Source organism: Ranitomeya imitator, chromosome 3, assembly GCF_032444005.1.
Source record: "Ranitomeya imitator isolate aRanImi1 chromosome 3, aRanImi1.pri, whole genome shotgun sequence".
Taxonomy (NCBI): Eukaryota; Metazoa; Chordata; class Amphibia; order Anura; family Dendrobatidae; genus Ranitomeya; species Ranitomeya imitator.
Window position 1 is genome coordinate 397,802,565 of NC_091284.1, and position 72,089 is coordinate 397,874,653.

General features: G+C 44.9%; 1 long non-coding RNA gene across 1 annotated transcript; it reads right to left on the reverse strand.

The window, feature by feature from the left end:
- Positions 1 to 5,062: 5,062 nt before the first annotated feature.
- LOC138672119 (uncharacterized) lies at positions 5,063 to 47,068 on the reverse strand. Its single transcript, XR_011319589.1, has 3 exons — positions 47,017 to 47,068; positions 34,863 to 34,962; positions 5,063 to 5,519 (listed from the first exon to the last, which is right to left on the reverse strand). It is a non-coding gene; the product is annotated as an uncharacterized lncRNA (long non-coding RNA).
- Between the last annotated feature and the right edge of the window lie 25,021 nt (positions 47,069 to 72,089).

Consider the following 72,089-nt stretch of genomic DNA (forward strand, 5'->3'; position numbering starts at 1 on the left):
GGTGGGGAATAGAGTTGGGATTAGGGTTAGGGGTGTGTCAGGGTTAGAGGTGTGGTTAGGGTTACCGTTGGGATTAGGGTTAGGGGTGTGTTTGAATTAGCGTTTCAGTTATAATTGGGGGGTTTCCACTGTTTATTGCAAAATTTTCAAAATTTTCGCCAAATTTCCATTTTTTTCACAAATAAATGCAGGTAGTATCAAAGAAATTTTACCACTATCATGAAGTACAATATGTCACGAGAAAACAGTGTCAGAATCGCCAAGATCCGTTGAAGCATTCCAGAGTTATAACCTCATAAAGGGACAGTGGTCAGAATTGTAAAAAATGGCCTTTACCCTTGGGGTAAAGGGGTTAAAGGGATGTATCACGGCGGCAGCGACCCAGTCCGTGGCCCTGAGCACCCATGTTAAAGGGAAAGTCTCTTTAAAGGGGTTTTTGAAACAAAGAAAATTTGTGACACCACCTGTGGTATTCGGTCAGAGGTGACCAATGCTGCTTAAAGGGGTCCTCTGGGGTGATGTTATGGCAGCCAGATGGTATAACTTCCCACAGGTGAAGTAGGTCCCCAGGGCTCCCAGTGAATAGATGGAAGATGGTGAGTGGTGCAGTAAAGAATGAAGGACGCAGTTGTGCAGTCTTTTTACCGGGTTTACTGATGGTAGCAGGCAGCCACAGTCCAAGGCGCCAGATCACAGGTAAAGGCAGGGTCCGGGCCCGCTTGGAAGCGAGTTCAGAGTTCAGCTTTACCTGGTGGAGTTAAAAGCCTTCCTTCTAGCGCTGTGATGTAGTTCTTTACTGCCTATGGCTTCTTAGCAAGGTCCTCTCAGTTATATCTGTCCTTTTTTGAAGTGGGACACAAACCCGTATCACAGGTGACTCGAGCCTTTTTACAGGATCTCTATCATGACCTGGGCTCTATGTGTCACTGTGTCTCCTGGGCATTAGGGCGGACAGGTTATGTGTAGTCTAGCTGTCCTACCGGTTTCTGCTGTGCCTCCTAGAATATGACACAACCTCGGTCTTCTGGTTACCGGTATCTGCGCTCTATCAGGGAGGTAGCCCTCTCGCAGCTATTCTCACTTGTTGTCACTCTCCTGTGCTTCGCTCTCCGGCATGTTCACTAAAAGCTGTTCTTCCTTCTGTATGTCGCTATCCAGGTGCTACAGCATTTCAGGCTGTACGGCCCCTCACTTGTCCTTCTGCCTCAGACTGCTCCAGTCTGCTGTCTGGCACCAACTGTCTAATTCTTCCCAACTGCCTAGCAACTGCCCAGCAACTAACTCCTCCTCCCGACCAGAGAGAGCAGCTCCCCTTAAGTTGGGGGTAGAGTCAGAACGGTGTTGTATGTGCTGATTACCTGTCAAAAAGGAATCTACCATAGCTTCCAAGCGTGACATCACTCTCCCCGTGAGGAAAGCAATGCCTCTGTGACAACCAGGACCCTGGGGCGTCACACACACATTGCAGATTTGTCACAAAATCTGAAGGGTTTCCTGATGCAAGAAAAATCAATGAGAATCCTGAAGTCTCATGCACACGTTGCTTATTTTTTCCTTGCAGATTTGCAGTAGATTTAAATCTGATCTGCAGCATGTCAATTCTTTCAGCATCTTTCCTGCAGATTTCACCCAGACTAAAAAATGAAAATGTGTCAAAACTCACCTATTTTACACTGCTTTTTCCTACCAGGAGGTGCCGAAGTGTTGCAGAAATTTCTGCACCAAATACTTAATGTGCGTACATACACTAAGATGCTGCTTTTTTGATGTAGCAAAAATACACAGTGCTGAAAACTCACCAAAAACTCATAGTGGGCACACTGCCTTACTGATCTTGTGTAACGGACCGGGTGATGGAACCACTGTGCTGACGCCCAAGGAAGACCTGGAGGGGTATGACTAAGAGCCTCACCCAATCTGACCATGGATACGCAGCAGCGTACGACACCAAGATCCAAGGAGAGACAAGGGAGGTGGTCCAGGTGCTACTCCAGGACTGACCTTGGGTAGATGACAGATGACCCCCTAGGAATGGGTAGCTGGGGCAGCCGAAGGGAATGTGCAACACATGCAGGCAGGCGGAGTAAGATGACAGGTACCACAGATGCAGACAGGACCAGCTGATGGAGAGAAGAGCCTTGGCAAGTGCAACTGGACCAGATGACATAGAGATGATCACTGGCAGGTGCAGTGGGACCGGCTGACGTTGAGATGGGCAGTGGCACGTGTAACAGGACCGGCTGACGTTGAGATGAGCCTGGCAGGTGTAGCAGGACAGGCTGACATTGACATGAGCATTGGCAGATGCAGCGGGACCGGCTGACATTGAGATGAGCTCTGGAAGGTGCAAGGTACTGGGATATGAAAACTGGGACCTGGGAACTCACAAGAGTCTTAGGAAACAAACTCACAACATTGCACAGGCACCTCCATGTTGGAGGAGGTGTTTTAACTAGTAAGTTCCCTCCAGCTATTTGCTGGTGACACATTTGAGGAACGCACGCGGCCCCTTTAATAAAGGGGATGTGTGCCCGCGCCCTATGCACAGTGCCCGTGGATCTGTGTGTGGTACATGCACACCGGGGCCCTATGCACAGTGCCCGTGGATCTATGTGTGGTGCACGCACACCGGGTAGCAGCAGACCCGGAAGGAGCAGGACGAGGCCGTGGCGGTGAGTATGCTTGCGTCTCTGCAGGAAGAGAGGGACTGCAGACAGAGACGCCGGCGCTACATGTGCATAGAAAATTTAGTCTGTCTAAATAGGCTATTAATCGACCACCGATCAGCAAATAAGTAGTTGATCAGTGGTTGATTATTGCCACAAGTCAGATGATGTCAAAAGACATCCTGATTGAGAATTTTGATTGTGAGACCCAACGGGGACAGAGAGTGATGACAATTTATTAAAATGATATGAATGAATACATAAATGAAATCTGGACATGTATCGCATGCTGTAGACTACCCGTACATTTGATTAATCTGACAAAGAGTTAATGGATATTCAATTAGAAAGTCGCACATCAATAAAAATAAATCAAGGTTAAATCAATGTAATCGTGCAGTGGTAGATATAGATCGTATAACACAAATGGTTTGTACGGATATTATTTACACAAGCTCGTGAAGTCTTTACTGTCAATGATAGGTCACAAAATACTGCACCTGCTGAACCACTGACACAATGTCTACACATCATCTGTGTCATACTTCCTGTTACAGCACTCTGCAATACATAACACATTTACACTTCTGAAAGAATATATTGGTATTAAAAAAGAAATTGGTTATATTCCCAAACATCTAAATTGACATGGTAATTTAGTAAATGACCATATATTTTCTTAATTAGGGAGACATTAAACGGACTGTCAGAACAGAATGACTGTTCAAATCAAGTACAGGCGCTCGGTGCATCACAGCGGGGCCAATCATTTAAATACACCTTCCACCTGCTTGGTTTTCATCTATCTCTGGCCTTCTCTGACTCTATGAAGCCAGAGATGTAAATCAAAGAAGAGGGGTGAAGATTGAGGGAAAACAAATTAATGAAAAAGTGCATATGAATGATTGAAGCACTGAGCGGCAGGGCTAAGGGCTTCTTTTCACTTGCAAGAAATACGAGTCTCGCATGTTAAAACCAAGCTCTGGCGCCGGCACTTGGGAGCGGAGCGTGCAGCTCCATGTATTGCTATGCAGCCGCACGCTCTGGAGTGCCGGCGCCAGAGCTTGGTTTTCACATGCGAGACACAGACGTGTTTTTCGTAAATGGAAAAGAGCCCTTAGTTTGAGCAGTCATTTTGTACTGACAGAGTCCCTTTAAAGGGAATCTGTCAGTAGTATCAACCCTCCTCAGCTGTCTATATGGGCATATAATAATAGGAAGCTAAATAAAATGATACCTTGATACCTGTGATCTGATGTCTTATTCCATAGAATTCCACCTGTTCCTTAATATGTAAATGAGCTGTTAAGATCTATGGGCTGGACACGGATCTCCCTGAGAATCTGCCTCCAGAGCTTATTGTACTTTAAATGAAAGGGGGAGTTACCAGGGTAAGACGTAAAATGACTGATAATCTGCTCTCATATTCTACTTGTCTCACACTGGTAACCCCTCCTTTCATATAAAATAAGCTCTGGAGGCAGACTCTTGGGGAGATCTGTGTCCGGCCTATAGATCTTAACTTAATTCTTCATAAATCTGAAAAAATGTGCCATAGAGAAGGAAGAGGCCAAGTACGTAGCCTATGTTATCGGGAGGGGTGAAATCAAGCCACAAAAAAACAAGGTCAAGGCGATTAAAAAGTGGTCGCAACCGCTTTCCAAGGAGCAATTGAGGGCGTTTCTTGGAACTGTGGGAGATTACCTGTGATTTATCCCAAGTTTTGCCATAATTGCCGCACCATTGATGGATCTCCTAAAAGGCAATAAATCGATGATGATTAAATGGACCGCTGAGACAGAGATGGCGTTTAAGCAGCTTCAGCAAAGAATTTGTGTTCCAGACAGATGCGTCAGAAGTTGACTTGAGAGTAGTGATGAGTGAGTATACTCGTTGCTCGGGTTTTCCCGAGCACAGTCGGGTGACCTTAGAGTATTTGTTAGTGTTCGGAGATTTCGTTTTCATCGCTGCAGCTGAATGATTTACAGCTACTAGCCGGGCTGAGTACATGTGGGGGTTGCCTGTTTGCTAGGTAATCCCCACATGTAATCAAGCTGGCTAATAGCTGTAAATCATGCTGCTGGGGGGATGAAAACTTAATCTCCGAGCAGTCACAAATACTTGGAGACCACCCGAGCGTGCACAGGGAAAACCTGAGCAAGGAGTACACTTGCTCATCACTACTTGCAAGCCGTGCTGTCTCAGGAAGTAAATGGAGAAAAACATCCCATCCTGTATCTGAGCCAGAAGCTCTCGTCATGTAAGATTTTCATCAGCGTTTAGTCAGGTTTTCATCTTTTTCATCAAGTTTTCTCATAGGTAAAACAATATTTTTCTCAAACCATCTCCCACACTTTAAACATTAACAAAGAAAAGCATGTGGATGAAATGTTTTTATGTTTTCATTTTTTAACTTACATTAGTGAATTTGATACATGGCTCGGATCAAAAATGCACATGTCTCTGTTTTGTCTTAGATTTTTTTGAGACACCTGGTCCACAAAAAACACATAGTTCCCTTTGATCTTGAGGAGGCGTGCTGCAGTCAGAGGCTCCTGTTCATGGATCTGGGGCATCTGAAGAGTGGTGTGCGTCATGTACTACGCCATAAATCTTACTCCAGATAACCATAGCTCGTCATGAATTAGAAGAACTGAGGCATCCCACCACGCCCCACCCGAACTGCGCCAATTTTATTAGAGCTGGGAGAAAATGGCGTGAATAGATAAAAAGTCACATAATTTTGGAAAAACACCAGGTTGCGCCTACATTTTGTGGCTTTGCAAAGCCAGAATTCTCGTGTGAAAGCCTTGATGAATCAGGGTCACAGTCTATTATAGGTACGTGTTCTATCTGTGAAGAGAAAAAAAACAGAACAGGTACATGAAAAACAGGTATCTGAATGTTGCCTTGAAAACTAAATAAAATTTTAAAATAAAATAAAATACGATGTATTGTATTTTTCTTGGACATCCAAAAAACACATGAAAGATGTACACGTTTATTTTCTCCATTATTCTCAATGGAAGACTTAATAAAACGCAACGCAGTACGTTTCAATACGACTAAAACATTTTTGTTTTCCAGTCTATATCAGAAAACGTCAGTGAGAAGAATAAAAAACAATTATAAAAGATTTTTTTTTTTTAAATGTTTGTAGACATAAATGGATGTGTAGGTCAAAATTCAGATAAATGTAGTTCTGTGTTTGGCACACACTTAAATATTCTTATGTATATGTCCAACGCATATGTCATATATCTTCAGATGTACGAATGTGAGCTTAGCCTATATTGACTTTTCTGACCTATTTCCTATAGAAGTGTGAAAAAAGAAAAGTTACAAATTTACAAGATAAAAAATATAATATATCAATCACTTTTAACGATCGATGTGAAAAACTTCATGGCAATGTTATTACATCTAATTTATTTTATTATTTAAGAAAAAATGTGGAAGAGATTTTTTGAAAAGTCCATAGGATTTTTCACAAATAATTAAAATGAGTTACTTTTTGGCTGCCCTTTTGCTTTGCCACTAGCATTGTTCCCCCAGTTCATCATTTTCTGATTTCTGCCATTAGTCACCGTTTTTGAGAACTGTTATCTCTCCATTGTCCTGTTGTTAGACTGCCTTTTTTCCTGGCTACCTTCTCTTTTTTTCTTTCTTTTTTTTTTTAGCACAGTAGTTACTCAGAGTTTTAACTGCCTGGATGATAAAAGAAGCTGATGAGTCACAGAGCCATGTTACCTTTTGTCCCCTATGTGCCACAGGTCTGATTAGGAAACATACCTGTGTGACATCATATCCTGGGACAGTAAGGAGCACTGTGACTCACTAACTTGGTCATGACAGGTACTTTTTTTTTAAAAAAATTTAAATTTATGAATATTGTCACTTGAAATTGCACTGGCATACTTCACAATAATTATCATAGAAAATGAACTTTATTTCTCTAGGACAACTTGTAATCTAATTTCCCTATGCGACAGATGGAATAAAATCTATGATTAAAATGGATCATAATTTTAGCTGCTAGGCCGAGGGAGGATTCTGAAATAATGATGGGAAACCCACATGAAAATAAGAGGCCATATTTTGTAATGTGTGATAAGTGAAAAAAAATGGTGTAAGAGAGACTTGGAAAGTGTGGCATGTAACATATTGATTAAAAGCTGCAATATTTTTTTTGAGACTGGTAATACTTAAGGCATTTATTACTTCTTTTAAAAGAGAATGTGCAGTGAGAGCGTTGGTGCTAATCACAGCTGTACCATTGATATGTGCCATGTCTGACAACGATGAAATGTATGTGTTTTCAAGGTGGAGTCTATGAAAGGTCAGACTTAACACACAACTTTAGCCTTTTTTAGTATAGGGGATATTTTTAGTATAGTGTATATGCAAGGAATGAATCTTGAGACAATGCAGACTGCTCACCGTGAGGATTCTACGATGCCAACAATTGGAGCGGGTGGTCATTTGACCACAAGTATGCAATTTGCATACTTCAAGCCACACATTCCGACTAGACTTGTCCAACCTCGCTTTCATTGTCCATCTAGTAGTTACGTGACCGCATGTATTCAAATCACATACTTGTGGTCATACTCCCGCAGCTCCCAGAGCCAGCACATAGAGTGATTGTAGACTTGTAACCTAGGGCCAGACAACCCCTTTAAAAGGAATCTGCCACTAGGTTTTTGCTATCCTTTCTGAGAGCAGCATAATGAAAAAGTGGATAACCTGATTTCAACAATCTGTCACTTACTGGGCTGCTTGCTGTCATGTTGATAAAATCACTCATTTATTTGTGACCTAGCAGTTCTCTGAATGCTGAGATCTGTATAACCCCACCCACACAACTGATTTGCAGCTTTCTGCTCATGTAATGATAATCATTTTTTTTCTATAGCGCCAACATATTCCACAGCACTTTACATTTTACAGGGGACATGTACAGACAATAAAATACATTACAGAATCACAAAAATCACATAAATCAACAGATACCAGGAGGAATGAGGGCTCTGCTCGCTCGCAAGCTTACAATCTATGAGGAAATAGGGGAGACATGAAAAGTGGATGCTAGTGCAGCACCCCAGGGTCCTGGTCGTTGCAATAATGTCATTTTTCCACCAGGGGGAGTAATGTTATGTCTGATGGCAATAAAGGAGATCACCTTATCAGGTATCACAAACCACACAACACACTTCACACTCCAATCCACCAGGGGGAGCTATGCTCCTATCTAGTAGGGCGCTCCTCACAATTAGGTAAAACTGGTGGTCTGGATAGGAAGTTAGGCAGAATCTGACTGGGCTTCACCCAGGCAGCACCTGTCAGGCAGACAGGGGGAAGGAGGAACATCAAACAGCTGCAGACAGAGAGGTCCCTGACAGGGGTGGGATCCTGTCAGAGGCCCAGATAGAAGGCCACGGAGTTATGCCTGCCCCACGTGCGGCAGCATCCTAAGAAAGGACACGAAGAGAATTGCGTTGCTGAGAGTGAGAAACGAAGTCATAGCACAAGGAGAAGAATCCAGAGGGAGTTCTGCCCTGCAATAGGCTGTCTCCCTCTGAGGCGCAGAAGCCGGTAGCCAGAACACCGAAGGAGCAATCGTCTCCAAGCCTTGCTTCAGAGACTGGCAGGACAGTTAATTCCACGTTAGCTGCCCGACCTTGCACCCAGGAGGCACGGTGGCAACTTGTGGGGGCTGGGGCGTCGTAGGGCCCTGTAAAAAGCCTCAGGCCATCAGTCATACGGGTTTGTCCTATCCATACCATCTGGGGGACAGAGAGAAAGAGACATAACATCTAGAACACCAACATCAGTTGTGAGGACCTCACCGAGAAGCTACAACACTCAGGGAGGGACTACAACACTCAGGCGCTAGAGGAAGGCAACTGATTTCCACCTGGATAAGGGGACTCTGGATTTGCCTTCAGACTGGCCGGACTCTGCCTGCCCTGTGATCTGGTGCTCTGGACTGTGGACGCTGAAGCCTTCAGTAAAGGTAAAGAGACAGCAACCTTGTGTCCTCGTTATTCACTGCGCCTTACAACATCCACCATACACCATCTACACTCTGGGAAGCCCATGGATACACTTCACCTGTGGGAAGGTATACCATCTAGCTGCCATAACATCACCCCAGCGGACCCCTAAGCAGCGTCGGTCACCCTGACCGAATACCACAGGTGGCGTCACGAACACTATCCCTTTAAAGACCTTTCCCCCATTTATTAACGACGTCCCCTAGACCCACGGACCGGGTCAGCCACCGTCACATTCCCCCTGGAGAACTGAAGGACCCGGATCCAAGTACCCCACTGCCCTACTGGGGGACGATACACTAACAATTGCTTTCATTGTACGGTCCAGCTATCAATATAATAAATATGGTATTCATATAATGCTGCATAAACCGGTCACCAACCAGTATGTGTATGGACACAGAGGGCTGTTAACTCCATTTAGGGTGAGTGAACATATGATCTTGTAGATTGTGAGCCCTCGCGGGCAGGGTCCTCTCTCCTCCTGTACCAGTTGTGACTTGTATTGTTCAAGATTATTGTACTTGTTTTACTATGTATACCCCTCCTCACATGTAAAGCGCCATGGAATAAATGGCGCTATAATAATAAATAATAATAATAATACAAGGGTCCTGGTTTTGAAGAAAATTTTTCATGGGCAAACAGGGATACTTAGATAAATATGTTGAGTCAATAGGATAGTCTAAAGTAATGCCTTTTTAGGGCACACTTAAAACTGTGGGTATTCAGGATTAATCGAAGTGTCCTGGGTAATGCATTCCAAAGAATTTGCGCAACTCTCGAGGAGTCTTGGAGACGGAAATGGGAAGTTCGTATTATTGAGGATGTGAATCTTAGCTCAATAGCAGAACGGAGGGCACAGGTATGGTGGTAGACTGAGACAAGGTCGGAGATGTAGGGTGGTGGAGAAGCGTGAAGCGCTTTGTGGCTGAGAGCGATAAATTTATATTGAACATGGATGGACAACCAGTGCAACAACTGGCACAGGGTAAAGGCATCGGTGTAGCAGTTGGAAAGGAATATGATCATGGCTGCTGCATTCAGGACGAATTGGAGAGGGAGACCAATTAGTAGAGAGTTGCAGTAGTTCAAACGAGAATGAATAAGAGCTACTGTCAGAGTTTTTGCAGAGTGAAAGGTAAGAAAAGGTTGAATTCTAGAAATGTTTTAAAGGTGGAAATAGCAAGAGCGAGCCAATGATCGGATATGGAGGGTGAATGAAAGATCTGAATCAACTATGACCCCAAGACAGTGGGCATGTTGCTGGGGAGTAATGGTAGAACCACACACGGAAACGGCAATATCGGGCATAGCTAGGTTAGTGGAGGGAGGAAACACAAGGAGTTCAGTTTTAGACAGGTTCAGTTTCAGATAGAGGGAGGACATGATGTTAGAGACAGCGGAAAGACAATCCCTGGTGTTTTGAAATAATGCAAGTGTGATGTCAGGAGTTCAGGTGTATGATTGAGTGTCATCGGCATAAAGATGGTACTTAATACCAAATCTATTGATTATTTGTCCAATGGGGCAGTATATAAGTAGAAAAGGAAGGGGCCTCTGACTGATCTTTGAGGAATCCTGAGAGTAAGGCTAGGTCCACATTGCGTTAGGGCAATCCGTTTAACGGATTCATTAAATGGATGCGCTATAATTGAGCCCAAATTGTCTTGTATGTTTGCCATCGCGTTAATGCGTGCGTTAACATGTGGCTGCACATCTGCCTGCGTTTGCAATAGAGTTCTATGCAGAACGAACGTTTCCGTTCATTGTGCGTTCGCCGTTAGTGCTGCTTACAAATGGATCCATTAAACGGATTGCCCTAATGCAATGTGGACCTAGCCTAAAGGTACCGTCACACTCAGCAACTTTCCAATGATCACGACCAGCGATACGACCTGGCCGTGATCGTTGGAAAGTCCTTGTGTGGTCGCTGGACAGCTGTCACACAGACAGCTCTCCAGCGACCAACGATGCCGAAGTCCCCGGGTAACCAGGGTAAACATCGGGCTACTAAGCGCAGGGCCGCGCTTAGTAACCCGATGTTTACCCTGGTTACCATTGCAAATGTAAAAAAAAAAAACACTACATACTTACATTCCGGTGTCTGTCACGTCCCTCGCCGTCAGGTTCCCGCACTGACTGTGAGCGCCGGCCGGCCGTAAAGCAGAGCACAGCGGTGACGTCACCGCTGTGCTTTGCGGCCGGCGCTCACAGTCAGTGCGGGAAGCTGACGGCGAGGGACGTGACAGACACCGGAATGTAAGTATGTAGTGTTTTTTTTTTTACATTAACAATGGTAACCAGGGTAAACATCGGGTTACTAAGCGCGGCCCTGCGCTTAGTAACCCGATGTTTACCCTGGTTACCAGTGAACACATCGCTGGATCGGTGTCACACACGCCGATCCAGCAATGTCAGCCGGTGATCCAGCGACGAAATAAAGTTCTGGCCTTCTAGCTCCGACCAGCGATGTCACAGCAGGATCCTGATCGCTGCTGCGTGTCAAACACAACGATATCGCTATCCAGGACGCTGCAACGTCACAGATCGCTATCGTTATCGTTGTAATGTTGTTCAGTGTGAAGGTACCTTAAGGGTAAAAGGAGAGGAAGAGGAGCTGGCAAAAGATACAGTGAAGGAGAGGTCAGAGAGATAGGAGGAGAACCAGGAGAGGATGGTGTCCTTGAGGCAGATAGTGCAGAGCATAGTGAGGAGGAGCAGGTGATCCACAGTGTCAAATGCTGCAGAGAGATCCAGGAGAATCAGCATGGAGTAGTGACTATTAGATTTAGTTGTTAGTAGATCATTAGAAATTTAAGTGAGGGTAGTTTCATTACAGTGTAAAGAGTGGAAACCGAATTGTAGAGGGTCAAGAAGAGAGTGATCTGAGAGATAGTGGATTAGACGGGAGTGGACCAAGCATTTCAGGAGTTTAGAGATTAATGGAAGATTAGAGACATGTCTATAGTTAGTTGCACAGTTTTGGTTGAGTTATGGTTTTTTAAGTAATGGATGTTTGCTGACATGTTTAAATGAGGAGGGAAAGATACCAGATGAGAGAGAGAGGTTGAATATTTTAGTAAGGTGAGTGGTGACAGCCAGAGAAATGGGCTGGAGGAGATGTGAGGGAATGCTAGCATGATGCTTTTTTTCCCCATAGACTTGTATTAGCGACGGATCGCGATGGATGGCCACACGTCGCGTCCGTTCAATGTAACGTTTTTTTTGTGCGTCGTGGCCGAAACTCCACCCCCTCCTCCTCGGACTTCAGAACGGGCAGCGGATGAGTTGAAAAAACGCATCCGCTGCCCACGACGTGCAGTAATTTCACAACGTCCGTCAGTACGTCGGCCTGATGCATTGCGACGGACCCCTACCGACGGAAATGAGAAAGAGGCCTTACAAAGCTAAAGAAGAAAACAACCTGGTGCCTCTAGTGGTCACCTACAATCCAAATCTGGAGGTGCTAAGGGGAGCTGCACGGAAATTATAACCTTTACTACAAAAAGATGCCCGATTACAATCCATTTTTCCAGACCCCCCACTACTGTGTTTTAGGCAGCCCCCAAATCTAACAATCATCATTGTCAGAAACTCACTGTCCTCTCCAACAGCTGCAGGTACCTTTCCTTGCAACCAGAAAAAATGTAAAACCTGTCCATTTATAATGACCACGAACAAGATAAAGATCTCCAAATCACATCAAGATTACAAGATACCAGGTACTTTCAGCTGAGTCACTTCTAATGTGGTGTACTTAATTATTTGTACTAAATGTCCAACTGGGGGTCTGTATGTAGGGGAGACAGGGCAGAAACTGAGAATAAGTATGAACTTTCATTGCCATACAATAAGAGAAAAAAATAATTGATCTACCTGTGGCAATACATTTTTGTCTCCCCAATCATAACATTATGGACATGAAATTAACTGCATTGCCATTATGTCTGCCATCCAGCATAACCAATTATCTAATTCCTCACTGTACCACATGCCTCGCAGGCTGTTGTGCTGACACCATTGGTATGTGTGTCCACCATATTAACCAGAAGCTTTAGGCTAAGTGCAGACAACTGTGTATTCTCTCATATGAGAGAATCAGACCAATTATGACAATGAGATCTGATTCCACCTCTGGTCAGTAGTGATGAGCCGGGAAGAGAGTGCACTGTCAGTACGCACAGAAAGGAGAGAATGAGCGAGCACAGACCAGACCCGCCTCCGCAAGTGATGTCACATGCGAAGGCGATGCTGTTCTCTCCTCGATCCCTCTCTCCTTATAATGTACACAGATCATGCTCATTCTTGCTGGCTCATCAGTTCTGATCAGAGCCGGCGCCATAGACCATTGTCACTATGCACTGATAAGAATATTGCACAGTGACAAGATCCTACTGAGTATCCACTGGAAATGACAAGAGCAGGGACTATCAAAGCACCTGAAACAGACATCAACGTGACAAGATTCTTCTGAGCATCCACTAGAATTGACAACCGATTCATCCTCAGTAGAGCAGGGACTAGCCCAGCCCATGAAATGGACGTCACTGATGATGTTTCGTTTCAGGGTGTTGGGGGGGGGCAGAGGCTACAGCAGTGACCGCAGCGTCTACCCCTTAATGACCACTCATTTGAGTATCCCAGCATACATTGGGATTCTCAAACAAAGCGTCATCACACAGGAAGTACTTAAAAAAATAAAGTAGTTAGCTTACTGAGGGTACCATGAGGACTTTTTCATTAAAGTATCGTATATTCTCAAGTATAAGCCGGCCCGAGTATAAGCCGAGACCCCTACTTTTGCCACAAAAAAACTGGGAAAACGTATTGACTCGAGTATAAGCCTAGGGTGGGAAATGCAGCAGCTACTGGTAAATTTCAAAAATAAAAAAATAGATACCAATAAAAGTAAAATTAATTGAGACATCAGTAGGTTGAATGTTTTTGAATATCCATGTTGAACCAGGAGCCCCATATAATGCTCCATACAGTTCATGATGGGCCCCATAAAATGCTCTATATTAAAATATGCTCCATATAATGCTGCATAAAAGGTTAATGATGGCCCCATAAGATGCTCCATAGAATATTATGCCCCATATAATGCTGCACAAAGGTTGATGGCCCCATAAGTTGCTCAATAGAATAATATGCCCCATATGCTGCTCCATAAAGGTTGATGGCCCCATAAGATGCTCCATAGAATATTATGCCCCATATAATGCTGCACAAAGGTTGATGGCCCCATAAGATGCTCCATATCATATTATGCCCCATATAATACTGCACAAAGGATGCTAGCCCCATAAGATGCTCAATAGAATAATATGCCTCATATGCTGCTCCATAAAGGTTGATGGCCCCATAAGATGCTCGATAGAATATTATGCCCCATATAATGCTGCACAAAGGTTGATGGCCCAATAAGATGCTCCATAGAATATTATGCCACATATAATGCTTCAAAAAGGTTGATGGCCCATAAGATGCTCCATAGAATATTATGCCCCATATAATGCTGCACAAATGTTGCTAGCCCCATAAGATGCTCAATAGAATAATATGCCTCATATGCTGCTCCATAAAGGTTGATGGCCCCATAAGATGCTCCATAGAATATTATGCCCCATACAATGCTGAACAAAGGTTGATGGCCCCATAAGATGCTCCATAGAATATTATGCCCCATATAATGCTGCACAAAGGTTGATGGCCCCATAAGATGCTCAATAGAATAATATACCCCATATGCTGCTCCATAAAGGTTGATGGCCCCATAAGATGCTCCATAGAATATTATGCCCCATATAATGCTGAACAAAGGTTGATGGCCCCATAAGATGCTCCATAGAAAATTATGCCCCATATAATGCTGCACAAAGGTTGATGGCCCCATAAGATGCTCCATAGAATATTATGCCCCATATAATGCTGTACAAAGGTTGATGGCCTCATAAGGTGCTCCATAGAACATTATGCCCCATATAATGCTGCACAAAGGTTGATGGCCCCATAAGATGCTCCATAGAATATTATGCCCCATATAATGCTGCACAAAGGTTGCTAGTCCCATAAGATGCTCAATAGAATAATATGCCTCATATGCTTCTCCATAAAGGTTGATGGCCCCATAAGATGCTCCATAGAATATTATGCCCCTTATAATGCTGCACAAAGGTTGATGGCCCCATAAGATGCTCCACAGAATATTATGCCCCATATAATGCTGCACAAAGGTTGATGGCCCCATGAGATGCTCAATAGAATAATATGCCTCATATGCTGCTCCATAAAGGTTGATGGCCCCATAAGATGCTCCATAGAATATTATGCCCCATATAATGCTGAACAAAGGTTGATGGCCCCATAAGATGCTCCATAGAATATTATGCCCCATATAATGCTGTACAAAGGTTGATGGCCTCATAAGATGCTCCATAGAATATTATGCCCCATATAATGCTGCACAAAGGTTGATGGCCCCATAAGATGCTCCATAGAATATTATGCCCCATATAATGCTGCACAAAGGTTGATGGCCCCATAAGATGCTCAATAGAATAATATGCCCCATATGCTGCTCCATAAAGGTTGATGGCCCCATAAGATGCTCCACAGAATATTATACCCCTTATAATGCTGCACAAAGGTTGATGGCCCCATAAGATGCTCCATAGAATATTATGTCCCATATAATGCTGCACAAAGGTTGATGGCCCCATAAGATGCTCAATAGAATAATATGCCCCATATGCTGCTCCATAAAGGTTGATGGCCCCATAAGATGCTCCATAGAATATTATGCCCCTTATAATGCTGCATAAAGGTTGATGGCCCCATAAGATGCTCCATAGAATATTATGTCCCATATAATGCTGTACAAAGGTTGATGGCCTCATAAGATGCTTAATAGAATAATATGCCCCATATCCTGCTCCATAAAGGTTGATGGCCCCATAAGATGCTCCATAGAATATTATGCCCCTTCTAATGCTGCACAAAGGTTGATGGCCCCATAAGATGCTCCGTAGAATATTATGTCCATATAATGCTGCACAAAGGTTGATGGCCCCATAAGATGCTCCATAGAATATTATGTCCCATATAATGCTGCACAAAGGTTGATGGCCCCATAAGAAGCTCAATAGAATAATATGCCCCATATGCTGCTCCATAAAGGTTGATGGCCCCATAAGATGCTCCATAGTATATTATGCCCCATATAATGCTGCACAAAGGTTGATGGCCCCATAAGATGCTCCAGAGAATATTATGCCCCATATGCTGCTCCATAAAGGTTGATGACTCCATAAGATGCTCCATAGAATAATATGCCCCTATGCTGGTGCTGCTGCAATTTAAAAAAAAAACAAAAAATGACATACTCACCTCTCATTGCTGGGCGCCGAGTGCCGGGGCCTGATCAGCGGGGATACTGGAGCACTATGGGGGTCAGGTGCGAGAGTCGCCGCTAGCTCAGGACATCGACACTTGTGATATTCACCTGTCCCCGTTCCACCGCCACACGCCGCTGTGTCTTCTGGGACTCTGCAGTGACTGTTCAGTCAGAGGGCATGCACTAAACACTTCATCGCCCCCTCTGACCTGAATGTCACAGCCAGAGGACGCTGTAAACACAGCGCGGCAGTGGAACGGGGACAGGTGAATATTGCATGGCTCACCATCCCCCGTCATACGCACCCCATCCTGATGCGGTCTCTCTGCAAGTCCCTGCTTCTCCGATGGTCTCCAGCGCGCGTCGGCAGCTTGTTCCTGTGTTCAGCGGTCACATGGTTCCGCTCATTAAAGTAATGAATATGCGCTCCGCCTATGAGAGTGGAGTCGCGTCCATATTCATTACTTTAATGAGCGGTACCACGTGACCACTGAACACAGGAAGAGCTGCAGGAGCCAGAGACCACCAGAGAAGCAGGGAAGTGCAGAGACCGCGCCCAGAGCAGCTGAGTATGATGTGACAGCCGCCACTCCTGCTGCTCCCTCTCCCCCTACGACCCCCTGGGACAATGACTCAAGTATAAACTGAGAGGGGCACTTTTAGCTTAAAAAAATGGGCTGAAAATCTCAGCTTATACTCGAGTATATAGGGTATATTAGAAAAAATACATGATATCATTTAGTTTACAAATAATTTTAGATTAGGACCACCCCTTTAAGTAAAATATCACCACATTAATGTAACATATAAATGTTGCACACAAAAAAGTTACCTTAAATTAATTTTCCCACAATAGTACATTAACTCCTAGCCACAGGATAGTGGAAAACTTAAGGTACCTTCACACATAACGATATTGTTAACGATATCGTTGCTTTTTGTGACGTAGCAACGATATCGTTAATAAAATCGTTATGTGTGACAGCGACCAACGATCAGGCCCCTGCTGGGAGATCGTTGGTCGCTGAAGAAAGTCCAGAACTTTATTTCGTCGCTGGACTCCTGCTGACATCGCTGGATCGGCGTGTGTGACACCGATCCAGCGATGTCTTCACTGGTAACCAGGGTAAACATCGGGTATCTAAGCGCAGGGCCGCGCTTAGTAACCCGATGTTTACCCTGGTTACCATTCTAAAAGTAAAAAAAAACAAACACTACATACTTACCTACAGCCGTCTGTCCTCCAGCGCTGTGCTCTGCACTCCTCCTGTACTGGCTGTGAGCGTCGGTCAGCCGGAAAGCAGAGCGGTGACGTCACCGCTCTGCTTTCCGGCCGCTGTGCTCACACAGACAGTACAGGAGGAGAGCAGAGCACAGCGCTGGAGGACAGACAGCTGTAGGTAAGTATGTACTGTTTGTTTTTTTTTACTTTTAGAATGGTAACCAGGGTAAACATCGGGTTACTAAGCGCGGCCCTGCGCTTAGTTACCCGATGTTTACCCTGGTTACCGGCATCGTTGGTCGCTGGAGAGCAGTCTGTGTGACAGCTCTCCAGCGACCAAACAGCGACGCTGCAGCGATCCGGATCGTTGTCGGTATCGCTGCAGCGTCGCTTAATGTGAAGGGGCCTTTACTGATTGCTGCTGGCCCAACTGCTGAGAGCCCCCAGCTATTCCAACAAGAGGGTCTGCAGAGTCTGTATGAATCCTCTGTTGAATGGTGCAGAGAAGCGCATGCGTGACCACTGCTCCATTCCTTGTCCGTGGATCTAGTAAAGAAGCATAGGGCGAGTATGAGCTTCTCAGATTCATTTAAGACAGGGCTTTACAGAACATAGTTCTCGGGTTCCAGAGCCCAATTTTCACGGTTGATGGGGGTCCCAGCACTTAACTTATCTTGTCCCCCACTAACTTATCATATGGATAGGGAATATCTCAAGAGTAAATTTGCACACATTGATGTTAACTTATGCTAAGTGAAGGGAATATCTTTATATTTTGTGGATAGCTCTATCAGCTAGAAGAAAAACATCTCTGACACTTTTTCAATTAACAAAACAATTAAACTGGATTAGAACTGGAGCAACAAAGACCCGCAGTTACAGAACAAACAAGCCAAAGGACCGCTCCCTGTGTGAATGGTCTCCAGCTCTTTGAAGCAGTACAAGCATATCTGGCTGAGAACTAAGTGGGCTCGACTTTCCTGTCATCCGATTACACACACCATATGCAGTGAATACACAGATATTATAAACAAGCTGACTTTATATAACCAGCAAATCTATAGCCATTAAAGGGTCGCTATTAGAATGAAAAACAGCTGGTTGATGGGGGTGCTGGGTGTCGGAGCCCCACCGATCAGATATTAATGACCTATCTTACAGGCCCAGTACTCGGAGCCCCACCGATCAGATATTAATGACCTATCTTACAGGCCCAGTACTCGTTCGATAGTAGCTGTTAGCTGACCGCTTTCTTTACCAACTCCCCCATACACAGGAAGGTTTAAGGTACCGTCACACATAACAATATCGTTAACAATATCGTTGCTTTTTGTGACGTAGCAACGATATCGTTAACGAAATCTTTATGCGTGACAGCGACCAACGATCAGGCCCCTGCTGGGAGATCGTTGGTCGCTGGGGAATGATCAGGACTTTATTTCGTCGCTGGATCACCCGCTGACATCGCTGAATCGGCGTGTGTGACGCCGATTCAGCGATGTCTTCACTTGTAACCAGGGTAAACATCGGGTTACTAAGCGCAGGGCCGCGCTTAGTAACCCGATGTTTACCCTGGTTACCATTGTAAAAGTAAAAAAAAACACTACATACTTACATTCCTGTCGCGTCCCTCAGCGTCAGCTTCCCTGCGTCCCCCAGTGTCAGCACCGGCTGGCCGTAAAGCAGAGCACAGTGGTGACGTCACCGCTCTGCTTTCCGGCCAGCGCTTACACAGTGCAGGGAAGCTGACGCCAGGGGACGCGACAGGAATGTAAGTATGTAGTGTTTTTTTTTTTACTTTTACAATGGTAACCAGGGTAAACATCGGGTTACTAAGCGCGGCCCTGCACGTAGTAACCCGATGTTTACCCTTGTTACCCGGGGACTTCGGCATCGTTGGTCGCTGGAGAGCTGTCTGTGTGACAGCTCTCCAGCGACCACACAACGACTTACCAACGATCACGGCCAGGTCGTATCGCTGGTTGTGATCGTTGGTAAATCGTTAAGTGTAACGGTACCTTTAGCTGAACTTTGAGAGAGACTCTGCTGACAGCAGTTTATCTCTGTGCCGAACAAAGGCTTGTTGAAATTCAACAGCCCTGATCCTTCTCTCCCCTGACATCTTCTGTTGTGGAGAGTCCAGAGGCCTTCATGTGCATGACACTTAGGCTAGGTTCCCATTGCGTTAGGGCAATCCGTTAAGCGCATAGCGCTAGCGGATTGTGCTAAGGCAATGTTTCTTTTTGACCCGCGCTCGTCATCCCCGCTAGCGCAGATCCCCGATCTGCGCAAGCAGTGTCCTAGGTCCGTCACAAAAGAACGGCACATCGCTAGCGCGTGCCGAAAATGGCACGTGCTAGCAATGCGCTACAGGCAAAAATAGCATTGCTGTCAATGGGTGCTCTAACGGACCCGTTGCACGGCGTTAATTGCGACATTTTCAACGTGCAACGCTGTCCGTTAGCGCTAACCCATTAACGCAATGGGAACCTAGCCTTAGGTTTGGCTGAATTTTGCCTAATGTTTATGCGGACTTTAAGACATCCTCTTTAACCCCTTCACAACATGCGCCGTACTAGTACTGCGCATGCCGTGTCACCCCCTTTGATGTGGGCTCCGGCGGTGAGCCCACATCAAAGTCGCGACATGTTAGCTGTTTTGTACAGCTGACATGTGCGCGCAATAGCGGCGGGTGAAATCGCTATTCACCCGCCGCAATTAGCCTGTTAAATGCCGCTGTCAAACGCAGACAGCGGCATTTAACCGGCGCTTCCGGCCGGGCGGCCGGAAATGATGTCATCGCCGACCCCCGTCACATGATCGGGGGTCGGCGATGCATCAGGAAGGTAACCATAGAGGTCCTTGAGACCTCTATGGTTACTGATGCCGGCCTGCTGTGAGCACCCCCCTGTGGTCGGCGCTCACAGCACACCTGCATTTCAGCTACATAGCAGCGATCTGATGATCGCTGCTATGTAGCAGAGACGATCAGGCTATGCCAGCTTCTAGCCTCCCATGGAGGCTATTGAAGCATGGCACAAGTAAAAAAAAAATGTTTTTAAAAATATGAAAAAAATATAAAAAATATAAAAGTTTAAATCACCCCCCTTTCGCCCCATCCTAAATAAAACAATTAAAAAAAAAAAAAAAACTACACGTATTTGGTATTGCCGCGTTCAGAATCGCCCGATCTATCAATAAAAAAAAAGCATTAACCTGATCGCTAAACAGCGTAGCGAGAAAAAAATCTGAAACGCCAGAATTACGTTTTTTTGGTCGCCGAGACATTGCATTAAAATACAATAACGGGCGATCAAAAGAACGTATCTGCACCGAAATGGTATAATTAAAAACGTCACCTCGGCACGCAAAAAATAAGCCCTCACCCGACCCCAGATCACGAAAAATGGAGACGCTTCGGGTATCGGAAAATGGCACTTTTTTTTTTTTTTAAGCAAAGTTTTGAATTTTTTTTCACCACTTGGATAAAAAATAACCTAGACATGTTAGATGTCTAGGAACTCGTAATGACCTAGAGAATCATAATGGCAGGTCAGTTTTAGCATTTAATGAACCTAGCAAAAAAGCCAAGCAAAAAACAAGTGTAGGATTGCACTTTTTTTGCAATTTCACCGCACTTGGAATTTTTTTCCCGTTTTCTAGTAAAAGACATGGTAAAACCAATGGTGTCGTTCAAAAGTACAACTCGTCTTGCAAAAAATAAGCCCTCACATGACCATATTAACGGAAAAATAAAAAAGTTATGGCTCTGGGAAGGAGGGAAGCGAAAAATGAAAACGCAAAAACGAAAAAGGGCCGCAACTTGAAGGGGTTAAAGCGCATTGAATGTTGTTGTCTTATCACTCCCTTTCTCAATCACTAATAACAGGTCAGTTGTCTTCTGTCCAAATGAAGCACTCCCTCAGATCATTGGTCTCGTCAATGTTCCTACAGTTCCTGACGCTGGTCCCAAAGCTCCTGTCTGCAATCCTTAGACAGTGATGATCACATCATATGATGCAGTCTCGCCAAATCTTCACTTCGCACTCCAGAGGCTCATGCGGACATACTGGACTTCAAGATATTGGAGAGACAGCACTGCATATGTTTCAATAGCAGTGCTCTTAAGGGCTTGTTATGATAAGCATAGAATCAGTCCAGTCCACACACGGATAGCGCGCAGATCCTTTATAGCCAGTGCACATAGTGAATTTTCTACACAAACCGATGGTTTGCATATAACATATCGCTGCATGTACTACTTTGGTATGTTTTACGGACCAGAACATATGTATGCAATGGAAGGCAGCTCCGTCCACAATGCGGACAAGCACACTGAGCTGCACTTGGAGCCAGTCACATCCGAAATTTACTGGCATGACTAATATGCTATGAACCACAGCCTGCACTGATGAAGAATATAGTATACCAAATATTATAAGACGCACTGAATGATAAGACGCACTTCAAATTTTGGAGAGGAAAATAGGGAAACATTTTTTAATAGAATGGCTGTGCGTCTTGTAGTCTGCTTTTACAGTGGGGTTGGCTACTATGCAGCGAGGCCCTAGGAGGCAGGGGCGCTGCTGCAGGAAGCTGGCAGCGACCGAAATAGTGGGGCAATGCTGTGGACCCCAGGCTGGGAGGAGGCGGTGTCTTTTTTCTTCTGCTCTTATGCATAGCAATCCTGCTATGTTTAACTGTCCACGTAAAGTGGACGTGGTTTCGTGAAAACTGTGCATATAAAGACACTGCTCAACTGTGCAGTTTTGGTGCTTTCTTTTTTTCTAGAGGTTTCTACGACGAACCTGAAAAAAAACATGTAAAAAAACTGCAGTTACTTTGTTAAGTCCACAATCAAAGCTTTATTGTACTATAAAAACACTTAAAAATGTGCCATTACATTGGCACCAAAAAAGCATCAAAGAAGGGGAAAAGGCACTAAAAAATGTAGCAGAAATGCAATAGCCTGAGAAGATAGTTATTGCGTTGTTTGGTCCGGACAGCTGCAGAAAACAACAAGTGCAGCATTTATGCTACGTGTCAACATGAGCTTGCAGACAGAAAAAAACAGATGTTTTAGGCTAGTTTCACACTAGCGTTTTGAGGAGCTGCGGAGGGCTGCATGCGAAAGCATCCGCATACAGCGGCACGACCTGCGTACCTAATGTTAAAGATAGGTACGCAGGCCACATGCACGCCACAAGCAGAAGTAGGCGGAGCTAGCGGTGGAGGTGCGGCCAAGGGCGGGGCTTCACGGAGGAAGTCCGCAGCCTTCCGCAACGCTAATGTGAAACCGGCCTTAAAGTGAAGCTACATAAGAAAGAGAACATTCTGGCTTCTATAAATATGAATGAACTAGATGGTGGCCCGATTCTAACGCATCGGGTATTCTTGAATATGCATGTCCATGTAGTATATTGCACAGCCCACGTAGTATATTGCCCAGCCACGTAGTATATTGACCAGACACATAGTATATTGCCCAGTCACGTAGTATATTGCCCAGTCACGTAGTGTATTGCCCAGCCACGTAGTATATTGCCCAGCCACGTAGTATATTGCACAGCCCACGTAGTATATTGCCCAGCCACGTAGTATATTGACCAGACACATAGTATATTGCCCAGTCACGTAGTATATTGCCCAGTCACGTAGTGTATTGCCCAGCCACGTAGTATATTGCCCAGCCACGTAGTATATTGCACAGCCCACGTAGTATATTGCCCAGCCACGTAGTATATTGCCCAGCCACGTAGTATATTGCCCAGTCACGTAGTATATTACCCAGCCACGTAGTATATTGCACAGCCCACATAGTATATTGCCCAGCCATGTAGTATATTGCCCAGTCACGTAGTATATTGCCCAGTCACGTAGTATATTGCCCAGCCACGTAGTATATTGCCCAGTCACGTAGTATATTGCACAGCGATGTAGTATACAGCACAGAACAACGTAGTATATTGGCCAGTCACATAGTATATTGCCCAGCTACGTAGTATATTGCCCAGCCACGTATGTCACAGGTTAAAAAATAAACATACTCACCTTCCGAGAGCCCCTTGTAGTTCGGTCACATGACCGTGACGTCATGGCAGGTCCTTCTCGCGCAGGCGCGCAGGACCTGTGATGACGTAGCGGTCACATGACCGTGATGTCATGGCAGGTCCTTCTCGCGCAGGCGTGCAGGGCCTGTGATGATGTCACGGTCACATGACCGTGACATCATGGCAGGTCCTTCTCCCATACACCTGCTGCTTGCATGGAGCGGTCACCGGAGCGTCGCGAAAGGTGAATATATAATGATTTATTTTTATTTTTATTATTTTTAACATTAGATGTTTTTACTATTGACGCTGCATAGGCAGCATCAATAGTAAAAACTTGGTCACACAGGGTTAATAGCGGCGGTAATGGAGTGAGTTACCCGCGGCATAACGTGGCCTATTACCGCTGGCATTAACCCTGTGTGAGCTGTGACTGTGGGGAGCATGGAGCGGGCGCCGGGCGCTGACTGCAGGAGGGGGACTAATCGGACTGTGGCCGTCGCTGATTGGTCGTGGCAGCCATGACAGGCAGCTGGCGAGACCAATCAGCGACTTGGATTCCATGACAGAAAGAGGCCACGACCAATGAATATCCGTGACAGACAGAAGGACAGACAGACAGACAGAAAGACGGAAGTGACCCTTAGACAATTATATAGTAGATGAACATAAGATAAATCTATAGGTTCCAACTAGAGATGAGTATGACATACAGATGACGTCGCACCAGCCCTAGCTAATCGGGATGCCAAGAGTTGAGAGGTTCGCGGCCTACCATTCAACCGCCAGGTACCATTGACGTGAACATTGGACCTGAGCCCCGTGAACCAATCTGCTCATCATTAGTCCCAACAAATAGTCCCGGATTTGGGTCTATGCCCTGCAGTCTCGGGTGTCTTCTGAATGTCCGTTACTGCCACCCCTCTCTTACATCTCCTTCTGCCACTATAGAAAGAAGTTGTAAGTTGGTGTGGCTAGATGTGTAGTCAAAAATGTTCTTGCCATGCTACGTGCACCACATGAATTGTCCCTCTTTATGTTCTTCAAAAGTTGGGAGGTATGCTAAAACAGAACAAGCTTACATGCACCTAGTTGTTAAATTACCAATTTGGGAAGGTTTTTTTTTAGACGTTAGTGTATATATTGCAAAATATACATATATTCCATACATTTAGCTGTAGTATAATAAGTATATTCAGTACAAATTGTTTTTAATGGCATAACCATCATAAGTAATAATTTTAATTTATACATGTAGCCTGAAAACTTTCTATAATAGTAAACAAATGAAAGAGATAGTTGAAAATTGCTAAGAAAAGTGAAACATTTTATACAGTAGATTTATTTTTGTCTAAACAGTTTCAGTTCCTGTATAAATTCTTATCTTTCCTACTAACCTAAAGCAGTCACTGCAATGTAACCATATCACAATAACCATGAAATATTTTGGGTGTGCGCTTGGTCTCTCTAATGTTACCCATGTGTGACTTTCCCAGAAAAACATGCTGGAAGATTAAAATCATATGCAGGATTCAGCATTATGCACAGTAGATACTTCCCTAGGATCTTTGAAATTATGCTGCATTCACATCGCGTTTGTGATGTACTTTTAATATGTACACCAGGAACGTTCTGGACTTATAGTGCCTTGAAAAATATGCATACCCCGTGAACTTTTCCACATTTTTTCACATTACACCCACAAACATAATTGTATTTTATTGTGATTTTAATTTGCAAGTATTTGTGAAGTGTATAGGAAATGATACATGGTTTTCTAGATATTTTAAAAAGATAAACATGAAAATTGTGACGTGCATTTGTATTCAACCCCCCGAGTCAGTACTTTGTAAGACAACCTTTCACTGCAATTACTGCTGTAAGTCTTTTGGGGTATGACTTGCACATCTAAAGGCTGACATTTTTCCCACATTCTTCTTTGCAAAATAGCTCAGTCAGATGGAATGGAGGAGTCTCTGAACAGCAATTTTCAAGTCTTGTCACAGATTCTCAATGGGATTTAGATCTGGACTTTGACAGGGCCATTCACACACATGAATATGCTTTGATCTCAACCATTCCATTGTAGCTCTGACTGTATGTTTAGTGTTGGTGTCCTGCTGGAAGGTGTACCTTCACCCCAGTTTCAAGTTTTTTTGCAGTCTCTTACAGGGTTTCCTCCAGGTTTGCCCTGTATTTAGCTCCATCCCTCTTCCCATCAACTATGTCCAGCTTACCTGTCACTGCATAAGAAAACAATCCCCACAGCATTACGCTGCCACCATCATGTTTGACGCTAGGTATGGTGTTTCCAGAGTGATGTGCTACATTAATTCTCTGCTACACATTTTTACATTTAGCCCAAAAAGTTCTAAATTGATACATCACCCTGAAAACACTTTTCCCATCGTCAAATATGGTGGAGGCAGCATCATGCTGTGGGGATGGTTTTCTTCAGCAGGGACAGGGAAACTGATCAGAGATGATTGAAAGATGGATGAAGCTAAATACAGGGCAATGATCTCTATGCGAGAGCTGTTGCTAGATAAGAGAAACATCACTGCATGACATTCTGTTAAACAGAGGCCATAAATGTAATGTGAACAGAGCCATACTAGTTGTTCACTCTACATGTCTACTCGCCAGTTATGTTACAAAGTTGCAAAAACTGGGCCAAAAACTTAATAAAATTAGCTATTTTCTGTCTTAAAAATATTGCTTTGTCTTTGGAATGTACTTAGTTGACCTACATAATATCTACAATTGCCCCTAGCATTTACAAAGGAGATGTTCATCTAAAACAACCGTTCATTCACATTCCTCCCTGATCAATGCCCACTTTAAATCAATGCCCACTGAAAACCAGGACAGCCATGCAACGTCAAATGATAAATGATTGGTTATCGTTATCATATTTTAAGCAGGTATAAAAATTATGTTTTTTTGCCAACACATTGCCTTATGTAAACAAAGGATGTTCTGCCAATAATATAAAATGTTACATACAAATGATCGCATAAGGAATTGTTAGTGTGAAACCCTCACAATGATTGCAATATGTAATTTTTTTGTAAACAAGCACCAATAAACTTGTTATATCAATTACCAGTGTTCACTGCAGACATTTTGTTTGCATCCTTAAAAGTACCCTGAGACCCACTGTTGTTTGGAGCAATCATATTCATACAATATAGAAATACTTCTAAAGTGTTAGCAAAATTACTGTATAGTCCACAGCTGAACTACAGGTAGGTTTCCCCAGGATTTTAAGAGTGTGCCTATCGGCTGCCACTGCTGGAGGTGGTACCTCATTTACTAAATACCAAAAATCTTAAAATGTATTATATATCAGTGTTATTTAGGAAGGGTATATAAATGCTATTAGATTACTTCATGTTCATGTTGGTATTGAATGAGTACTGATTGACTTTATCAAATAAAATTGGCTAACCATATGTGTTGTCATTAGTGATTGGGACATTTAGAGCGCCCCCCAGACGCAGGGCCGCGGGTTACTCGGTACCGGTCCTATCTGTCTGGCTCTAGGGGCGTCACGGTGGCTGGACCCGGTCCGTGACCCTGCTAAGGGGCGTCCAATGAAAGGGGGTGATGAAAGTCGGCTAAGGTTTCGTGACGCCACCTGTGGTATTCAGTCAGGGTGACCAGCGCTGCTTGGGGCCCGCTGGGGTGGTGTTATGGCAGCTAGATGGTTTACCTTCCCACAGGTGAAGTATATCCCCAGGGCTTCCCAGTAGTGTAGGTGGTGATGATGTGAGGCGCGGTTAATAACGAGGACACAGGGTTGCAGTCTCTTTACCTTTTACTGAAGACTTCGGGATCCGCAATCCAGAGCACTGCTAACTGGGCTGTCTGAGACCGGCCGGTCCGAAGGCACATCCAGAGTTCCCTTTGCAGGTGGAAATCAGTGTCTACCTTCTAGCGCCTGTGCGTTGTAGTTCTTCCCTGCTGAGCATTCGGGATAGTCCTCACAACTTTCGTGTTCGTTCTTTCTCTCTCTCTCACTTTCCGTCCCCCAAGTTTATCTGGATAGGACGCACCCGTTTGACGGGAAGGCTCGGAGCTATTCTGGGACCCTAGAGAGGCCCCTCTCCACGCTTGCCCCCTATGTCTTCTTAGGTGATGTATGGTAGACAGCCAACCTATAATCAACTGTCCTGCGGTATTTGAAGTAATGCTTGGAGTCAGTTACTTCCTCGGTGTTCCGGTCACCGGCTACGCGCCCCAGTAGGATTTTGCCGTTCTTGGGGCACGACTCCTACTGGTTCTCCTTTGTGCTTTGATCTCGTTTCTCACTTTTCCACAATATCCTTCTCTTCGTGTCCTTTCTTAGGATACTGCCACAAGGTAGTGCAGGCGCAGCTCCGTCACTTTCTACTCTTTCTGCTAGGCCCCTGTCAGGAACCCACCCCTGACAGGTCCTCCCTGGACTCTCCCAGGCTGCGTTCTGTTCTAGCTTCCTATCCGACCCCTAGTTTTACCAGTGTGAGGAGTGGCCTAATACATAGTGCCTTTTGCTCCCCCTAGTGGCCAGAATGTGAAGTGTAATGTGTGCTTGTGATACCTGGTCAGGTGAACTCCTTTAGTGCAATCAAACATAACATCACTCCCCTTAGTGGCAGAGCGACATTACTGCAACGACCAGGACTCTGGGGCGCTGCACATTTATACTGATGGCCTATCCTTTGGATAGGTCATTTATATCTGATTGTTAGGGATGTGACACTTGGCACACCATCTGATCCACTGTTCCTGATGCCAGCGGGGGCTGGATGTGCTGAGTTGCGGAGCTAGCTGCACAGCTTTGTCAACAGTATAGTAATCGCGGCCAGGTACTGCACATCTGCCACCATTGATTCAAATAGGGGTTGGATGTGCAGTACCTGGCCGTGACCACTATTCCGCTGATGAAGCTGTGCTTTTGAAACCCCTTTAAGCACTGCGAAATCCCTATGTAGGCAGCAAATGATTATATTATGTTTTTGTATTTTTTCCGTTTATGATAGTCTATAACAGACCTCGGCAAAATGCGACCAGCGGGCCACGTCCAAACCTCTGGACTGAGACAACTGAAGGGCTGAAACAGCGGCCCACAGGCCACACCATGCCCTCCACTGCTGGACGTCCATCTGCCGCTTGCTGTCATCACTATCTACATATTCAAGATGCAGACAGCTGTGAATATATTGGTGGAGGATAGGGCCTCTGGCGCCATCTTCCACCAATCAGTCTGTGAGACAGACGCGATGATGTAATTTCATCTTGCTGAGCTGAGACTCTGTGCACAGGAGACAAGAGCAAAGTACAGCGGAATATGTGTATGGAATATGTGTATGTACATAGGAGGCTATGTGGGGCTCACACTATATATGGAGGCTATATGAGGCTCACAGTGTATATATGGAGGCTATGTGGGGCTTACCGTGTACATATGGGGGCTACGTGGGGCTCATACTATATATATGGAAGCTATGTGGAGGCTCGCACAATGTTAATGAAGACTATGTGGGGCTCACACTGTGTATAGTATACGGAGGCAATAAGGGGCTCACACTGTGTATATGGAGGCTATGTGGGGATCACACTATATATATGGTGGATATGTGGGGATCATACTGTATATATGGGGCTACTTGGGGTTCACACTGTATATATGGAGGCTATGTGGGGCTCACACTGTGTATATGGAGGCCTTGTGAGGTTCACATTGCATATATGGAGAGGCTCATACTGAATGTAGGAGGCTATGTGGGGGCTCATACTGTATATAATGAAGCAATGTGGGGTACATGCTGTATATAAGAGGCTATGTGGGGCACATGCTTGATTTCCGAGGCTATGTGGGGCTCATGCTGTGTATATGGAGGCTATATGGAGGCTCACACTGTATATCTGGAGACTATGTGGGGCTCACACTGTATATATGGAGGCTATGTAGGGCTCACACTCTATATAGTGAGGCATTGTTGGGGCTAAAACTGTATATAGGAGGCTGTGTTGTGGCCCATACTGTATTGGAGGCTATGTGGGAGGTGGGGGCTCTTAGTGTATATAGCAGGCTATACGAGTGCTCATATTGTATATAGAGAGGCTATGTGGGGCTCATACTGCATAAAGGAGGCTTTGTGAGGTCTCATAATCTATATAGGAGACTACGTGAGAGCTCATATTGTATATAGAGAGGCTATGTGGGGATTATACTGTATATAGGGGCTCTGTGTGGGTTCTTACGGTATATAGGGGTATGTGTGTAGGCCCATATGGTATGTAGGGGGATGTCAGCATACCTAATTCTGGTCAATATTAAGTGATACAATTAATATAAATAATTATAATTAATATGTCAATATTAATATGGAGCATTATTAATTTCAGCCTATTGGTTCGGCCCTCCACAGCAGTCATGGTCTCTTATGTGGCCCATCTGGAACATCAATTGCTCACCACTGGTCTATGATATCTAATATATAATTGCCTAGAATACTACTTCCTGCAATTTGTGCCAACTTCCGTGGCTTTGTCCGGAGCTAATGTCCGGAGCTAATGTCCGGAGCTAATGTCCGGAGCTAATGTCCGGAGATTAATTGCCTAGAATACTACTTCCTGCAATTTGTGCCAACTTCCGTGGCTTTGTCCGGAGCTAATGTCCGGAGCTAATGTCCGGAGCTAATGTGCGGAGATAATGTCCGGAGCTAATGTCCGGAGCTAATGTCCGGAGCTAATGTCCGGAGATAAGTGACGTCAACAGTGTCCAGTGTCTGATTGGTTGCCGCCTGCTGCGAGCGACCAATCAGAAACGTGCCGTACTGTGACACACTCCGCCCGCCATTTTGGTGTGATTTTTGAATTTTTACCTCACAGCAAGTTTCTACTGCGTGGAGGCGGGCCCAGTGACGTTGCTCTTCAAGCTCCTGCCGAATTTCGTCAAAAAAATGATAATACCATTTACCAAAACTATATATATTTAGTTGTGAAGTGGTTCAGTGACATTTTCACACCAATTTTGAACTTTTGTTTGGTGTTTTCTCCATATACTGCCTATTATTTTTGTTCTTTCTTACTATTATTTATTAATTGTATTATTCTTACATTTGAATAAATAAAGTATATATGGATTCTAGACTCCCGATTCTTTAGAATCGGGCTGCCATCTAGTCTATAATAAAAAACAGTACATCACCCAATTTTACAATTTGCTGGGAACAGAGAACAGAATCTGCTGCATATACATGTTCCATAAATGCTGCTGTATACTTGTGTCTGAATTTGTCTTTCATAGTTTATATACTTCTTTACTCAACGGATTACAGTTCTATACTTGCAATGACAGTGGTTAAAACTGTTACTTCATGGGGGTAGGAGCAGGAAACTTAAGGAATTTCAAGGTCAAAAAGGAAATAGAGAGGGGAATCAAAGGTTTAGGAAGAGGATGTGATTAATGACGGGGTACAATATGTGAGTGGCTGCCACTGCAGTGGGAGAATGGTATATAAAGAATAAGAGCTGAGGAAATACAGGATGCTGCAAGGCAAAGCTAAAGTAAATGAGATAAAGACAGTAAAAGTCACCTCATGCCATTTCTATAGACTCATCACAGTTCTTATGAGTAGTCATGAGCGAAACCAAACTAGAAAGGTCGGGGTTCGTACTGGATACCTAGCAAACCAGATGTTTTACTGTATGTATAGTTTGCTGTTTAGATTCGCCAGTCTAATAAAGCTTGTTGAAAGACTGCAGACTGTTGGCACTTCCAGAGCCATCACAGTCATGCTAAGTATTGGCATGGCTGTGATTGGCTGCCGTAGCACGCAACCCGACCTGTATAAAGGCTGGCGCAGCACGCAACCCGACCTGTATAAAGGCTGGCGCAGCACGTGACCCGGCCTGTATAAAGGATGGCGCAGCACATGACTTGGCCTGTATAAAGGCCGGATCACGAGTGTCGCCGCTATTATGCTGTCATTAGTGTAAGGATATGACGCAGCTGGAGTGAGGGACAAATTCTGACTGTATTCTACAACCCATATCTGTGGTAGTACTGTGCTAGTACTGTGCTAAAAGTGTACTTGGAGCGCCCCGCCTGGGCCGTGGGGTACTCGGCACCAGGTCCTGTCTCTTAAAGGGGATGTCACGGCGGCCGCGACCGGGTCCGTGGCCTTGGGCGTCCACAATAAAAGGGGAACGGTCTTTAAAGGGGAATTGTGAATAAGTCTGTTGTGATGCCACCTGTGGTTCTCGGTCAATATTGGAACCGACGCTGCTTTAAAGGGGTCCTCTGGGGGATGTTGTTGTTGCAGCAAAGATGGTAGCACTTCCCACAGCTGAAGCGGGGTCCTCAGGGGTCCTATAGTGTATGGCAATGATGGTGTACGCCGGGCAATGGGTAAAGGACACAAGTTGTAAAGTCTTAACCTGGTTTACTGTAGTTGGCAGGCCACAGTCCAGGGTACCAGGCATGGATGGTGATGTGGCCCGGCCGGCTCAGAGGCAATGGTTGAATCCCTTTTCCGTGAGCCTTTCCAACTAGCGCCGTTCTATGTGAGGTCCCTGCTGCCTGAAGCTTACTGGCAAAGTCCTCTTTTCCTTTGTCCTGGGACAGGTACCTGCATGACGGGCAGCTTGAGCCTTTTTAAAGGGACTCTATCATGCCCCGGGCTCCTCAGGTGCTGCTGCATCTCAGGTGTGGTGCGGGTCGTTCACTTAAAGTTCTGAGCCCACGTGGCTGCTGGGCCTCTCTGTCTGCTCTCTCAGACTTCCTTCTCCTTCTGTGTCTCTCCTAGACTGGCTCACTCCTCCTCCAGACCAGGACATATATCCATATTTGAGGGAAGCTCCCCTGAATCTGGGTTCTGAGCTCCCCCTCCTGGTCTGGATTTGGAATATGTTGCATGTGAGTGCCTTACCTGATAAAGGGAATTCCTTTGCCTCTGAGCATGATATCGCCCTCCCCGTAAGGAAGGTAACATCACTGCAACAACCGGTTACCTGGGGTGTTGCATACTTTCCACCCCCTTGCCTGTGGGATTACAATCCTTTAAGCCACTGTGTGTACTCTGCACCCATATCTGTGGGAGTAATGTCCTTAAAGCCGCTGTGTGTATTCTGCATCCCCCCTGGATGTGGGAGTACTGTCCTTTAAGCCACTATGTGAACTCTGCACCCCTGGCCTGTGGGAGTACTGTCCTTTAAGGCGCTGTGTGTAGTCTGCACCCCCCAGGTGTGAGAGTACTGTCCTTTAAGCCACTATGTGTACTCTGCACCCTTCTGCCTGTGGGAGTACTGTCCTTTAAGCAGCTTTGTGTACTCTGCACTCACCGCCTCTGGGAGTATTCTCCTTTAAGCTGCTGTGTGTACTCTGCACCCCCACCTGTGGGAGTACTGTCCTTTAAGCCGCTATATGTACTCTGCCCAATTTCATTTCTAGTCCTCAAAAAGAATTTGATGTGTGTTTTTTATTAGTCCGGGAAATAAATAATTGGCATCAGCTGTCTAGTTGCAATTTGTAAGCCAAATAAATAATTTTCAGGACCGCTGTGTTTTTCTAGTACTGCTGCAAATAAATAAATCTACTCTTCTGCCATCCCTTTGCAAGTAGTGTTTAGAAAATTAACTCAACAAAAATGTGGAGAGCATCAAATAAGGGACATGGACGTGGCCATGGTCATGCTTGTGCAGCTTCTTATGCCGGTGGTGGTGTAGCTGAGGCAGGGAGAGGACGTGGTTGTTCTGCACCTGCTACGTGCCCATATACAACACATTCCTTTGGTTAATGCAGGTTACAGGACGTTATTTGTCCTTTCATAGGCCTGAATACCACTGCACAAATGGTGAGGCCACAAGAGGTTGAAAAGGTGTTAGATTGGATGGTTGACAGTTGCTCCAGTTCCTTTGCATTATCTTCCACCCGGTCCAGTACTAAAAGTCCACAGTTCCCCTGACGAAGCTGTGCTTACAGCGATACGCGTGGGGCTCTTACCTTACACCTTGGCATGTCTCCTATCTTCTCTAAGCATCTCTACCCATGGTATATGATTCCTGAGCACCGGTGCTTTGCCTTTGGCAATTTTCTTTACATTTACAAATTCTTTTCCCACGCTTTGCTTTAAGCTTGTGAATCTCTTGCTTTTTACCTTGCAGTATGTTCCACAGATCACTGTGGGCAGGCTTGGTTCACACTTGGTTGGGATTTTGGGCGTATAGCCCAAGTCAATATCATGAGAGGACTATTGGTACCATTATCGTTGGGGTATTGAGCATGCTAAGATAATACTGCAGTTTACTATATCCATTATATGGGGTTATATTAACATATACATATGACTACAGATTAATGTGTGTTATTATTTTGTTTTTTTTTCTTATATTTATAATATTAAGCCTGTACATTATTCTGTCATTGGGGTTATTGTAACTATGGATAGGAGACACTGTATATTGGTACATTATTGTTATTGACCAAGCACTTTGTATGTTAATTATGATGTTCCATATACATTATATATATATAGGGGTGATGGTCATTTGGTCCTGTATTCAGGCCTTGTTTTAAGTGGTTTTATTATGTGTTTGTCTTTTTGAGGTGCAATTAAAGTTTGATATTTTTTGTAAATTCTATGGGTGTGCATACCATTATTGGTCTTTTCTCTCTTGTGGTTCTATTATTTATTACAGACTAGGTCTTTGCACCCTGTTTTCATGACCTATACAGGGGTGCGCCCCTTATATATATAGTTACTGAAAGTCCACAGTTGACACCTGAGGACCATGGTCATCTGGCTTCATCCTCTCCCCTTGCAAATTAGCCAAGAAGTCTGAGCCCCAAGTCATGCAGCAGTATCTTCTGCTTTATGATGACTCCACTGGCTGGGGTTCCGTGGGCTGCTCCAGAAGTGGACGAGACTGAGTGCACTAATGCCCTACTACTTGTTAGGTTGGATGATGAGTATGTGGGAGGGCTAGTGCACATGGCCAGTGGATCCCCGCAGCATATGTCAGATGATGACCAAACTCAGTTGCCAACTGCAGTGTCTTTATGCATTGTGCAGCCTGGCAAGGAGGGCAGGGTTGAGGAGTCAATGGTAGATGATGCAGGGGATGATGAGGTCCTAGACCCCACATGGAGCAAAGACCATCCTAGTGATGTGCGCAGTTCAGAATAAGAGGAGGTGGCCACAATGCCACAAGAGCACAGCAAAAGAAGGAGCAGGGTGCAAAGGCACAGTGGGCAGCCCTTAGTCAGTACATCAGCTGCTACTGCCCACCAAGCCTCTGATATAAGTAAACCAAAGACAGCTCAAAAGAGCTCCCTCATGTGACATTTCTTCAGGGACTTTGCTGCCGACAAATGACAGGTGGTTTGCATTGAAGCGAGGTATAAATGGTCTGAACCTGTGCACCACCTGTATGAGGAGACAGCTGAATTCCAAGCATGAGGTGCAGTAGAGTATACACCTTAAAAAAGCATGACAGATCTGAGCCTCCTCCTGCTCCCTTTTCTTCTGTAGTCTCAGCCTCGTCCGCCTGCTCACAATCAACAGGGCCACCTACATCCCTGAAAAGAGAGGATGTGACAGTGTAAGCAGGTTGCGGGATGCAGTGATAGACAGGAGGCAGAGCAAGGGTTAACAAACTTAACAATTTACTTAAACACGGTATTAACTCCTCGCAGGGAGATAAATGGTTAAAGAATAGGTAGGAGAAATAACAAGATGGAAATATTAGTAGTCCAGTTATTAAACTTATCGTGTTCTTAATGCTCCTCCACCGCAGATAATCCCACAGGGGTTGTAGCACCGGCAATGGCCGGGAAAAGGTCCACAGTGGGGGTCCTTTGAACAATGATCCATCTTCTGGCAGCAGCGGTCGGTCTCCGGTCACTTCCGCTGAGCCCCTAGTCCATCAACGTGTGTGGCCATAGCAAGCCAGGCCGCAGCACTCTCAGGATGGAATGTGGGTTGTCATCCAGCAAATGGCAGGGTAGGCCACAAACGTATGTCTGATACTCAGCAGTCTCTCCTCCGCACATGGGCAGTACCCAAAGTCTGTGAGTGCGCGACACCTCTCTCTTTCCCGGCTTGTTGGTCACGACGAGAGCCGTGAGCCGCAGCCTATCCCAGCACCGGTGCTCAGCAGGTGGAGAATACTGCTCATCCGGCTGCGTGCTGTCCATTTGCGCCAAACTGCCTGCCGCTGCACGCGCTTTTTCTTTTGTAGCGCCCCTCCTACCTGGGTCATGAGGATGGTCCGGTCCCTCATTCCTTCCCCCCAGGCAACATGGGAGGCAGCCTCAAGAGTTCCGGACCTGGCTTTGTACAGGTACCCGCAACCCGGTCTTCCTTCTTACAACAGTATCACCACCAGTGTAACCGAGTATCTCCACACCATCCCATGGAAGTGTTCAGCTTTCCATCCCCCAAATCTTTGAGAGAAAGAGGAGATACCAACCTAGCCACCCAGAAGCCATGGTCCTGAAAGACAGTATGTCTAAATAACTGGCCTTTGAAATGCTGACATTACGGTTGGTGAAGACGGACAGTTTTTCCCAGCCACCCCTTCTTTTCCAGGTTTTCCATCCATACTATGGAGCATCTTATGGGGCCATCAACCATAATGGAGCAGCATATGAGGCATATACTATGGAGCATCTTATGGGGCCATCAACCTTTATGGAGCAGCGTATGGGGCATATGGATGGGAGCAGCAAATTACAGAACGGTGGCGCAAGATGGGGCAGCACATGACAGAACAGGGACGCAGGATGGGAGCAGCACATGACAGAATAGGGCAGCACATGACAGAACGGGGGTGCAGGATGGGGGCAGCACATGACAGAACGGGGGTGCAGGATGGAAGCAGCACATGACAGAACAGGGACGCAGGATGGGAGCTGCACATGACAGGATGGGGCGCTGGATGGAAGCAGCAAATGACAGAATGGAGGCGCAGGATGGGTGCAGCACATGTCAGAATGGGGGCGCAGGATGGGAGCAGCACATGTCAGAATGGGGGCGCAGGATGGGAGCAGCACATGACAGAACGGGGGTGCAGGATGGAAGCAGCACATGACAGAACAGGGACGCAGGATGGGAGCTGCACATGACAGGATGGGGCGCTGGATGGAAGCAGCAAATGACAGAATGGAGGCGCAGGATGGGTGCAGCACATGACAGGATGGGGCGCAGGATGGAGCAGCACATGACAGGATGGGGACGCAGGATGGAGCAGCACATGACAGGATGGGGACGCAGGATGGAGCAGCACATACCAGGATGGAGACCATATACCAATATAAATGCTCGCCACCCAGGCGACACATACAGTTGTGGCCAAAAATATTGACACCCCTGCAATTCTGTCAGATAATACTCAGTTTCTTCCTGAAAATGATTGCAAACACAAATTCTTTTGTTATTATTATCTTCATTTGATTTGTCTTAAATGAAAAAACACAAAAATAATTGTCCTAAAGCCAAATTGGATGTAATTCCACACCAAACATAAAAAAGGGGGTGGACAAAAGTATTGGCACTATTCGAAAAATCATGTGATGCTTCTCTAATTTGTGTAATTAACAGCACCTGTAACTTACCTGTGGCACCTAACTAAATCACACTTGCAGCCAGTTGATATGGATTAAAGTTGACTCAACCTCTGTCCTGTGTCCTTGTGTGTACCACATTGAGCATGGAAAAAAGAAAGAAGACCAAAGAACTGTCTGAGGACTTGAGAAACCAAATTGTGAGGAAGCATGAGCAATCTCAAGGCTACAAGTCCATCTCCAAAGACCTGAATGTTCCTGTGTCTACCGTGCGCAGTGTCATCAAGAAGTTTAAAGCCCATGGCACTGTGGCTAACCTCCCTAGATGTGAACGAAAAAGAAAAACTGACAAGAGATTTCAACGCAAGATTGTGCGGCTGTTGGATAAAGAACCTCGACTAACATCCAAACAAGTTCAAGCTGCCCTGCAGTCCGAGGGTACAACAGTTTCAACCCGTACTATCCGTCAGTGTCTGAATGAAAAGGTACTGTATGGTAGGAGACCCAGGAAGACCCCACTTCTTACCCCGAGACATAAAAAAGCCAGGCTGGAGTTTGCCAAAACTTACCTGAAAAAGCCTAAAACGTTTTGGAAGAATGTTCTCTGGTCAGATGAGACAAAAGTAGAGCTTTTTGGGCAAAAGAATCAACATTATTATTATTATTATTATTATTATACATTTTTATAGCTCCATTTATTCCATGGCGCTTTACATGTGAATACGGGGCAAATATAGACAAATACATTAAACATGAGCAAAAAACAAGGCACACGGATACATAAGGAGGGATGACCCTGCCCGCGAGGGCTCACAGTCTTCAGGGGATGGGTGATGAAACACTAGGAGAGGGTAGGGCAGGTTGTGCGGCAGTTCAGTAAGTTCAGGATCACTGCAGGCTGTAGGCTTGTCGGAAAAGGTGAGTCTTCAGGTTCTTTTTGAAGGTTTCTATGGTAGGCGAGAGTCTGATGTGTTGGGGTAGAGAGTTCCAGAGTATGGGGGAAGCACGGGAGAAGTCATGGATGCGGTTGTGGGAAGAAGAGATGAGAGGGGAGTAGAGGAGGAGGTCTTGAGAGGATCGGAGGTTGCGTGTAGGTACCGGGAGACCATGTCACAGATGTATGGAGGAGACAGGTTGTGGATGGCTTTGTATGTCATTGTGAGGGTTTTGATCTGGAGTCTCTCGTCGATAGGAAGCCAGTGAAGGGCTTGACATAGGGGAGAGGCTGTGGAATAGCAGGGAAACAGGTAGATTAGTCGGGCAGCAGAGTGTAGGATGGATTGGAGTGGTGCCAGAGTGCTAGAGGGGAGTCCTGTGAGTAGGAGGTTGCAGTAGTCGAGGCGGGAGATGATAAGGGCATGCATTAGCGTTTTTTGCGGTGTCGCGGTAAAGGAAAGCATGGATCCGGGAAATATTTTTGAGTTTGAGACGGCAGGAGGAGGCAAGGGCTTGGATATGTGGCTTGAAAGAGAGGGCAGAGTCGAGGATCACCCCGAGGCACCGGGCGTGTGGGACAGGGGAAAGTGAGCAGCCATTAACATTGATGGATAGGTCTGGTGGAGGGGTAGAGTGAGATAGGGAAAGATGATGAATTCTGTTTTGTCCATATTCAGTTGTAGAAAGAGAGCAGAAAAGAAGGCTGAAATAGCAGACAGACAGTGCGGGATTTTGGTAAGTAAGGAGGTGAGGTCAGGTCCGGATAGGTAGATCTGCATGTCATCAGCGTAGAGATGGTACTGCATACCGTGGGATTCTATGAGCTGTCCCAGGCCGAAAGTGTAGATGGAGAAGAGTAGGGGTCCTAGAACAGAGCCTTGAGGAACACCGACTGACAAGGGGCGAAGTGAGGAGGTGGTGTGGGGGAGGGAGACACCGAATGTTCGGTCTGTCAGATATGACGAGATCCAGGAAAGGGCCAAGTCTGTGATGCCAAGAGATGAGAGGATTTGTAGCAGAAGGGAGTGGTCCACAGTGTCGAAGGCAGAAGACAGGTTCAGGAGAAGGAGGACAAAGTAGTATCGCTTGCTCTTGGCAGTTAGTAGGTCATTGGTGACTTTAGTTAGGGCAGTTTCAGTTGAGTGATGGGAACGGAAGCCAGATTGTAACCGATCAAAGAGGGAGCAGGAGGAGAGGTGGGAGGACAGTTCAAGATGGACGTGTTGCTCCTGCAATTTGGAGGCATAAGGGAGAAGAGATATCGGGCGATAGCTAGACACAGAGGATGGGTCGAAGGAGGGCTTTTTGAGGATGGGTGTGATCTTGGCATGCTTGAAGGATGAGGGGAAGACACCCGTTATGACTGAGAGGTTGAAGAGGTACATTAGGGTTGGGATGAAGACTGTGGAAAGGTTAGGGATGAGGTGAGACGGGAGCGGGTCGAGCGTGCAGGTGGTGAGGTGTGATCTTGACAGGAGGGTGGAGAGCTGATCTTCTGTCATGGTGGAGAAGCTGGTTTTGGAGGAGCAGGGTTGAGCAGCTAAGAGGGGCAGTGGGCACTGTGGGCCAAAGCTTTCTCTGATCGTATCAATCTTCTGTTTAAAGAAAGAGGCAAAGTCTTCAGCACTAGAAAATGGTTTGAGAGAAAGCACTGAAGACTTCTAAGGTGGCCAGCAATGAGTCCAGACCTGAATCCCATAGAACACCTGTGGAGAGATCTAAAAATGGCAGTTTGGAGAAGGCACCCTTCAAATATCAGGGACCTGGAGCAGTTTGCTAAAGAAGAATGGTCTAAAATTTCAGCAGAGCATTGTAAGAAACTCATTGATGGTTACCGGAAGCGGTTGGTCGCAGTTATTTTGGCTAAAGGTTGTGCAACCAAGTATTAGGCTGAGAGTGCCAATACTTTAGTCTGGCCCATTTTTGGAGTTTTGTGTGAAATGATCAATGTTTTGCTTTTTGATTCATTCTCTTTTGTGTTTTTTTCATTTAAGACAAATTAAATGAAGATAATAATACCAAAGAATTTGTGATTGCAACCATTTTCAGGAAGAAACTGAGTATTATCTTACAGAATTGCAGGGGTGTCAATACTTTTGGCCACAACTGTATATATACAGTGGGGCAAAAAAGTATTTAGTCAGTCAGCAATAGTGCAAGTTCCACCACTTAAAAAGATGAGTGGCGTCTGTAATTTACATCATAGGTAGACCTCAACTATGGGAGACAAACTGAGAAAAAAAAATCCAGAAAATCACATTGTCTGTTTTTTTAACATTTTATTTGCATATTATGGTGGAAAATAAGTATTTGGTCAGAAACAAAATTTCATCTCAATACTTTGTAATATATCCTTTTTTGGCAATGACAGAGGTCAAACGTTTTCTGTAAGTCTTCACAAGGTTGCCACACACTGTTGTTGGTATGTTGGCCCATTCCTCCATGCAGATCTCCTCTAGAGCAGTGATGTTTTTGGCTTTTCGCTTGGCAACACGGACTTTCAACTCCCTCCAAAGGTTTTCTATAGGGTTGAGATCTGGAGACTGGCTAGGCCACTCCAGGACCTTGAAATGCTTCTTACGAAGCCACTCCTTCGTTGCCCTGGCGGTGTGCTTTGGATCATTGTCATGTTGAAAGACCCAGCCACGTTTCATCTTCAATGCCTTTGCTAATGGAAGGGAGGTTTGCACTCAAAATCTCACGATACATGGCCCCATTCATTCTTTCATGTACCCGGATCAGTCGTCCTGGCCCCTTTGCAGAGAAACAGCCCCAAAGCATGATGTTTCCACCACCATGCTTTACAGTAGGTATGGTGTTTGATGGATGCAACTCAGTATTCTTTTTCCTCCAAACATGACAAGTTGTGTTTCTACCAAACAGTTCCAGTTTGGTTTCATCAGACCATAGGACATTCTCCCAAAACTCATCTGGATCATCCAAATGCTCTCTAGCAAACTTCAGACGGGCCCGGACATGTACTGGCTTAAGCAGTGGGACACGTCTGGCACTGCAGGATCTGAGTCCATGGTGGCGTAGTGTGTTACTTATGGTAGGCCTTGTTACATTGGTCCCAGCTCTCTGCAGTTCATTCACTAGGTCCCCCCGCGTGGTTCTGGGATTTTTGCTCACCGTTCTTGTGATCATTCTGATCCCACGGGGTGGGATTTTGCGTGGAGCCCCAGATCGAGGGAGATTATCAGTGGTCTTGTATGTCTTCCATTTTCTAATTATTGCTCCCACTGTTGATTTCTTCACTCCAAGCTGGTTGGCTATTGCAGATTCAGTCTTCCCAGCCTGGTGCAGGGCTACAATTTTGTTTCTGGTGTCCTTTGACAGCTCTTTGGTCTTCACCATAGTGGAGTTTGGAGTCAGACTGTTTGAGGGTGTGCACAGGTGTCTTTTTATACTGATAACAAGTTTAAACAGGTGCCATTACCACAGGTAATGAGTGGAGGAAAGAGGAGACTCTTAAAGAAGAAGTTACAGGTCTGTGAGAGCCAGAAATCTTGATTGTTTGTTTCTGACCAAATACTTATTTTCCACCATAATATGCAAATAAAATGTTAAAAAAACAGACAATGTGATTTTCTGGATTTTTTTTTCTCAGTTTGTCTCCCATAGTTGAGGTCTACCTATGATGTAAATTACAGACGCCTCTCATATTTTTAAGTGGTGGAACTTGCACTATTGCTGACTGACTAAATACTTTTTTGCCCCACTGTATATATATATATATATATATATATATATATATATATATATATATATATATATGTATGTATATATATATATATATATATATATACATATTTATATTTAATACAGAGCTAGATTCAATTACCAGTTTTTGGTATCTCTTTATCAAACCTGACAGGATATGAGACATGGTTTACATACAGTAAACCATTTCATATCCCTTATTTTTTTACATATTCCTCACTAATAATGTAAGAAGCGTCTGTGTGCAAAATGTGGGAGCTCTAGGTGTTAAAATAAAAGGTTAAATCATGGAAAAAACTGGCGTTGGCTCCCACGCAATTTTTTCCGCCAAAGTGGGAAAGCCAGTGACTGAGGGCAATATTAATAGCCTAGAGAGGGACTATGATTATTGGCCCCTTGGCTAAAAACATCTGCCCCCAGCCAGCCCAGAAAAGGCACATCTGTAAGATGCGCCTATTCCGGCACTTAGCCTCTCTCTTCCCACTACCGAGTAGCGGTGGGATATGGGGTAATAAGGGGTTAATGTCACCTGGCTAAGGTGACATTAAGTCTGGTTAATAATGGAGAGATGTCAATAAGACACCTATCCATTATTAATCCAATAGTAATAAAGGGTTAAAAAAAAACACACACACATTATGGATAAAGTATTTTAATGAAATAAATACATTAAATAATTTTACAACCAGGAGCCTGCTAATGCAGCTGCCCTGGCTGTAAAAACTGGGGAATGAATGGAATGCAGGGGAATGTAGCTTCGTAGACTGGTGGTGATGCACCCCCTGGTGGCATAAACTCATATGAACTCTAGCGTGGGAATTTTTCTGAATATTTTCCCACGCTAGAGTTCATATGAGTTTATGCCACAAGGGGGCGCATCACCGCAAGTCTACGAAGCTATGTTCCCCCTACAGTCCATTCATTCCCCAGTTTTTACAGCCAGGGCAGCTGCATTAGCAGGCTCCTGGTTGTAAAATTATTTAACCCCTTCAGATGGATTTACATCATGGGACATGACTATACGGCGGACAGGTATGGGATATTATTGTTTTTTTATTTTTCCTTTTTTTTTGGAAGATCGAGGGTCGTCAGTTGGATTGAGAGTACAATAAAGATATTAAAGCCCCATGTGTATTTATTTCATTAAAATACTTTATTCATAATGTGTGTGTGTTGGATTAATAATGGATAGGTGTCTTATTAACCAGGCTTAATGTCACCTTATATTAACAAGGTGATATTAACCCCTTATTACCCCATATCCCACGGCTACAGGGGAGTGGGAAGAGAGAGGCTAAGTGCCAGAATAGGCATATCTTACAGATGTGCCTTTTCTGGGGTGGTTGGGGCAGATGTTTTTAGCCAGGGGGGAGGACAATATCCATGGTCCCTCTCTAGGCTATTAATATCTGCCCTCAGTCACTGGCTTTCCCACTCTGGCAGACAAAATTGTGTGGGAGCCCACACCAGTTTTTTCCGTGATTTAACCCTTTATTTTAACACCTAGAGCTCCTAAATTTTGAACACAGACACTTCTAACATTAGTAGTGAGGAATATGTAAAAAAATAAGAGATATGAAACGGTTTACTGTATGTAAACCATGTCTCATATCCTGTCGGGTTTAATAAGGAGATAGCAAAAGCAGGCAATTGAATTACCTGCTTTTCTGCTATCTAGCTCTGTATTAAATATAATATATATATACAGTTATATGAAAAAGTTTGGTCACCCCTATTAATCTTAAGCTTAATGTTTTTTAACAATTTTTTTTTTTTTTGCAACAGCTATTTCAGTTTCATATATCTAATAACTGTTGGACACAGTAATGATAAGGGTGCCCATACTTATGCACCTGTCAAATTTTGTTTGAATGCAGATTGCACATTTTCTGTTAGTACAATAATCCTCATTTCAAGGCAGAAACATTACTGTGTCCAACAGTTATTAGATATATGAAGACAATGATCCAAAACACCGCTCCAAATCTACTCAGGCATTCATGCAGAGGAACAATTACACTGTTCTGGAATGGCCATCCCAGTCCCCAGACCTGAATATCATTGAACATCTGTGGGATCATTTGAAGAGGGCTGTCCATGCTCGGCGACCATCAAACTTAACTGAACTGGAATTGTTTTGTAAAGAGAAATGGTCAAAAATACCTTCATCCAGGATCCAGGAACTCATTAAAAGCTACAGGAAGCGACTAGAGGCTGTTATTTTTGCAAAAGGAGGATCTACTAAATATTAATGTCACTTTTCTGGTGGGGTGCCCAAACTTATGCACCTGTCAAATTTTGTTTGAATACAGATTGCACATTTTCTGTTAGTACAATAAACCTTATTTCAAGGCAGAAACATTACTGTGTCCAACAGTTATTAGATATATGAAACTGAAATAGCTGTTGCAAAAAAAACTATTTTTATAAATCATTAAGCTTAAGATTAATAGGGGTGCCCAAACTTTTTCATATAACTGTATATATATGTGTGTCTCATATATATATATATATATATATATATATATATATATATATATATATATATATGTATATATATATATATATATATACACTGTGTATATATATATATATATATATATATATATAGACTGTATATATGTTTTCACGAATATTTGAGCCCATGGATCCATTCTATGTCCATTTTGAAAGCAGGCGAGAAAATCTCGCCTTACGAATGCCATACGGAGGTTTCCATGGTCAAAATACGCAGCCACACCTTGCCTACGGATGACATACGAATCACTGCTCAGGGAACACTTCTGCGTATTTGGTCTGTAAAAAACAGACCGTATTTTTATACGTTGTGTGTGACTCCAGCCTTATAGTAGTCTGCTTTGATACATGTTGAGGCACCCAACTGCATTATATAGGCTGTGCATCCTTTGCTTGCCTTTGATACTTTAGATTTTTTCCACCTTGTAGTGGTTCTCTTGGATAGCACGTCCCATGGTTCGGTGGTATCTACAGTATATATATAAACTCTTTTCTTGACCATTTGTCATAAGATGTATTGGGAGGTACGAGAGGCCTTTTGGACTAATGACTCAGCAAATGTTTTTTAATTTTCCAATACAGAAGTATCAGATGCAGATTTTTCTCAACTATAAGTTGAGCTGATTACTACCCATGAATTGGGCATAAGCCTTTGATGGAATATTTAGAGCCTAGAATAATACAACCCCTGGCAAAAATTATGGAATCACCGGCCTTGGAGGATGTTCATTCAGTTGTTTAATTTTGTAGAAAAAAAGCAGATCACAGACATAGCACAAAACTCAGAATTGAGTAATTCCATCATTTTTCCCCTATGCTTGGTTAAAAAAAGTAACCATTACTGACTACCACATTTTTTGTTCTTGATTTCTTTTAGTATTTCTTAAAGCCAGAAAGTTGCCATTTGAAATGACTTTAGTTTTGTGCCATGTCTGTGATCTGCTTTTTTTCTACAAAATTAAACAACTGAATGAACATCAACCAAGGCCGGTGATTCCATAATTTTCGCGCCAGGGGTTGTATCTTAAGGCTTCCATTATACTGAGGGGGTTAAGAAATCAGAATTCTCAAAAATATGGGAACAGGGATTGTTACGATGTTCAGAGATCATCATTAATATGCTGCTAGAACATGATAGAGGGCTATTAGTTGACAGTAAGTACAACATCAGATCCTTGGAATCCAAATTGGCTAAACTTGACAAGACTAAAGTGGTAATACCTTCTCAGGAAAGATTAAAGGGTATTTTGGATAAATTTGAGACAGAGATCGTTGCGGGTCAGAAGAGGAATCTTCAGAGGTAGCGGACAGACTGCAGTAACAACATGGCATATAAGTGGAAACACAGGGGGAACACCCAACAAACTATAGTTCCTGCCTCTTTCAGAGGTGATTACATCCAACAATGCCTCAACCAGAGACATCAGTTCTAGTGATTTTTTTGTCATCAAGTGGCAGCAAAATAGACACAGGACCAGGAGAGGACGCAAAAAATCAAAGAAGAAGAGGGACAAGATACAGGAGTCCACCTGTAAACAACTTCAACATCTCCTTCCAGGATTTAATCTATGATGATAAACTGCACAAATTTGTAGCTTATGCCAACAGCAACTAATGGTTTGTTGCAATATTACAGCTTTCATCCCTTATATACTCTGAAAGGAGTTCCAACCAGCCAATTCTTACTTACAAGACAGAATTGCGCGAGAGGGGAAGACTTTTGGGACCAAACCAAACAACTGACAGACCGATTGGGGCAACAAGGCTATCCAAGGAAAATCCTATCCACCGCCTTCCAACGAGCTAAGGGTCACTCACAGGACTCCTTATTAGTACCAGAAACAGGACAATTGTCTCCGCTTCATCACAAACTTTAATAATCAGGGGAATGAGGTGAGGGGTGTTCTCGGGAAACATTGGGATATTTCAAAGATCGACTCCCACACAAAGGCCTTTGTGGGAGATCACCTGTTACTCACAGTCAAAACACCCCCAAATTTGTGTGACCAGTTGACCAGCAGTCCCTTCTCGAGACCAACCCATAAGTTGCAACGTGGTATCACATTTAAGGGCTCATTTCCTTGCTTCAAGTGTAATATCTGCCAATACATGCCACCTACAAGAGATACCTTTATAAATCCACTGGATACTCAACGATATACATTACGTTTATATAATAATTGTAAAACCAGAAATGTTGTGTATTCCATCATCTGTACATGTGACAAAGTCTGTGGTGGTCAATTGAGATGATGGGTCCAGAAGCATATTTCTACCATTCAGCTTGTAAGGACGGATGAACAAAAATGGAAAAGCTTGACGTCAGTGGCTTCACACTTCACAACACATCATCAAGGTAATCTTGGTAACATCAAAATCTTTGGCCTACAAAATCTGCACACCAATATTAGGGGGGGTAGTGATGAGCGAGTGTGCTCGTTACTCGAGATTTCCGAGCATACTCTTTTGTTCTCTGAGTATTTTGGGCGTGCTTGTAGATTATGTTTGTGTCACCGCCGCTGCATGATTTGTGGCTGCTAGACAACCTGAACACATGCAGGGATTGCCTGTTTGTTAGGGAATCCCCACATGTATTCTAGCAGCAGCAATTCATGCTGCTGCAGCGACACAAACATAATCTACAAGCACGTCCACAATACTCGGAGAACACCCGAGCATGCTCGGAAATCTTGAGTAAAGAGCACCCTCGCTCATCACTAGAGGTGGGTGAGATAACTTTTTAAACATATATATATATATATATACTTATTCCTAGATACTGTTGAAGTTCTCCCCTTAGAAGGCACAATCCGGTTTTAATCTTGTACCACAACAATACAAGAACATACCTGGAAACGGAATATAAAGATAAATTGAAAGCATCATACTTACCTGAAGGCTGGACCTGATTCTTCCATCCAGCACGTGACTTTAAAACTCGGATATAATGGACTTGCCCTCCAAGAAACTAATATCTGTACAAAAGCTCCAAGTACTGAATCATATAATTTGAATTACTGAATTAATGTTACCTAACAGCTAATATTTATCCTGCAATGTTTAGAGAGCCTTGCAGCAATCCGGTTAAACAGTGAGCTATTTAGGGCGGTTTAGAAATATAAATGTAAGTAGACACAGAGCTTATCTAGACACACATATAGGATATTGGTTCCAATTTTATCCGTCTTGATTTGGTTCTTTTTTTGGTACCACAGGACGGATAAGCTGGGTTTATATCGATCTGTTCAGTGGCAGTCTCTTGTATCTTGGTACTCTTTCTTTTGCTGTTCATTATACAATGGAAATAAGTATTTGATCCCTTGCTGATTTTGTAAGTTTGCCCACTGACAAAGACATGAACAGTCTATAATTTTAAGGGTAGGTGTAACGCCGCTGAGTTTATACCTTCTTTTTTAGGCGTTACTCTGCATGTCTCTGCTTTAACCCTTGCTCCTCTTCCCCTAATGTGCAGGGATACTGTTGTCTGTTACCTGTATGGACGCTGCTCAGTTCCCTGCCGCCGCTGCGTAGTTGTACATGTGCTGTGATGTCTTTGCTCTGCTGCATGGCCACTGTGTGGTCCCTGGCTGCCGCTGTGGAAGCTAGCCACGGCTTGCGAGGTTCTCTGCAGCTGGTGCATGACTTTCCACGTGTGTTCAGGCTAGCAGTCGGTGCCAGGTGCCCTAAGCCACAGTTCCTGTGCTATCTGTACGAGCTGATACCTGTCTACCGCCTGTTCTGGGGGCAGAGTACCCAGATCTTGCCTTCTCTGGGGGCAGAATACCCAGATTCGTTTGTATCTTGTTTTTGATACTTGTCTACCGCCTGTTCTGGGGACAGAGTACCCAGATCCCTCCTTCTCTGGGGGCAGAATACCTAGATCCGTTTGTGTTTTCTGTTTTCTGCCTGTTCTGGGGGCAGAGTACCCAGATCCGCCTTTCCTGGAGGCTGCATATCCAGTACCTGATCCTGTCTGAACTGTGTCCTTTGTATTATGTTCCTGAAGCCCTTTTGTGTCTGTCACCCCGTACCCAGTGACTGTACTCCTGGGGGTCATCTTTTAAAGATGGAGTCAGGAGTTCCTACTGAGCTCTTACTATTCTGTGCTCAGCCTGCTGTGCGTAGCTAACCCCGTCTGGTCCAGGTCCAGTACGGCGGTGCTTGCACCATCACGCTTGAGTTCCTTCCTGTCCTGCTTTTGTCCTGATGTCATGCTTGTGTCCTGAAGTCCTGCCTGTGTCCTGATGTCCTGCCTGTGTCCTGATGTCTAGCCTGTGTCCTGATGTCTAGCCTGTGTCCTGATGTCTAGCCTGTGATCCGATGTTCCACCGGTTCCCGGGGTTCACCCAGTGACGACATCCTTCTGGGATCAGTGTCTGATGTTCTCCTGCTGAGCCTGTGCTACGCCTTAAAGAAGAAAAGAGAGCAGCATCCATCTCAGGTGAAAACGATATCCAAAAAGGTGCTTTATTCTGCCATACAGAGTTACTGGTAACTCTGTATGGCAGAATAAAGCACCTTTTTGGATATCGTTTTCACCTGAGATGGATGCTGCTCTCTTTTCTTCTTTGAGTTTTCCTGGTCTGATTGGATCCTTGGACTTTTGAGCGTGCATCCTTCAAGCCGAGTGCTGATGGTTGGATTTACTTACCTGTGCTACGCCTTAGGCCTGAGAGAGACGCTGTCCTAGTAAGTCTGTGCCAGATGTCACTGGACTGCATCAACTCGTGATGACTCCTGCCATCGTCTGACGTCTGAGACGTGTACCCTTCCTAGACGTGTGGAATCGGGATCCTGACATCAATATATTTTGTTATGTACTGTGCTTTCATTTAAGTAAACTTTGTTTCTTCATACCTGAAGTTGTGCGGTGTAGTCTAGTTCTGCATATTGACATCTTGTTCACATGCTCAGCTGCCACAGACCCTGCTCGCTGCCCTTCCCTAGACTGGGTAGGTCCAGGTTGCTCTATGTGGTCCAGTGGGTCCACATTGCGTTCCTTTTTGGGACGCTCGCCCACGTCGTCATGGTCAGGCGACGTGGAGGCATCGGCTCGGCCCCGTCTGCGGTCGTAGCCGTAACAGAATGCTCTGGCCATGGACTCCGCTGAGCATGTGTGGACTGCAGAACTTTCCCGAGCCCCGTTTGGTCAGCGGATTAGACTGCTCGGATACCACGAGGTAGTGGACTATATTGCTCTATCCAGTGCTTGGTCAGCGGTCTGGATTGTTTGAGCTATAAACTCTGCTGCTATATTGTGAATTGTGGGACTTACCGCTTAACCCAAAAGAATTTTCTCTGAAATTTTTTTTTGAGCCTTCAGCAGAGGGGGCATGAGGAGGGGATACTGTAACGCTGCTGAGTTTATACCTTCTTTATTCAGTGTTACTCTGCATGTCCCTGCTTTAACCCTTGCTCCTCTCCCCCTAATGTGCAGGGATACTGTTGTCTGTTACCTGTATGGACGCTGCTCAGTTCCCTGCCACCGCTGCGCAGCTGTACATGTGCTGTGATGTCTTTGCTCTGCTGCATGGCCACTCACATGTGCGGTCCCTGGCTGCCGCTGTGGAAGCTAGCCACGGCTTGCGAGGTACTCTGCAGCTGGTGCATGACTTTCCACGTGTGTCCAGGCTAGCAGTCGCTGCCAGGTGCCCTAAGCCACAGTTCCTGTGCTGACTGTGCTGTAATGGTTTCTGTTTGTGCTTAGGGTGCGCGTGGCTACATCTACCCTGCTTTTTATTAGGGTTTGAGTGTGCACCTGTGTTGCTTCCTCAGCCTATTGCTGAGGAGCAGCTCCGATATAAACTCCCTCTTTCCTGTTCGGCGTGGCCAGACCATTGCTTGGTGTTTCTGTGTCTTGCCCAGTGAGTTAGGTATGCAGCTCCCGTTCTGTCTGCAGTCTGTTCTGGGAGAGCTGATACCTGTCTACCGCCTGTTCTGGGGGCATAGTACCCAGATCACGCCTTCTCTGGGGGCAAAATACCCAGATCCGTTTGTATCTTGTTTTTGATACTTGTCTACCGCCTGTTCTGGGGACAGAGTACCCAGATCCCGCCTTCTCTGGGGGCAGAATAACCAGATCCGTTTGTGTTTTGTGTTTTCCGCCTGTTCTGGGGGCAGAGTACCCAGATCCGCCTTTCCTGGAGGCTGCATATCCAGTACCTGATCCTGTCTGAACTGTGTCCTTTGTGTTATGTTCCTGAAGCCCATTTGTGTCTGTCACCCCTTACCCAGTGACTGTACTCCTGGGGGTCATCTTTTAAAGATGGAGTCAGGAGTTCCTACTGAGCTCTTACTATTCTGTGTTCAGCCTGCTGTGCGTAGCTAACCCCGTCTGGTCCAGGTCCAGTACGGCGGTGCTTGCACCATCACACTTGAGTTCCTTCCTGTCCTGCTTTTGTCCTGATGTCGTGCCTGTGTCCTGATGTCCTGCCTGTGTCCTGATGTCCTGCCTGTGTCCTGATGTGTAGCCTGTGTCCTGATGTCTAGCCTGTGATCCGATGTTCCACCGGTTCCCGGGGTTCACCCAGTGACGACGTCCTTCTGGGATCAGTGTCTGATGTTCTCCTGCTGAGCCTGTGCTACGCCTTAGGCCTGAGAGAGATGCCGTCCTAGTAAGCCCGTGCCAGATGTACCTGGACTGCATCAACCCGTGATGACTCCTGCCATCGTCTGACGTCTGAGACGTGTACCCTTCCTAGACGTGTGGAATCGGGATCCTGACATCAATATGTTTTGTTATGTACTGTGCTTTCATTTAAGTAAACTTTGTTTCTTCATACCTGAAGTTGTGTGGTGTAGTCTAGTTCTGCATATTGACATCTTGTTCACATGCTCAGCTGCCACAGACCCTGCTCGCTGCCCTTCCCTAGTCTGGGTAGGTCCAGGTTACTCTATGTGGTCCAGTGGGTCAACATTGCGTTCCTTTTTGGGACGCTCGCCCACGTCGTCATGGTCAGGCATCAAAACTATGAATTAACACATGTGGAATTATATACTTAACAAAAAAGTGTGAAACAACTGAAAATATGTCTTATATTCTAGGTTCTTCAAAGTAGCCACCTTTTGCTTTGATTACTGCTTTGCACACTCTTGGCATTCTCTTGATGAGCTTCAAGAGGTAGTCACCGGAAATGGTCTTCCAACAGTCTTGAAGGAGTTCCCAGAGATGCTTAGCACATGTTGGCCCTTTTGCCTTCACTCTGCCATCCAGTTGGATCGCCCCCAGACACAGGGCCACGCGTTTCGGTACCGGGCCTCTCTGGTTCGGTTCCGAGACTGTCACGGTGGCTAGACCCGGTCCGCGACCCTGCTAAGGGGTGTCCAAAAAAAGGTGGAATAGTCTGTCAGGGGTTCGTGACGCCACCTGTGGTGTTCGGTCAGGGTGACCGACGCTGCTGCGGGGTCCGCTGGGGTGATGGAATTGCAGCTGGATGGTATACCTTCCCACAGGTGAAGTATGTCCCCAGGGCTTCCCAGTAAGGTGGATAATGATGGTGTGAGGTGCAGGCAATAACGAGGACACAAGGTTGCAGTCTCTTTACCTCTTTACTGAAGACTTCAAGATCCTCAATCCAGAGCACGTTTAACAGGGCTATCTGAGACAGGCCGGTCTGATGGGCACTTCCAGAGTTTCCCTCGCAGATGGAAATCGTTGCCCACCACTAGCGCCTGTGTGTTGTAGTTCTACCCTGTTGAGCATTCAGAATAGTCCTCACAACTGCTTTTCTCGTTTCGTCCGTTCTCTACAGCTCTCTCTCTCTCTCGTTAGTTCCAGATGTTGCTAGTTTCTCGTCCCCCAGTATGTTTTGGCTAGGACGCACCCGTATGACGGGAAGGCTTGGAGGTCTTCCGGGACACTAGAGACGTCCCTCTCCCAATGTTGCCCCCTATGTCTTCTTAGGAAATTTAAGGAAGACAGCCAACCTATAATTAACTGTCCTGCGGAGTTTGAAGTAAGGCCTGAAGTCAGTAACTCCCGCGGTGTTCCGGCCACCGGCTACGCGCCTCAGTAGGATGTTGCCTTGGTCTCACGGCACGACTCCTACTGGTACTCCTTTTTGCTAGATCTCGTTTACACTGTGCCACAATATCCTTCTTTTCTTGTCTCTTTCTTAGGATACCGCCGCAAGGAGGTGCAGGCGCGGCTCCGTTACGTTCTGCTCTGTTCGCTAGGCACCTGCCAGGTTCCCACGCCTGACAGGGACTCCCCTGTGTCTTCTCCCTGCAACACCCCCTGCCACGGGATGTTGCCTGAATCCAACCCAGTCAGCTTCTGACTAACTTTCTATCCAACCCCTAGTTTTACCAGTGTGAGGAGGGGCCCAATAAATAAAGCCTTTTGCTCCCCCTAGTGGCCGGAGTGTGAAGTGTAATGTGTGCTGGTGATACCTGGTCAGGAGAATTCCTTCAGTGCCATCAGACGTACCATCACTCCCCTTAGTGGCAGGGTGTCATACTGCAACGACCAGATCTCTGGGGCGCTGCACAAACCATCTCGATTGGGTTCAGGTCTGGTGACTATAGAGGGCAGGTCATCTGGCGTAGCACCCCATCACTCTCCTTCTTAGTCAAATAGCCCTAACACAGCCTGGAGGTGTGTTTGGGTTCATTGTCCTGTTGAAAAATAAATGATGTTGGACACTAAATGCAAACCGGATGGATGAGGCAGGGCCAGACTGGCCATCGGGCAGTCCTGGCAAATGCAAGAAGGGCCGGTGCCAGTAGTGGGCCGCTGCTTGCCGACTCACCCTTCCCCCCCAGCGCCGCCTCTGCCACATTCAACTATACCGTGTCTATGACTCCAGTACAGTTGAATGCAATGATGGAGGAGAGAGCGTCTGCTGACGATCTCTCTCCAACCATCATTCCCCGCTCTGCCTCTGACACTGCGGGTGCGCACGCACTCACTGTGTCCCAGGCAGTGCAGCAGCAGCCGCCGAGACAGGAGCAGGGAGCACCGTGGGCACGATGAGAGGTGAGGAGTGTTTTTTTTTACTGGACTGTGGGGCTATTCTAGGGGGGGGAAGAGAGATGTGGGCTCTACTGTATACTACTATGTGGGCAGTGCTATAAACTACTATGTGGGCAGTGCTGTATACTACTATGTGGGCTGTGCGGTATACTACTGTGTGGGCTGTGCTATATACTACTGTGTGGGCTGTGTTGTATACTGCTATGTGGTCAGTGCTATACACTACTATGTGGGCTCTGCTGTATACTACTATGTGGGCTGTGCGGTATACTACTGTGTGGGTTGTGCTATTTAATACTGTGTGGACTGTGCTGTATACTGCTATGTGGTCAGTGCTATACACTACTATGTGGGCTCTGCTGTATACTATTATGTGGGTTCTGCTGTATACTACTGTTTGGGCTGTGCTGTATACTACTATGTGGGTTGTGCTATATACTACTGTGTGGGCTGTGCTGTATACTATTGTGTGGGCTCTGCTGTATACTACTGTGTGGGCTGTGCTGTATACTACTATGTGGCTGTGCTATACACTACTATGTGGGCTGTGCTGTATACTACTATGTGGGCTGTGCTATACACTACTATGTGGGCTCTGCTGTATACTACTATGTGGGCAGTGCTGTATACTACTATGTGGGCAGTGCTGTATACTACTGTGTGGGCTATGCTGTATACTACTGTGTGGGCTGTGCAGTATACTACTATGTGGGCAGTGCTGTATACTACTATGTGGGCAGTGCTGTATACTACTACGTGGGCTGTGCTATATACTACTATGTGGGCTGTGCTGTATACTACTATGTGGGCAGTGCTGTATACTACTATGTGGGCAGTGCTGTATACTACTATGTGGGCAGTGCTGTATACTACTACGTGGGCTGTGCTGTATACTACTATGTGGGCTGTGCTATATGCTACTGTGTGGGCTCTGTTGTATACTACTATGTGCGCTGTGCTATACACTACTATGTGGGCTCTGCTCTATACTACTATGTGGGCTGTGCTATATACTACTATGTGGGCTCTGTTGTATACTACTATGTGGGCAGTGCTGTATACTACTATGTGGGCAGTGCTGTATACTACTATGTGGGCAGTGCTGTATGCTACTGTGTGGGCTGTGCTGTATACTACTGTGTGGGCTGTGCTGTATACTACTATGTTGGCAGTGCTGTATACTACTATGTGGCAGTGTTGTATGCTACTATGTGGGCTGTGCTATATACTACTATGTGGGCTGTGCTGTATACTACTATGTGGGCAGTGCTATATACTACTGTGTGGGCTCTGCTGTATACTACTATGTGGGATGTGCTGTATACTACTATGTGGGCTGTGCTATATACTACTGTGTGGGCTCTGCTGTATACTACTATATGGGCTGTGCTATACACTACTATGTGGGCTCTGCTGTATACTATTATGTGGGCTGTGCTATAAACTACTATGTGGGCTCTGCTGTATACTACTATGTGGGCAGTGCTGTATACTACTATGTAGGCAGTGCTGTATACTACTACGTGGGCTGTGCTGCGTGTGCTGTGGGCTGTGTTATCTGTTATGCGGGTTGTGCTATTTACTATGGGGGGTATATTATATTCTATGGGGGAGGCCGTGTTATATACTATGTGGCTGATATATACTATTGTGGGAGTATATTATATTCTATGGGGGAGGCTGTGTTATACTATGGGGGGCTTCATTATATTCTATGGGGGCTACATTATATATTATGGGGAGGTGGGCTGTATTATAGTCTATGGGGTGGCTGCATTATACTCTGGGGTGGCTGCATTATACTCTGGGGTGGCTGCACTATATTCTGTAGGGGGGTGGCTGCATTATATGTGGCTTCCCACAATCGCATACAAGATTTCTCTCGTGCATCCCCCCTACTCTGGAATGCTCTACCACAACATATCAGACTCTCGCCTACCATCGAAACCTTCAAAAAGAACCTGAAGACCCACCTCTTCCGACAAGCCTACAACCTGCAGTAACCACCGATTGACCAAACCGCTGCACGGCCAGCTCTACCCTCACCTACTGTATCCTCACCCATCCCTTGTAGATTGTGAGCCCTCGCGGGCAGGGTCCTCTCTCCTCCTGTACCAGTTGTGACTTGTATTTTTCAAGATTATTGTACTTGTTTTATTATGTATACCCCTCCTCACATGTAAAGCGCCATGGAATAAATGGCGCTATAATAATAAATAATAATAATAATAATTATACTATATGTGGGCTGCATTATACTGTATCGAGGATTATGGGGAATACATTATACTATATGAAGAACTATGGGGTGCATTATACTATGGGAAGTGAATTGTACTACATGGATGACTATGGTGGTGCATTATACTATATGGAGCACTATGAGGAGTGTATTATGCTATATGGAGGACTGAGCAGTATATTTTAATATATGGAGGATTATAGGGAGTGTATTATACTATATGGAGGACTGTGGTGCACATTATAATATATGGAGGACTATGGGGTGTTTTTTACTAAACAAGTAAAATGCTGCATATTCAGATTGTTTTTGCTGGAACAAAAATCATTGTTCTCAGCAGCGCATCGCCAGCGTAAACTGTAGATGTGCTGCTGATAACATGATACTGTATTGTGATCTGTTAGTAATCTATTAGTGATTGTTCTGTTCCATCATTATTCCTCAGCTGGTGGAAAGAGGCCGGGAAACAAGTGTTGAACAACTTCAGTATTGTTGATCAAACTCATTTAGCGGCCTGAACTCAGCGCTTTTAAATACAACGGAAATGCTTTTGTGTGATGTGCAATATGTTAGCATTTGGGGCCCCACTTTAAACTTTGCCTAGGCATAGGGCCCCACTTTGCCTAAAACCGGCCTTGCCTACAAGTGTACAAAGATCTTATACAGTCACCATGTGACAAGTGGGCCTGTGTAACTTCAAATGCCAGGGCTGAATTTTAGTCCCAGTCCGGCCCTGGGATGAGGGAAGAGTGTGTGTGGATAGGTGAGAGGAGCGTTGCGCTCTTTTTTCCCCCGCTTAACTTATGTGTGTTGATTCCATCAGAATTTCCACTTAAAAATACCTAGGCCTAATATTTGGGTGCAGCAAGGATGCTCAATTACCTAATCAAAATTGTTTGTAATAAAACTGTTGCAGTGAGGAATCAGGAAGACACATTTCCTCTTTTAAATTTTTAGGTATAAAGGTACCTTCACACATAACGATTTCGTTAACGATATCGTTGCAACGTCACGCTTTTGGTGACATAGCAACGATCCCGCTAACGATCTCGTTATGTGTGACAGCGACCAACGATCAGGCCCCTGCTGGGAGATTGTTGGTCGTTGGGGAATGATCAGGACCTTTTTTTGGTCACTGATCACCCGCTGTCATCGCTGGATCGGCGTGTGTGACGCCGATCCAGCGATGTGTTCACTTGTAACCAGGGTAAATATCGGGTTACTAAGCGCAGGGCCGCGCTTAGTAACCCGATATTTACCCTGGTTACCATTGTAAAAGTAAAAAAAAAAAACAGTACATACTCACATTCCTGTTGTGAATTCTGTGGTCAAGCTCCCTCCTGTGGTCATGAGTGGTACTTCAGCTGGTTCTGTCTATGAGCTTCCTCTGGTGGATGTGAGTGGGGCTGCGGCTTCTGAGTTTCCTTCCTCAGGTGACGAGGTTAAGTCGTTAGGTGCTGCTCTATTTAACTCCACCTAGTTCTTTGTTCCTGGCCTCCAGTCAATGTTCCAATATTGGTCTTGCTCTCTCCTGGATCGTTCTTGGGGCCTGTCTGCCCTGCATAAGCTAAGTTTTGCTTGTGTTACTTTTGTTTGCTATATTTTCTGTCCAGCTTGCTATATTGGTTTTTCTTGCTTGCTGGAAGCTCTGAGACGCAGAGGGAGCACCTCCGTACCGTTAGTCGGTGCGGAGGGTCTTTTTGCCCCCTCTGCGTGGTTGTTTGTAGGTTTTTGTGCTGACCGCAAAGCTATCTTTCCTATCCTCGGTCTATTCAGTAAGTCGGGCCTCACTTTGCTAAACTCTATTTCATCTCTGTGTTTGTATTTTCATCTTAACTCACAGTCATTATATGTGGGGGGCTGCCTTTTCCTTTGGGGAATTTCTCTGAGGCAAGGTAGGCTTATTTTTCTATCTTCAGGGCTAGCTAGTTTCTCAGGCTGTGCCGAGTTGCATAGGGAGCATTAGGAGCAATCCACGGCTACCTCTAGTGTATGATAGGATTAGGGATTGCGGTCAGCAGAGTTCCCACGTCTCAGAGCTCGTCCTATGTTAGCAACTATCAGGTCACTTTGTGTGCTCTTAACTACTAGGTCCATTGTGGTTCTGAATCACCTGTTCATAACACATTCCGATGTCTGTCACGTCCTCCGCCGTCAGCTTCCCGCACTGACTGTCAGCGCCGGCCGTAAAGCAGAGCACAGCGGTCAGAGGAGGCACCCCAATCACCCTTGTTTCCCCCCATGTCACAAAATTCCAAATGCCCAACTGATTGTGGGGATCCACAGATGGGCCATTCTGCAGAGCTGTTCACACATTCTATTCCATGGGCATCAGGGTTGGTGTCAGCACCCGGCACACCCGGGCAAGTGCGGGGCCCTAGCGAGACGGGGAGCCCATTTTGACAAGTGTGACCAACTTTTTACTATTGCGCGAGACCGCAACGTCATCGAGTTATTTCGCAAGGTATTACTGGGAACGGGAGCTGGCGGGAACATCGCTAAGGCCTGGGCTGGATCCGGGGGGCCGCCAGAAGGTGAGTATATAACTATTTTTTATTTTAATTCTTTTTTTTAACAGGGATATGGTGCCAACACTGCTATATTCTAAGTGGGCTGTGCTATATGCTACGTGGGCTGTGCTATATACTACATGGGCTCAGCTCTGCTATATACTACATGGGCTGTGTTATATACTACGTGGGCTGTTATATGCTACTTGGTTGTGCTATATACTACATGGCTGTGTTATATACTATGTGGCTAGGTTATATACATTGTGGGCTGTGTTATATACTATGTGGGCTGTGCTATATACTACGTGGTTGTGCAATATACTGCGTGGCTGTGCTTAGCTATATACTATGTGGCTGTGCTATATACTACGTGGCTGTGCTATATGCTACACATTTTGCACTTTTACAAATGTTCTACGTTAATACTTTCTTCTTGTTTCCTTTAAAAAGTTTTCCATTAAAAAATTGTCATAATCAATGTATGCAGTTTTTTCTTTGCAGCAAGTTTAGCTGAGGAAGAGGGAGTAGGTCACAAAAATTGGCATATAAGGGGATGACTTTTATATAAAGCCACTCTGCTGCATGGTATTGTAGAATTTGCAATAGCTATCACTCATGTAAGAAGTGAAATCTGGCTTTGTACTATACCTATATTTCTCTGCTGTATCTGTGCATCATGAATCGTGGTATGTGTTAAAGGGGGAACTCACTGAGACTCTTTTGCCCGGGGAACTCAAAAACCTGGAGCCAGCCCTGATGGGCATCATAGGTCTGCTCCAAAGATTCACCGAATCCAGAGTAGGAAAGCATCTGCACCGATGCCCAAAATTGTTTCATGTTGGATCCGGGGCAAGTAGGGCCCGAGCAGAATCCAGACGTTAACCACCAAGGGTGGAGGTGATCCTGATGAGACTCAGATACCAGAGACGCACGTGGACTGTACTGTGGTGTTAGGGCAGCAAGAGGAGGATTGTGACTCTCAGAGTGGTGAGGAGTGTGAGAACAGAGAGAATGATGATGAGGTTGTAGATCCCACTTGGTATGAACCCAGAGGTACGCAGCTGAGTAGCTCAGCAGAAGAGGTGGAGGAGAAGGAAGATGAGGAGTTTACGCTGAGGTTTCCCACACAGACATGGGGTGATGCAACCACGACAAGCACTGCATCCTCAGCCCCAACTCTGGCTGTGGCCAGCACCGGTTGTGAATGTGCAATTCGCAGGGGCGGCAAGGTTGCTTAGCCTTGGGTGTTTGAGCCTGCAAAGGATGACCCAAATGACGCTATCTGATAAATTTGCAAAAAAAACTCAGTAGAGGCAAAAATTGTATTAATTGACAACTACATGCATGAACCGGCACATGCGTGATCAACATGCCGTAGACACATACACAAAGAAAAGATGATACCAGGTCGATAGTATACAAAAATATAACAAATTTTATTTAAAATAGTATAAACACAGGTGCAATGGAATAAATATACAGGACATCACTGCCACGTGTGTGACGTGCAAGCGCGCAGCTCCAAGGTTATCGGCAGCAATACTGGAATTGATTATACCACGCCATCCCCCCTATCTATGTAATCAAAACAAAATAATTGTATAGCATGTCAAGGTTAATAGCAAGAGGAGATGGCCAAATGCTGGAGCCTAACCCACAACCCCCTACTACTCCATAATAAGTGCAAGATCCCATACAATTATATCTGTGGAAATTCCATAAAAGGGGAAAAAATATGACCATAGTCTTTAGCGACAGCAGGGTGTAAGCTAGGTAACCAGGAGGAGCGCGCCCGCCCCAACGTGCGTTTCTGTAAGTTACCTTCGTCAGGGAGCATAAAGATGGTAGCGCAGTAGGTTAAAATATACATGTGGTCCCAGAAGTAAGTGGGACTGACCCAGGGGAAGTCGTCATCAGTTACTATGGACACAGGATGTCGGCCGCGTCCGTGTCACAAAGTGGGCAGAGTCAGGATGATGCGAGTCACATGATGCTGCCTGGGCATCCCTACAGGTCCTGATACCGCCATACTGACAACACAGCATGTTGCCATAGCCACAACAGCGTCAGCAGGCTCCACAACGGGCGGGAATCTCACTGTGCTAAAATGCAGACTAGCGGGCCTCGTCAACCAATGGCCATCCTATCAACAACATCTGCTGCTTCTTCCTCCTCCATCACTGTGCCACGTGTCTCCAGCCACAGAAACTCCACTTGTTTACACCCTACAGATGGGGTGAGTGAGAGCCTGTCAGCTGTTAGGAAAGTGGACGTGACTGCTGTTGTTGTGTCACCTAGCACAACACATCTTTCTCAATCTATCATAACATCTCCGCCTGCGCCTCACTCACTGTTCTCCATACTCTACCCTCTCTCAGCACAGCAGCCAGCCCTCGGTCCTGCATTGGGTACGTAAAACAAGGTTTCCTCCTACACATGCCAATGCTAAGAGCTTGAACTCCACCATCTCCAATCTGTTGACCATGGAAATACTGTCTTTCAGCCAGGTATATACACACAATTTCAAAAACTTGATTGCCACCGCAGTTCCCCAGTACCAGTTGCCCATTTGCCAATACTTCTCTAAGAAAGCTGTGCCTGCGCTACACCAGCATGTAGCAGACAATATCACATGCTCCCTGAAAAAAATCTATGTCTGCCAGGGTGAATTTCACCACTGACACCTGGACGAGCAAACATGGGCAGGGGTGTTACATCTCACTGACTGGGCACTGGGTGACTCTGGTGGCTGTGGGTGCAGGCGGTCAAGGGGCTGCTCCACAAGTCTTTGAATCCCCAAGGCTCGTGGACAAAACTTCTGTATCTAACAGTTCTTCCTCTGCTTCTGGCTCCACCTCCTCTATGGCCTCCATCTGTGCCCTCAACCTTTCCCTTAATCAGACACACGTTCCAACAGTGCAGATAGAATCCCCCCACCTCTGTACTGCGCAGTCATGGCTCACTGCAATAAGGCAGTGTTCAAATTAATATGCATTGGAGATTGCAATCAGACAGCTCAAGAGTTGTGGACACTGAACCTGGACCAGGGAAGATCGTGTGCGATAATGGTGCAAACCTAGTGGCGGCCCTACACTGGTGCAACCTCACACACATGCGTTGCATGGCTCACGTCCTCAAACTGATGGTACAGCAATTTTCTCCGCCACTATTCCGGTCTGGATGCGCTGCTGCAGAAAGCACGGTGGCTGTGTGCTCACTTCCGCCGATTGCACCCCGCAGATCATCGACTTGAATCTCTACAGAGGTCTTTCGGCTTACCAGTTAACCGTTTGCTTTATGATGCTCCAGCACAGTGGAATTCCACTCTGCACATGTTACAGCGACTGTGGCAGCTGCAAGGAGCCCTGGTGCAGTACGTCTTTTTGCATAGCCAGGGCCAATGCAGTATGGACATGGTGCAAATCACCCTTGCGGCGTGGGCACAGATGAAGGATCTCTGCACCCTTCTGTACAGTTTTGAAATGGCTACTAAGATGGTTAGTGTTGCCTATGTCATCATCCACATCACTATTCCGGTCATCTAAATGCTGGAACACAGTTTGAATGGTCTGCATGAGGAGGTGGTGGTCCCAGCGGATGAGGTGGAAGCAGAGTCGGATGCGGAAGGGATAACAATATCTCAAATTTCGGGACTGTCGTCACACAGGCGGGTGCCATGGGATGGTGACTTACAGTGATCGAGGGGATCTCAACTGTTAGTGAAGGTGCAGGAGCTAAGGAGCAAATGAAGGAGGACAAGGTGATGGACACACAACAGTCAGTAGATAAAGAGGATAATGATCCCCTCTCTGTTGTCCGTGGTTGGTGGGAGGACGGAGGAAGCAACCTTGAGTGTTACCCCACCACCAACACACCATGGACTTGGACCTTATGGAAGCGCCTGACACATAAGCACCTTCTTGCTGAACTATCTTAAACACGTTTACAGACTATCTTACCAGTGGTTTTCCCTAAGACAGCAGTGAAGCACACAGTGTGCATCCCAGATTTAGACATCCAACCCCAGGAACGTCAAGGCATCATCGCAAAAACATTAGCAGCAGTAGCATCAGTGTAAGTGGCAATTTCTGTGAGTCGTTTCACACATTTATTAGACCAGCCCGTGCATCAGCAGAAAAGAGTACAAGTCTGACATGTTGTGAAAGACTGAAGAGGATGGTGCAGGAGTATCTGGAGCTCAATATCAATGCCATCAAGGGGGGGGGGGTCTTCAAAAATGGAAGAGTGGCCTCGTAAGAAGCATAATAAGGTCCTGGAGTGGCCTAGCCAGTCTCCAGATCTCAACCCCATAGAAAACCTTTAGAGGGAGTTGAAAGTCCGCGTTGCCCAGCGAAAAGCCCAAAACATCACTGCTCTAGAGGAGATCTGCATGGAGGAATGGGCCAACATACCATCAACAGTGTGTACCAACCTTGTGAAGACTTACAGAAAATGTTTGACCTCTGTCATTGCCAACAAAGGATACATAACAGAATATTGAGATGAACTTTTGTTAATAACCAAATACTTATTTTCCACCATAATTTGCTAAATAAATCTTGCCAAATCAGACAAGGTGATTTTGTTTTCTCATTTTGTCTCTCATAGTTGTGGCCTACCTATGATGTCAGTTACAGGCCTCTCTCATCTTTTTAAGTGGGAGAACTTGCACAATTGGTGGCTTATTAAATACTTTTTTTTGCCCACTGTAAGTGAATTGGCATTCATTTACTTGTCTGTTTATACGGGCCTACAAAAACTAATGGAAACAGAACAAACATTAATAATAATGATTAGTAATTATTCTGTCCCCATACAGCATCATGTTGACGACAGCACATCCCTTGCTTAAATGGTTTAAGGTGCTGCTGATTAAATCGATTTTTATGCTGGCATAAACAAGCCAATCACCCTACAAACAAGTGTTTTGCAGTTTTACACAGCCAACAATTGTGGAGTGATCTTTGGAGCAACTTATACCTCATCTGCATATGGAGCGCCCCCATGGGGCCGTGGGGTACTCGGTACCGGGTCCTTCGGTTCACGGGGGGATGTCATGGTGGCTGACCCGGTCCATGGCCGTGGGACGTCCGTGTAAAAGGGAAAGGTCTTTAAAGGGATAAAGTTTGTGTTCATGACGCTACCTGTGGTATTCGGTCAGGGTGACCGACGCTGCTTTAAGAGGTCCGCTGGGGTGATGTTATGGCAGCTAGATGGTATACCTTCCCACAGGTGAAGTGTATCCCCAGGGCTTCCCAGTGTGTAGATGGCGGATGGTGAGAGGCGCAGTGAAGAACGAGGACACAAGGTTGCAGTCTCTTTACCTTTACTGAAGACTTCAGCATCCACAGTCCAGGGCACCAGATCACAGGGCAGGCAGAGTCCGGCCGGTTTGGAGGCAAGTCCAGAGTTCCCTTGTCCAGGTGGAAATCAGTAGCCTTCCTCTAGCGCTGCAGTGTTGTAGTCCCTTACTGCTAAGCTTCTCATAAGGTCCTCACAACTGTTGTAGATGTTATGTCTCTCTCTCTGTCCCCCGGATGGATAGGACAAACCCGTATGACCGGTGGCTTGAGGCGGTTTATAGGGAATCTATCATGCCCCAGCCTCTAAGGGGTGCCAGCTTGCCTCCTGCGTGTAGGGTGGACAGGTAACGTGAAATTAGCTGTCCTGCCGGTCTCTGGAGCAAGGCATAAAGGGTCGTTGCTCCCTCGGTGTTCCGGCTACTGGGATTCTGCACCTGAGAAGGAGGCAGCCTGTGTAGGGCTGGTCCCCTCCAGGTATCCACTCCTTTGCTATGACTTCTTTCACCCTCTCTGCAATATAGTTCTCCTTCAGTGTCTCTTTCTGGGAGCTGAAACTCTTAGGACATGCACAGCTCCGTGTCCTTCTTCCTCGATCTCTGACAGCATCCCACCCCTGTCTTTGACCAATTATATGAGCGAAGCTCAGCCAGCAACTCACTAACTTTCTCTACAGGTCACCAGTTTTACCAATGTGGAGAGTGAACTAATAAATAGGAGCAGAGCTCCCCCTGGTGGCCTGGAGTGTGAAATGTGTTGCTTGTTTGTGATACCTGGATGCAGTTGTCCTTCTTTGCCTCCAAACATAACATCACTCTCCCCTAGAGGAAAATGACATTACTGCAACGACCAGGACCCTGGGGTTCCCAGAAAATGTCAGTCTCTGCAAGTAACTTTGCTGTAAATCACATAACTAAAAGGTCTCTAATTGCTTTGAACATATGTGTATAACACTAATGGTTCCCTTTGGTGTCTATTGAACCTATTTTGAGCTCTGCAATGCAAATACAGACTTTCTAATGTTCAAGTGACCTCAATCTATCTGGCATGGAGAAAACGGATGGTAAACAATGGTAAGCAGCAGCCTATTTAACCCCAGCTGTTTCAGGCTTTTGAGGACATTTATATAGTATAAACAGTCCAAATATTAATCCTGTTTGGGGACAGATGCCTACATTGGTTTTGTTTATAAACAGGCAGTGCAAATGGAACACATTTGGGTGCAAAAATAATTCCTGTTTTGAAAACATCAAGAGATTAGCACCTTAATAATTAAATGATCAATAGCTTTCTCAAAAACCGTCCAAAAATTAATTATTTAATAAGGGAGACAACACATCTGTACCATTTTAAACATAAAGAAATTATTGTTTCTCAACTAGTATATAAAAATTATTTCATTTTACAGTCTGCAACTGGTTTGCTAATCATTAAATGAATGGCAAACTATACATGGCTTTTATCAAACCATCCAAAAATTATCCCCTTTTTAGGGAGGCAAAATAGGAGTACTGTTTTCAAAGTGAAGAAGCAATGGCTTGTTGTCAGCAATCCGTTCCCACAAATTAGCCCTATTTTGAGAGTTGTTTCATGTTTGTATAAACTCAAGAGAGTACATTTCCCAGTATCAGTACTACATTCTATGAAACACAGCAGCCAGGACAGGGCAAACAAGACGATAAATTGTCAGTTTAGGGCTAGCGACTGCAGACCCAGCTGCAGCAGTGCAGTATAGCACTATGAAACAAAGCAGCCAGGAGCAACATGGTGGAGAGTTAGGATGGGGCAGTTAAGGAAATGTTTGGCCATTTAGGGCCAGCGCCATTGCTGTACATTAGTAAGTTAGGACCGGCTGGATATTGCCATTTGGCTTTGGCAGAGTGGTGTAGAAAACAGCCAGGCAGTAAGGTGGCTTAGGCTACTTTCACACTTGCGTCAGTACGAGCCCGTCGCAATGCGTCGAGCCGAAGTATCGACGCACATTAGGAAAGAAATGAACAACGGGAGCAGCGGATGCAGTTTTTCAACGCATATCTGCCCCATTGTAATATCCAGGGAGGAGGGGGCGGAGTTCCGGCCGCGTATGCACGGTCGGAAATGGCGGACATGACGCACAAAAAAATTACATGCAACTTTTTATGTGCCGACGGCCAGCCAAAACACGACGCATCCGTCGCATGACGGATGCGATGTGTGGCCATACGTCACAATGCATCGGCTAATGCAAGTCTATGGAGAAAAACGCATCCTGCGGGCAAATTTGCAAGATGCGTTTTTTTCTCCAAAATGACGCATTGCGACGTACGTTAAACAACGCAAGTGTGAAAGTAGCCTTAGTCAAATGAATCATTAGCACCTCATATAGATGAATAAAAGTTGGCACTGAACCACTCCTGGTTCATTTTAGGCTTTCCATGATTTTAGCGACTAATGTGTTCGTCTTTAATGTGACAAAGCCACCAGCTACTCTTTACACCATTTAAAAAAAAATTACTTGCATGTCTCAAAATGCAGGAATTACACTTTCAGTGTCACACAAGCTTTGAATTTAGGATTTGGTTTTAGTTTCACAATTAGCAATGAGTGGTTTAATACAGACTCTCCTTGCTTGCACTGTGTGAAAAAAAATATATATAAAAAAATGCAGCTATTAACCCCTTTACCCCGAAGGGTGGTTTGCACGTTAATGACTGGGCCAATTTTTACAATTCTGACCACTGTCCCTTTATGAGGTTATAACTCTGGAACGTTTCAACGGATCCCGGTGATTCTGACAATGATTTCTCGTGACATATTGTACTTCATGATATTGGTAAAATTTGTTTGATATTACCTGCGTTTATTTGTGAAAAAATGGAAATTTGGTGAAAATTTAGAAAATTTCGCAATTTTCCATCTTTGAATTTTTATGCAATTATATCACAGAGGTATATCACACAAAATACTTAATAAGTAACATTTCCCACATGTCTACTTTACATCAGCACAATTTTGGAACCAAAATTTTTTTTTGTTAGGGAGTTATAAGGGTTAAAAGTTGACCAGCAATTTCTCATTTTTACAACACCATTTTTTAGGGACCACATCTCATTTGAAGTCATTTTGAGGGGTCTATATGATAGAAAATAACAAAGTGTGACACCATTCTAAAAACTGCACCCCTCAAGGTGCTCAAAACCACATTCAAGAAGTTTATTAACCCTTCAGATGTTTCACAGGAATTTTTGGAATGTTTAAATAAAAATGAACATTTAACTTTTTTTCACAAAAAATTAACTTCAGCTCCAATTTGTTTTACTTTACCAAGGGTGACAGGAGAAAATGTACACCAAAAGTTGTTGTACAATTTGTCCTGAGTGTGCTGATACCCCATATGTGGGGGTAAACCACTGTTTGGGCGCATGACAGAGCTCGGAAGCGAAGGAGCGCCATTTGACTTTTCAATGCAAAATTGACTGGAATTGAGATCGGACACCATGTTGCGTTTGGAGAGCCCCTGATGCGCCTAAACATTGAAACTCCCCACAAGTGACACCATTTTGGAACGTAGACCCCCTAAGGAACTTATCTAGATATGTGGTGAGCACTTTGACTCATTAAGTGATTCACAGAAGTTTATAATGCAGAGCCGTAAATATAAAAAATCATATTTTTTCACAAAAATAATCTTTCGCCCCCAATTTTTTATTTTCCCAAGGGTAAGAGAAGAAATTGGACCCCAAAAGTTGTTGTACAATTTGTCCTGAGTACGCTGATTCCCCATTTGTGGGGGTAAACCACTGTTTGGGCGCATGGGAAAGCTTGGAAAGGAAGGAGCGCCGTTTGACTTTTCAATGCAAAATTGACAGGAATTGAGATGGGACGCCATGTTGCGTTTCAAGAGCCACTGATGTGCTTAAACATTGAAACCCCCCACAAGTGACACCATTTTGGAAAGTAGACCCCTAAGGAACTTATCTAGATGTGTGGTGAGCACTTTGACCTACCAAGTGCTTCACAGAAGTTTATAATGCAGAGCTGTAAAAATAAAAAATCATATTTTTTCACAAAAATTATCTTTTTGCCCCCAATTTTTTATTTTCCCAAGGGTAAGAGAAGAATTTGGACCCCAAAGTTGTTGTCCAATTTGTCCTGAGTATGCTGATACCCCATATGTAGGGGGGACCACCGTTTGAGTGCATGGCAGAGCTCGGAAGGGAAGGAGCGTCATTTGGAGTGCAGACTTAGATGGATTGGTCTGCAGGCGTCATATTGCGTTTGCAGAGCCCCTAATGTACCTAAACAGTAGAAACCCCCCACAAGTGACACCATTTTGGAAAGTAGACACCCTAAGGAACTCATCTAGATGTGTTGTGAGAGCTTTGAACTCCCAAGTGTTTCACTACAGTTTATAACGCAGAGCCGTGCAAATAAAAAATCTTTTTTTTTCCACAAAAATTATTTTTTAGCCCCCAGTTTTGTATTTTTCCAAGGGTAACAGGAGAAATTGGACCCCAAAAGTTGTTGTCCAATTTGCCCTGAGTACGCTGATAGCTCATATGTGGGGGGGAACCACTGTTTGGGCGCATGGAAGGGCTCGGAAGGGAAGGAGCGCCATTTGGAATGCAGACTTAGATGGAATGGTCTGCAGACGTCACATTGCATTTGCAGAGCCCCTAATGTACCTAAAGGGTAGAACCCCCCCCCCACAAGTGACCCCATATTGGAAACTAGACCCCCCAAGGAACTTATCTAAATGTGTTGTGAGAACTTTGAACCCCCAAGTGTTTCACTTCAGTTTATAACGCAGAGCCGTGAAAATAATAAAAAAAAATTCCCACGAAAATTATTTTTTAGCCTTCAGTTTTGTATTTTCCCAAGGGTAACAGGAGAAATTGGACCCCAAAAGTTGTTGTCCAATTTGTCCTGAGTATGCTGATACCCCATATGTGGGGGTAAACCCCTGTTTGGGAACACGGGAGAGCTCGGAAGGGAAGGAGCACTGTTTTACTTTTTCAACGCAAAATTGGCTGGAATTATGATCGGACGCCATGTCGCGTTTGGAGAGCCCCTGATGTGCCTAAACAGTGGAAACCCCCCAATTATAGCTGAAACCCTAATCCAAACACACCCCTAACCCTAATCTCAATGATAACCCTAAACACACCCCTAACCCTGACACACCCCTAACCCTAATCCCAACCCTATTCCCAACCGTAAATGTAATCCAAACCCTAACCCTAACTTTAGCCCCAACCCTATCCCTAACTTTAGCCCCAACCCTAACCTTAACTTTAGCCCCAACCCTAACTGTAGCCTTAACCCTAGCCCCAACCCTAAACCTAGCCCTAACCCTAGCTCTAACCCTAGCCCTAGCCCTAACCCTAACCTCAGCCCTAACCCTAACCCTAGCCCTAACCCTAGCTCTAACCCTAACCCTAGCCCTAACCCTAGCCCTCACCCTAGCTCTAACCCTAACCCTAACCCTAGCCCTAACTCTAGTCCTAACCCTAGCCCTAACCCTAACCCTAGCATTAATGGGAAAATGGAAATAAATACATTTTTTTTAAATTTTCCCTAACTAAGGGGGTGATGAAGGGGGGTTTGATTTACTTTTATAGTGTTTTTTTTAGCGGCTTTTTATGATTGGCAGCCGTCACACACTGAAAGACGCTTTTTATTGCAAAATATATTTTTTGCGTTACCACATTTTCAGAGCTCTAATTTTTCCATATTTGGGTCCAAAGAGTCATGTGAGGTCTTGTTATTTTGCGGGACGAGTTGACGTTTTTATTAGTAACATTTTCGGGCACGTGACATTTTTTGATCGCTTTTTATTCCGATCTTTGTGAGGCAGAATGACCAAAAACCAAAAAAACAGCTATTCATGAATTTCTTTTGGGGGAGGCGTTTATACCATTCCGCGTTTGATAAAATTGATAAAGCAGTTTTATTCTTCAGGTCAGTATGATTACAGCGATACCTCATTTATATAATTTTTTTATGTTTTGGCGCTTTTATACGATAATAATAATAATAATAATAATTTTTATTTATATAGCGCCAACATATTACGCAGCGCTTTACAAATTATAGAGGGGACTTGTACAGACAATAGACATTACAGCATAACAGAAATACAGTTCAAAACAGATACCAGGAGGAATGAGGGCCCTGCTCGCAAGCTTACAAACTATGGGGAAAAGGGGAGACACGAGAGGTGGATGGTAACAATTGCTATAGTTATTCGGACCAGCCATAGTGTAAGGCTCGGGTGTTCATGTAAAGCTGCATGAACCAGTTAACTGCCTAAGTATGTAGCAGTTTTTTTTTAAATAGGCCACACAGGGATCGTTAGGTTAATGCATTGAGGCGGTAGGCCAGTCTGAACAAATTAGTTTTTAGGGCACGCTTAAAACTGTGGGGAATAGGGATTAATCGTATTAACCTAGGTAGTGCATTCCAAAGAATCGGCGCAGATAAAAACTATTTTATAGAAAAAAGAATTATTTTTGCATCGCTTTATTCTGAGGACTATAACTTTTTTATTTTTTCACTGATGATGCAGTATGGCAGCTTGTTTTTTGCGGGACAAGATGCCGTTTTCAGCAGTACCATGGTTATTTATATCAGTCTTTTTGATTGCGTGTTATTCCACTTTTTGTTTGGCGGTATGAGAATAAAGCGTTGTTTTTTGCTGCGTTTTTTTTTTTACGGTGTTCACTGAAGGGGTTAACTAGTGATATAGTTTTATAGGTGGGGTCATTACGGACGCAGCGATACTAAATATGTGTACTTTTATTGTTTTTTTTTTAATTTAGATAAAGAAATGTATTTCTAAGAACAATATATATATATTTTTTGGGGGGAATTTTTTAAAAAATTATTTTACACATGTGAATATATTTTTTTTTACACTATAACATTGCCCCGGGGGAGGGGGGGGGGGCGCATCATGTTATAGTGTAAGATCGCTGATCTGACACTTTGCTGTGCACTGTGTCAGATCAGCGATCTGACCTGCACTTCTCCAGGCTTCCCGGCGCCTGCTCTGAGCAGGCGCAGTGAAGCCACCTCCCTGCAGGGTCCAGGCCTGCTGCAGGGAGGAGGAGGTAAGAGACCCTCGGAGCAACGCGATTACATCGCGTTGCTCCGAGGGTCTCAGGGAAGCCCGCAGGGAGCCCCCTCCCTGCACGATGCTTCCTTATACCGCTGGAACACCGCGATCATGTTTGATCACCAACACCGGAGCTACCACCTCACCAACACCGGAGCTCCTGCAACCCTCAACCTACTGTCTCCTTCCCCATAATCCTGTAGAATGTAAGCCCACAAGGGCAGGGTCCTCGCCCCTCTGTATCAGTCCGTCATTGTTAGTTTGTTTACTGTAAGTGATATCTGTAACTTGTATGTAACCCCTTCTCATGTACAGCACCATGGAATCAATGGTGCTATATAAATAAATAAATAATAATAATAATAATAATAATAATAATAATAATAATTGTGTATTGTAGAATGTAAGCCCGCAAGAGCAGGGTCCTCGCCCCTCTGTATCAGTCTGTCATTGTTAGTTTGCTTACTGTAAGTGATATCTGTAACTTGTATGTAACCCCTTCTCATGTACAGCACCATGGAATCAATGGTGCTATATAAATAAATGATAATAATAATAATAATCAATTAGCGACTATACAGCTACAGCAACTCGCTACATATTTAGATTAGTATTTGTAGACTGAGACTATCACTCCCATTTTGAATGTTGTGCATCAGCACTGAAGTAATTCTCCACAATCACATTAGGGATTTTTCTATTCTTAAATCGTACTCTAAGATTCTATCTCTGCACAGTACAGGCATAAAATGGCGCTCCTTGGCCGGCCTCTGACTTTTATATTGGCTGTGATATACCCCTCTGATTGTCTGATTGACCATGTGAACTGATTGCTGCAGGGCATTATGGGGGATTGTGCCTGATACCATTAGCATGCCCACAGAGTCTTCACCAGTGTGAGACATGGCGCCAGAAATATGTATTTTATTTCTTTTATTTCTTTTGCTGATGCTTGGGAATCAAATTGCTGAGTGTTTCAATTCACATGGATCTGCGAATTTCAGGAAATTCTACTTGAACTTGATCCTCCACGATCAATAATAATAATAATAGTAATAATAATAATAATAATCTTTATTTACATAGCGCCAACATATTCCGCAGCGCTTTACAGTTTAACATTTTCAAACGCAAGTCATAAGTAACAACGTTAACAATACAATAAAGCGAAATAAGACGACCCTGCTCGTGAGAGCTTACAATCTACAATGAGGTGGGGGAGATACAAGGTACAGGTGTGTATTTACAGGGATGTATTTACAATGATGGTCCAGCCATCTTCAGGGGGTGGGGGATAGATGGAGATAGTGAATTGGGCTACACACACACATACAAACCTAAAATTACTTTTATTAGGGAACATGATAGGCCGCTATGAACAAATGTGTTTTGAGCGAGCGCCTAAAACTATGCAAATTGTGGATGGTCCTAATTTCTTGGGGTAGAGCATTCCAGAGGATTGACGCAGCACGGGAGAAGTCTTGGAGTCGGGAGTGGGAGGTACGGATTAGTGCAGAGGTTAGTCGAAAGTCTTTTGCAGAGCGCAGCTGTCGGCTAGGCCGATAGACCGAAATGAGGGAGGAGATGTATGGGGGTGCCGCACTGCGGAGAGCTTTGTGGGTGAGAACAAGTACTGTGAATTGGATAATATAATAAATGGGCAGCCAGTGTAATGACTGGCGAAGATCGGCTGCATCTGAATACCGATTAGCCAGGTAGATGACCATGGCTGCTGCATTGAGGATAGACTGAAGAGGGGAAATCCCCTTATCTCTAGTGAATTCGTAATAAGAGATGATTATAAAAGTAAGGTAATTAAGGTAACATGACTACAAGAAAC